Below are 72,089 nucleotides of genomic sequence, written 5' to 3'. Positions count from 1 at the left end.
CTTTGGTTTTAGTAGTATGGGATCACACTACCTTCCATATATATTCATATTTGTTTTAGGAATCATCCCAAAGTGCTAGGTCACTTCACTCGACCATATTCAACTGTCTTGGTCATATATAACCGCACTCGAATGAGTACACATCACTAATCTTCCTAGATTCCCCTTCTACGATCTCTCTTATGCAAGTGACCAAACGAGAACATTCTAACATTCTTCCTAGGTCACTAGGAACCCTCACCCCACCCTGCTATCAGCTGTGGAAGAAACTTCCACCAATATTTTAATAAAATAAGTTGAAAATTTCAACCCAATCCAAACTTTTGGCATAATGGGTTGTGATCAGGTTGACCTATTTATGTTTTTTCCAATCCATCCTATTAAATAAATAGGTTGAACCTAGATTACCCATTTAAAAGTAGAAATGTAAACAACATATAAAAAATTACACATAATTAAACTAGTTTAAAATCCAAATAAATATTAAAAGTAAAATAGTAGTATGATCACAATTCAAAATCTTTCCAAATCTCTATTGATTTATGTTTGTATAATTGTATTTGATCATTAAAATTGAAGCATATATCATTTTTATGATCCATGATTCAACTTTTGATGATCCAAACATTTTTTTAAATTTTTTTCTCTCCAATATAGTACTATGGTTGGTTTTATGATTTGTATTTTTTAAATTTTTTAAGGTGTCTTCACCGAAAAAAAGTCATCATCTATGTGTGTGTATGTGTATGTGTGTGTGTGTGTGTATATATATATATATATATATATATATATATATATATATATATATATATATATAGGGTAAAGTGAATATACCTAACAACCTTATATAAGATTAGGTACCTAACCACATTATAGTACATTGTTTTGCATTATATTTTCATTGTAATTGTCTAAGGTTCTTAAACTTCAACCCTTAACTTGATTTACTTCCAAAAATTTCAGACATTCACCATTATATTCCTCTTACATCATTTGATTTGTAACGGTAGTATATGAAGCCCACCAGAGGGTCTCCGATAGAAAGACGTCATTTGAAGGAAAATAATGGTGAAAGTTCAAAGATTTTGGAAGCAATAAAGTTATGATGTTGAATTTTAAGAACTTTGGGTGATTACAATGTATATATAATACAAAATTACGTAGTATGATGTGGTTAGGTACCTAAACTTATATAAGGTTGTTAGGTATATTCACTTTACCCATATATATATATATATATATATATATATATATATATATATATATATATATATATATATATATATATATATATATATATATATATATATATATATAAACAAGATAATGTGAAGACTCTTTTTTCGGTAAGGAGACCTTAAAAAACTTGAAAAAAATTATAAATAAAATACAAATCATAAAATCGAACATAGAATTATATGAGAGAAAAAAATTGAAAAAAAAATTGATCATTAAAATTCAATCATAGATCATTTTTATGATCCATGATTTAATTTTAATGATAAAAAAAATCAATTTTTTTTTTATCTCTAATATAGTACTATCACGAGTCATCACCGAAAAATAAATCCTCACCGGATATATATATATATATATATATATATATATATATATATATATATATATATATATATATATATATATATATATATATATATATATATATATATATACTAGTAATGTACCCGCACGATGTTGTGTTGGTGAATAGTTATTTTCCGTGAATTATTTCAAATGAATATTACTTCCTTTCAAAATGTTTTATATATATATATATATATATATATATATATATATATATATATATATATATATATATATATATATATATATATATATATATATATATAGACACATTAGTGGTGTACCCACACAATGTTATGGTGGTGAATAGTTTTTTTCGATGAACTATTTCAAGCGAAGATTATTTTCCTTTCAACATGCTGTTTTCGAATAAAAATTAGAATACATTTTAGTTTTGGGTCAAAATTAAAAATATTTTGTTGTTTAGGTTAAAATAAAAAGCATATTACTTCTTTTTTTTTTTTTTTTTTTTTTGGAAAAGGAAATCTTTTGTTGTAATCACTTATAAAATAAAAGTGTTCTTTTGTTTCGAATACATTGTCAACATTAATATTTGTCAAAATGTTAAATAATGAGCATAAGAACACATCACTCTATAGTGCTCTTAGACTGTGTTTGGACATCTTTTACTTGCACTATGATCCTTTCTTGCACGTCTCATTTAGATTTAAAGAAATCTCCCTCAGAAATATCTCTGATGACCTCAAACCAATTTCCACTCGACGACCACCTCCGCATTTGCTTCACTGTACCATCCCCTATCTCACCGTTGTATACAAACTTCACCACCACCATGACCACTGCCTTTTGTTATCACCGTCCCCTCCGTTTACAGCCACTACCATTATCTGTATTCTCTTCACCTAAAATCCTTTTTTTTGTGTTTTGGATTTCTAATTTGTGATCATAGACACACGCACAAAGAAGGTACAACATATAGGGTTCAGAGCAAGAAGATGGTTTCAAGCTAAAGGTTCTATATCTTTTCCTAATTCTTTTTGTTTTGTAATTGCGTTTATTTTATATGTCGTTTTAGGTAAGGATTTTTCAATATTTTATAATGGTAGCACTAGCTTAGCATACCATCGGTGATGAAGATGATATTCATATTTATTATCTAGATGAAACCAAATCAACGCAGTACGTTACGGAGAAGAAGTAATGGTCGGTGTGGAGGAGATAGAGACTAAGAAGAAGAGCTTATACGACTTACTAGGGACTAAAAAAGAAATAACTAGGATGGTTCGGCGTTTATACGAGTCACCCTTTTTCATGCTTTCTCTCTTTCTTTCACCCAACCCCCTTTCTTAGAAAAGCATAAAAATTCATGAGTAATGTTCATATATATATATATATATATATATATATATATATATATATATATATATATATATATATATATATATATATATATATATATATATATATATATATATATATATATATATATATATATATATATATATATATATATATATTGCTGAAATTAGGGTTCTTCAGAGTTTAAAGTAAAACCACATGTGTTTCTCTATCCTATTACCAGAAAATGTACTTCAAGATCTAACTGCTTCATCTAACTAACTATACCTTAAATTGCATATTGTTTGTTTTTTAAGTTCATGGTTTCTTTTCATTACTTTCGTTAAAATATTGATTTTATTATTGTTTCAGGGGGAAAATTGGAATACGCAACACTACAAAATCAAAATGCAAATAACTCTATTAATAGGTTGATGGAGTAAATGGAAGAACCGGCTATGGCAATTAGTTTAACAAACATGTTTATTTTATTATCAATCAACTTTATAACATGTTTCCTCATACTTGATTCTTTCTTTTGCATTTTATAGCATGCCAAAAATTACTGATGCTCTTCTTGACATTGAGGAGGAAAATGCAATATATTCCATATCCAAAACACAAAAAGCTTTTGTAGAAGCCAATAGAAGGAAATCAAAGTCTTATAATGGTGAAATTTATTTATTAAAAAAAATACAATATTAGATGTAATAATCAAAACAATTATTTACAACATATGATAAATTGCTTTGTAATGTGTTTAATGCTTTAAGTGAGGAATAAATGCAAGCATATCTCTGAAAACTGGCTTTTATAGAAAAAAAAGACAAAAGGCCATGGCGAAAGACATCAAGTTTACCTATATCCTTTAGGGTTCATGGTTTTAGGGTCAAGGGTATTTTTGTCTTTTGATATGTTTAAGTTTCTGATATAGTGTGGAGAACACTTGAAATAGACTGACCAAATAATGATCTTATACTGCTTCATGATGTAAGTTCTACACATTTAATTAAAAAATATTCCACTTCATACTAATTTGTTATTATACATATTTTAGTCATATATCATATTACATTCAATCACTTTTTAGTCATTTGGGTTGAGCCGGTTCTAGGAGCTGGGAGTTATTCAGACTACATTCAAATTGTGATGTGAGTTTTCCCCACTGTACCCGTAGGTTGAAGGCACCAATGCCGACCCATTATATTATTTATCTCGGCCAGGATAGCGATATGATGGTTGTAGTTGTTCAGCAAATCCATATGATTATCTGTATTTGTTGGGTATGTATTTATGTTTATTTGTTGCATATGTCGACATGTTGTGTTGGGTTGAGGTGGTCCTGCTTTGTATTGTAGGCCAAGACACCCGGGGACAACCAGATAGGATGTAGGCCCTACAAGGCGGTCCAGTCAGGTCGGTGGCCCGTAGAGTGGCCCGAATAGGCTATAGGCCCTACGAGGCAGTCCAGTCATGCCGAAGGCTCGTAGAGTGGTCCAGATAGGTTGTAGGTCGTGCGAGGTGGTCCAGTCAGGTTGGTTGTTTATATTTTATGCTTGTTTGTTGGGGTGTGTTGGTGCTTTAGGGGAAATCATTAAGATTTGGCTTACAGTTTTAGTTTATGGTCTTATGTACTTTAGAGGATCCTGGGAAGGCAAAGCCATGATCGTACATAGCTTCTTGTTTTGTAACTGGATCTTGGGGAAAATCTGATTTGAAATAATGCTTTTGAAACAATGACTCTTTTTGTAAACAATATTGATTAATGGTTGGTTTTAAAAAATTTAAATTTATTGTGATTTTTGGAGTGTTACAAGTTGGTATCTGAGCCTTGGTTTAAGAGAACTGAATGACCATTCGTGTGAGTTCAGACTCAAACTATAGAACTGCAAAAGTTTTAAAACTGGTTTTTAAATTTTTTTCAAAAGTAACCAAGGAAGAACGTCATGTATATGATCATCTGGAGCAATAAAATGTGCCCCAAGTTATCGACACTGTTATTTGATGTTATGTTATGTTACAACATCATGCTAGTGGTAGGCTAGTGATCTTTTGGAATCGTATGACAGACTTGTCTGATATATGATGCTTGATGCCTAGGGTTATTCTTGAATGAAATTTACATCATTACTATTGGTGCTTAGTGTATGCATCAAAATTGTACATAACTAAGATTTTATAGCTTGAGAATATTTGATTTGGCCTTATTTCCCATTCCTTGTATTGTTATGGGATTAGGGTGGAATTAAGTATTCGACTGTCTATAGAATCCAACGTTATGTATGATTTGTTGGAATAGTGTCTAAGGCTGTAACTATATCCGGTTGTGCATGGTCCTTTTGGGTTGCCTTCACCATAGCAACTTGATAGGATGATTTATTAAGAGAGAATAAATATTATTAATATATTATGAGAATAATATAATGAATAATATATTTGTTATTTGATTAATATAAGTTATAGAGTTAATTAGAATTAATTTGGTGACTTAAAGAGATTAATTAAATAAAGGGGTATAAACTGTCAGTTGTTTGATAGTTAAGCTTTAGACTGTAAATCCATTTGGATATACTATGGACGAATTCTAAGAGCTTTAGGATAGCTAAAATCGTCCATATGATTATCTAGGAATGGATTTGGATAGCCTTAAGAGAAGATTATCTGATAGGGACTTATCTGTAATCCTTAAGGAGTCTACAAGTATAAATAGACCCCATGGCTGATGGAATTCGACACTTGACCTTAAGAAAGGAACCTCTGGTCGAAATTCCTCCCCTCTCCTCTCTCCCAAATCATCCTCCTTGCTTTGGTGTTTGTAAGCCATTAGAGGAGTGACATTTGTGACTCTAGAAGCTCCAAGACCTCAATATCAACAAGGAACTCAAAGGTATGATTCTAGATCTGTTTCAATGTTCTTATTTAACCTAATTAGCAATTAGAAGTCTTGGATTCAAAGCATGTTTATTAGAAAGCCTAGATCCGAGCATTAGGGTTTTGCATGCGCACATAGGAAAGTTCTTATGGCTAAAACCCATCAGTGGTATCAGAGCCTAGCTTGGTTTTCTGTAAATTGTTGCTTGATTAACTGAAACAAACCTGCAAAATTCGATTTTTGGTTTCTGAGTCATGGACTCGGCGAGTCTCAAAGAGGACTCGGCGAGTAGGCCTGACTCGGCGAGTCCCTTTGTGCACTCGGCGAGTCCAGGCGTCAGGAATGGCCAGATTCGGGATTTCTTTGTGTTTATCTTATCTTAACTTACCATAAACTAATTAGATCAATATTAATTCGTTTTTCTGATAAATATAACTATTATCTTGATCTAGTTAAAGGTAATTATCAACTAATTAAATATTTAATTTCCTTATATGATAATTAATTAATTATTTTGATTATTTTGGTAATTATCTTAAAAAGAAATCTCGAATAAATCAAATATAGATAATTAGGATATTAATTGTTAATTGGAATTATTTATTATTTGATCCTCCATGTTTTAAATGTTTAAAACCTACCCTCTTGTTTTGAAATTTACTTTTGTGATTAAAAGTTTTAATTTAGACAACTTAAATTTCAAACCCTAGATTTTAAAAGTTTTTAAAATACAACCCTATACTAATATGATATTACTAGAATAATATATATATATATATATATATATATATATATATATATATATATATATATGTATATATGTATAACTAAATGCTAGTCTTACCGTTAGTAGGCCTCGTTCACGAAGCCAATCTATAAGGTGGGTATAAGGTTGCGGCCTATAAAATGGCGCTTAATGGGTGTACACTCACACCCACCGCTTGCTTGATTGGTGAAGGGTCGTTAGCCGAACGGGTAGGATAGGGCAACCTCATCCTCTCATTAAAAGTATAATAAGAAATATAAAGTAACTACACATTATTTTTTAAAATTTCCCAATCCTAGTTACTTTAGGAAAAGTGAATTGATGCAATCCCATGAAATTACACTTTGCACCTTGCTAAGATGTTAGTGGAGCGCGTGTGGTTTACCGGCACACTAATTGGTTCTAAGCGAAGGTGGCAAAGGGTGATTCATTGTTTATCATAGTTCGATGGAGCGTGTGTGGTTTACCGGCACATCGAATAGATGATCGTTACAATGAAGGCACCATGTGAATTTGCATGGTAATTCACACCCGCTTTGTGATCCTCGGCATCCCAGTCACAAACAAGAGGGGCATATCGAGATTTAAACATGCCATTGACTAGTTTCAATGAATCTCATCCGAACCTAGGAATTCTCAAAAACACTTAGGACTAATAGTTTAAGTTTCGTGATGGAGAATTAGTGAATCGTCATTCACTTACCTTCAATTTATTTACATGTTAGATTACGGCATCCCTTTTCTAGTATGTAAATGTTATTGTTGGATCCTAGCCCTAATTTTTCTTATTGGGTGATAATTAGGGATTCATATTCTAATCTATCTTTGTCCTTTTCTAAATGTAGATGTCGAACGCAAACAACGCTGCTGCTAGTTCCTTCACATTGATGAGCCTTTGCCAAAAGGTCACCTTCGATGGAACGAACTTTAGCGAATGGATAAGATACATTCGCACCATTGCTCGCTATGAGGACAAAGAGTATGTCCTTGATGAGAAGCTCGAGAAAATCAACACCGAAATCGCTACTCCAGCCGAAATCACCGCCTTTGAAACTCATGAGCGAGATGCAACGAAGGTACATTGCATCATGATCGCCACCATGAACTCCGAATTCCAAAAGTCCTACGAGGACATGTACCCGTATGAGATGCACCAAGACTTATTGGAGAGGTACCACCAAAACGCGAGACAAGAGAGGTATGAGATTTTCACTAACATGATTTCCGCAAAGATGGGTCATGGAGAATCTCTTACCGTGCACTTGCAAAAGATGCAAAGGTATGTCGACCGCCTTCGCAAGTTAAATGTTGACTTCGGTGAGGACTTGGCGATCGACATGGTGCTTCACTCTTTGCCTCCGATGTACAACCAATTTAGGATGACCTACCACATGAACAAAGAAGAGGTCACCCTAAGCAAGCTCCAAGGTCTCTTGAGGGTTGCTGAGAGCAACTTCAAAGACAAGTCTGTTGCACCTACTCCCAATCCGCCCGCTGCTCCTGTCTTGGCTATTGGACAAGGGAAGGGAAAGAAGAGGAAAGCTTCATCGAAGAACTATCGCAAGGTGAAAGCCCGAGATGGTGCCTCTTCTAGTGGGACCAAAGTTGATCCCGCCAAGCCCTGCTCTAACCCGAAGGAGGCAGAGTGCCACCACTGCCACAAGATAGGACATTGGAAGAGAAGCTGCCCGGATTACCTGCAAGCAATCAAAGAAGGAAAGATCAAGCCATCTTTCGCAGGTATATATACAATCAAATCTAACGATTCTAATCATGCTATTTCTTGGGTCCTTGATACCGGTTGTGGTTATCACATTTGTTCTAATGTGCAGGGACTAAGAAGAAGTAGGGATGTGGAGCAAGGAAGGATCAATCTAATCATGGGGAACAGAAGATCGTCGCCTGTGACCAAGATTGGAATGTATTCCTTAGTGCTTAGGAATAGTTTAGTTTTAGATTTGAACAATTGTTGCTATTCGCCAGAAATGGCAAGAAACATCATTTCATTTCATGGTTTATATAGACAAGGATTTAGATTTTCTTTTAATAATGAGAATGGTTCTATTTTGGCTTATCTAAATGGTGTCTTTTACTTTGAAGCTATACCATGTAATGGAATATATGAAACCGTTATGATTGTTGATAACTTTGGAAATGATGTTTTGAATATTGATTCTTCCACTAGTATGGATAAAGCATCCTTGTGGCATTGTCGTCTTGGACATGTCAACAAGAAACGCATAGCCCAACTCCAAAAGGATGGAGTGTTGGAGTCATTCGACCTTAGGGAAGATGACACATGCGAGTCTTGTTTGCTTGGAAAGATGACTAAGTCGCCCTTCACGAGTACTTGTGAAAGAGGCGAGGGTCTATTGGACCTAATACATACCGATGTATGTGGACCGTTTAGATCAAACACGAAGGATGGAAACCGCTTCTATGTGACTTTTACCGATGACTATAGTAGATATGGGTATATCTACTTAATCAAGCAAAAGTCAGACACCTTTGAAAAATTCAAAGAGTTCAAGAATGAAGTGGAGAATCAATTGGGCAGGAAAATCAAGATGCTTCGATCCGATCGAGGAGGAGAGTACCTAAGTCTTGAATTCCACGATTATCTCAAGGAGTGTGGAATAGTTTCGCAATTGACGCCTCCTAGGACACCGCAGTTGAATGGTGTGGCAGAAAGGCGTAATCGAACCTTATTGGATATGGTTCGCTCTATGATGAGTCGTGCTTCACTACCAATCTCTTTTTGGGGGTATGCCTTAGAGACTGCCGCCCATATCCTTAACCGAGTCCCTACTAAGAAGGTTGCCAAAACACCTCACGAGATGTGGACGGGGAAAGCTCCCTCGTTGGCACATATCAAGGTTTGGGGTTGCGAGGCTTTCGTAAGACGAGATACTCACGACAAGCTTGAACCTTGAAGTGAGCGATGTATTTTCATCGGCTACCCGCAGACATCCTTTGGATATCTCTTCTATAGACCGAAGGACAATGTTGTCTTCGTTGCGAGGAGAGGAGTTTTCCGAGAGCGAGAACTCATAAGCCAAGGAGACAGTGGGAGGCAAATCGAACTTGAGGAAATTCAAGATTCGATAGATGAAGGAACCTCTACCGCTGGCGTTCAACCCGAGGAGGAAACTCCGGTTGAACCGATTGACGAATCCTTACCTCTTAGACGTTCCGATAGAGTTAGAGTTCATCCCCAGTTCTATGGTTTTCATATTACTACCGAAGGGGACACGTATATTAGTGATGGTACACTAGTAAACCTTGATGAACCTAATAGCTATGAGGAAGCCATGGCAGGCCCGGAGTCTGTAAAGTGGAAAGAGTCAATGGATAGCGAAATCCAATCCATGTATGATAACCAAGTTTGGAATTTGGTTGATTACGTGCCCGGACGTAAGACCGTTGGGTGCAAATGGATCTTCAAGAAGAAGACCGACGTGGATGGGAAGGTACACACATATAAAGCACGATTGGTTGCGAAGGGCTTTACTCAAACTCCCGGAGTTGACTATGATGAGACCTTCTCACCAGTTGCGAAGATTAAATCTATTAGAGTGATGCTAGCAATTGCCGCATTTCATGATTATGAGATTTGGCAAATGGATGTCAAGACCGCTTTCCTTAATGGAAAGTTGGCTGAGGATGTTTACATGGCTCAGCCGGAGGGGTTTGTGGATCCGAAGCATCCGGATAGAGTGTGTAAGCTTGAGAAGTCCATTTATGGACTTAAGCAAGCATCTCGCAGATGGAATCTTTGTTTCGATGAGAAAGTCAAAGAGTTTGGATTTGTACAAAGCGAAGACGAATCTTGTGTATATGTCAAAGCCAGTGGGAGTATAGTAAGCTTTCTCGTTCTATATGTCGATGACATTTTACTCATAGGAAACGACATCCCGACTCTGCAGGAAGTTAAGTCCTAGCTCGGGAAGTGCTTCGCTATGAAGGACCTCGGAGAAGCTTCTTACATTTTGGGAATAAGGATAGTAAGAGAAAGAAGTAAGAGACTAATTGGACTTAGTCAAAATACTTACTTAGAGAAAGTACTAAAACGCTTTAGTATGGAAAATTCAAAGAAGGGAGAACTACCGATACAAAGTAATGCCAAATTGAGTAAGACTCAAAGTCCGAGTACCGAAGCTGAGATAGCAGAAATGAGCCGAATACCATACGCTTCCGCAGTTGGCTCAATCATGTACGCTATGACTTGTACTCGCCCTGATGTAGCCTTCGCTTTGAGCATGGTTAGCAGATATCAAGGGAATCCTGGCAAAGCACATTGGATTGCGGTGAAAAACATCCTTAAGTACCTTCGGAGGACGAAGGAATGGTTCTTAGTCCTCGGAGGGAGTGATGACTTGAAGGTGCGAGGGTATAGTGACGCCAGTTTTCAGACCGACAGGGACAACTACCGTTCGCAGTCGGGCTGGGTCTTTACCCTAAATGGAGGAGCGGTGACATGGAAAAGTTCCAAGCAGGAAACTGTAGCTGATTCAACGTGCGAATCAGAGTACATTGCAGCGAGCGAAGCGTCGAAGGAGGCAATATGGCTAAAGAACTTCATCGGTGATCTTGGAGTCGTACCTGCCATAAAGGAGCCCATGGAGATTTTCTGTGATAATGAAGGAGCGGTTGCCTTGACCAAGGAACCGAGGGATCATGGTAGATCAAGACATATCGACAGAAAATATCACTTCATCAGACATCGTGTAGAAGAAGGACAACTCGTAGTGAAGAGGATATCATCAGAAGATAACCCAGCAGATCCGCTTACGAAGGGACTGAGTAGGGTTAAGCACTTGCAGCATGCTAGGAGTATTGGGCTGAAGGATAATATTAGCATAGATTAGATAGTATTAGAAACGTGTAATAGATAAATGTAATTGACATTTGATGATTAAATAAAGGAGTTTTATTTATAAGTAATGTTACTATCTTATGTTAATTGTTTAGCTATTGTTTCACTTTGCATGTTTTGACTTCCAGAATAATTGAAATTATTAGGAATAATAGAATTGTTCAAATTGTCCACAATCGTTCATATGTTGGAAGTAGATATGAAAGAAGATTGTCATGAATTGGTGTGTAGAATGTCTAAATGGTGTTAGACATAGCAAAGGATTGCTGCAACGTTCATGAGTGCTTATGAACTAGTTTTGAGCATTGGAATAAACCCGCACTTGCTGGAATCACCTTATGGAATACGATATAAAAGGTGATCGGAAGACGATAATATCATATAGTCTTAAAACCTAGATATATGGTTTATTATTTGTCAATTGATTGTACATTGATAATACGAAAACGCATCAGTAACTTGGTGTTATTAAACGTATTGTTGTGTATAGTTGGTTAATAAATAAGTAAATGCATATAAGTCGAAGTTTATCTGTAACTTTTATCTAAGAAGGTAAAAGTGATATCTCAGCCGCTCGATGATTTGATTTGACTTATGTGCCGGGCCCGGTCAGAACTAAATTGATGTGTTCGATTAAGTTCTATGTCAAATAAATCAGAGATCGAGAAACCTAAATGCTTGACTAACCATTCCATAGGATTGTCAGCATGATATCTAACAGAGGACTGTACGTTCCCTTATCTAAAGGACAAGATTGATTAGATCAGAGTTGACAGCGTCTTTGAGAGCTACGATTGCAAACCGAATTGTACTTGAATAGTTACTAGACTTATCCAAGTGGGAGACTGTTGGAATAGTGTCTAAGGCTGTAACTATATCCGGTTGTGCATGGTCCTTTTGGGTTGCCTTCACCATAGCAACTTGATAGGATGATTTATTAAGAGAGAATAAATATTATTAATATATTATGAGAATAATATAATGAATAATATATTTGTTATTTGATTAATATAAGTTATAGAGTTAATTAGAATTAATTTGGTGACTTAAAGAGATTAATTAAATAAAGGGGTATAAACTGTCAATTGTTTGATAGTTAAGCTTTAGACTGTAAATCCATTTGGATATACTATGGACGAATTCTAAGAGCTTTAGGATAGCTAAAATCGTCCATATGATTATCTAGGAATGGATTTGGATAGCCTTAAGAGAAGATTATCTGATAGGGACTTATCTGTAATCCTTAAGGAGTCTACAAGTATAAATAGACCCCATGGCTGATGGAATTCGACATTTGACCTTAAGAAAGGAACCTCTGGTCGAAATTCCTCCCCTCTCCTCTCTCCCAAATCATCCTCCTTGCTTTGGTGTTTGTAAGCCATTAGAGGAGTGACATTTGTGACTCTAGAAGCTCCAAGACCTCAATATCAACAAGGAACTCAAAGGTATGATTCTAGATCTGTTTCAATGTTCTTATTTAACCTAATTAGCAATTAGAAGTCTTGGATTCAAAGCATGTTTATTAGAAAGCCTAGATCCGAGCATTAGGGTTTTGCATGCGCACATAGGAAAGTTCTTATGGCTAAAACCCATCATGATTAGCATACACGAGTGATACATTGTTGGTGGAAGTTTCATGAATGAGTTTGTCTGAGAGCAGTTGTCCAGTTGAAGAATGTCTAGTCTTTCTCTAGGGAGTGAGAATAGGATGTACGTGTATGCTAGTGTGTGTCGTTAGGGTTTTTGTGATGATCCTCTAAGACAAATACGGGTAGGTGTGGAAGATAGTATGGGCTTATACTACCGGAAGCACATGACCTGTACGTGTAGCAGGGAAGTCACAACCTCCTAAGGTTTTGTTATTTGGAATAGATCATATGTTATGAATTGCGCTTTATCTGATAGTTTTTGGTTTATTTCAGTATAGTGTTCACGAGGGGATCCAGATCAGGAGCAGGAGCGAGTGACCAAGATAAGCCAGGGACGACTGAGGACTAGGTTAGGGAGATGATTCATGTTGAGGTTGTTTCTATTGTCTGAGGGCAGATACCGGAGTTGTTTGGGTTTATCAAGATAGCCATGATGGAGTTATTTGATGACCGATCTACTACACTTTTTTATATTGCTATTATTACAACTACTGCGGTCGTTGCTGTTGCGGGGATTGGAGTTGGGAGAGCCTTCCAGTACTGGTACTTTGACAATATGAAACCCCCAGCATTTGATAGGGTTCAGGATTTGATAATTGCCATGAGGTAGGTGTCCGATGTTGAGGGATGTTTCTTTACTTGCTCCAGCCCAGCAGACCAAAAGGCCAAGTGCGCTCTGAACCTTCTTCGGTCTGGAGCGATGGATTGGTGGAGACTACTTACTGGTTCATACACTTCGGAGCAGAGATCTGTTGTATCATGTGAGTAGTTTTCGGATATGTTCCACTCGAGATATGTTTGTTTGGTTGAAAGAGAATGATTAGCCCAAGAGTATCTAGACCTAGGGCAGGGGACGGATTCAGTGACTAAGATCACCAAGATGTTCACTAAGAGAGCATTGTTTTGTCCTGAGTTTGTTGCTTTTGAGCAGGATTAGATGACCTAGTACTTGAGCATGCTCAAGACGGACATCTGTCAATTTGTGTCTACTCAGCACTATGGTACACTTGTATATATTCAGAAGGCCGCTAGGTGGTGGGAAATTGAGTTGGAGCTCTAGACGAGGGAGTAGAGGCAGGCTCCGGTGTAGTCAAAGCTTGCAACGAAGCGGTTTAAGGTCGCTAATGTGAGATCTGGGAGTCAGAGGGGCTGCACTTGTGGCAAGTGCGACAAGGTTCATGAGGGTTCTTGTCTATCTACTTATGGATGCCACATATGTGGAAACGATGGACATTATGCCAAGGACTGTTGCCAGCATAACCCCGCACTGACCACCGGGATTTGTTATCACTATGAGTAGGTTAGCCATATTAAGGCCAACTGTCCTTTGATCACGGTGGGACCAATGCAGGATCCACCGCCAGCTACCTTGAGGATCACTGATAGGCGACAAGGCAGGACGGAGCCCCCGAATGCTCGAGGTCACACTTTTCAGCTCAGGACAGAGGATGTCAGTGCAGCGCTAGACGTCGTTACAGGTATGTTTCTATTTATCATCTTTTTGATTATTTTATGGTATGCTTGTGTTTATGTTTCTGATAGGTACCTTTTTAGTGAATTTGTTGCCTGCTCTTGTGTTATTCGACTCGAGTGCGAGTCGGTCTTTTGTATCTCGATCTTTCATTAGGGATTTTGGTATACACCTTAGTGAGTTAGAGTGTCCGTTGAGGGTTTCTATTACCAATGAACATGGGATTTATGCATCTAGAATGCATCATGGTTGTGTTTTAGAGATTTTCGGGGTACCTTATTTGATTTATTTGATTCCTAACCCCATGGGGGATGTATGCGTGATAGTGGGGATGGATTGACTGAGCAGGTTTAGTATTATGATAGACTGTGAGGGTCGGCGAGTAATGGTTCGAAACCCAAGTGGGGGGAACTAGTCATCTACAGAGAGGGTATCAGGGTTGGATCAAGGTTTTGTTCAGCGGACAGGGCTCGACAGTATATTCAGAAAGGGTGTATGGATTATCTTGCCTATGTGGTAGATAATCGGGTGGGGGAGCAAGTCTCGGTTTCAGATGTGCTGTTGTCAAGGAGTTTGTTGATGTGTTTCAGAAGGAGTTACCCGGTGTGCCTCCCAAGAAGTAGGTTGAGTTCAGGACTGACCTAGTGCCAGGTACGACTCTGATTGCCAAGGCGTCGTATTGTTTTGCACCACCTGAGATGCAGGAGTTGTCCTCTCAGCTTCAGGAGCTGTTAGGCAAGCAGTTCATCAGACCGAGCAGTTTGCTGTGGGCAGCGCCAATATTATTCGTCGTGAAGAAGGATGTTTCACACCGAATGTGCATTAATTACCGGGAGTTAAAAAAGTTGACGATGAAGAACCGTATCCTTTTCCACGGATTGATGACCTCTTTTATCAGTTGCACGGAGCATATTGGTTCTCCAAGATCGATATGAGGTCTGGGTATCATCAGGTGAGGGTTAGAGAGGAGGACGTGGAGAAGATTGCATTTCGGACTCGTTATGGGCATTACGAGTTCATGGTGATGCTATTTAGGCTCACCAATGTGCCTGCAGTATTTATGGATTTGATGAATTGGGTATGCAAGTCGATGCTCGATTGATCAGTTATTGTTTTTATTGATGATATCTTGGTGTATTCCAAGACCAGAGAGCAGCATGATGAGCACCTTTGAGAACTTTTGGGAGTGTTGAGGCGAGAACGATTGTGTGTCAAGTTCTTGAAGTGTGAGTTTTGGTTACGAGAGATCTAGTTCATGGGGCATCTCGTTAACCAAAATAGGATTTTAGTAGACCCGGCCAAGATTGATGTCATGATGCAGTGGGAGGTTTCGAAGTCTCCCTTGGAGATCAGGATTTTCTTGGGTTTAACAAGAGATTATCGGAGATTTATCCAGGATTTCTCCAAGATTGTTGTACTCTCACTTGTTCGATGAGGAAGGGAATGGATTTCCGATGGGTCCCTGAGCAGGAGATGGTGTTTGAGACACTGCGACATACATTATGTGAGGCCTCAGTGTTGACCATTTTGGAGGATGTTGAGGATTTCATTGTATTTTGTGATGCTTCCATCACTGGTTTGGGAGCAGTTCTTATGCAGATGTGGCGATTGATTGTGTATGCTTCTTGGTAGTTGAAGCTACATGGGGCACGATATCCTACTCATGACATGGAGTTGGAGGCAGTGGTGTTTTCCCTCAATATTTGGAGACCTTATTTATATGGGGTCCGTTGTACTATTTACACAGATAACAAGAATTTGTGATATCTTATAGACCAACCGAACCTGAACATGAGGTAGCACAGGTGGCTTGATGTGGTCTAGGATTATGAATGCGAGATTCTTTACCATCTGGGTAAAGCGAACATGGTCGCGGATGCTTTGAGCCGCACGTCGGCTAGATCTTCAGATTAGGATATGTGTATGAGGATATCCATTGATTCTCCACTTTTGGATTTAATTAGAGGGGCATAGGCAGAAGGAGTCAAGAAGGAGAGATGGAAACAAGAGAGGATCAGGAGTGAGATTGACAGATTCATCACCGATAGTCAGGGATTGTTGACCCGATGTGGTCGAGTATGGGTTTTGGATTCTGGTGGGACCAGACAGATAGCTTTGGAGGAGGCACATAAGTCTCGATTTTCGATACACCCCGGAGCCACCAAGATGTATCGGGATTTGAGACTAGGTTATTGGTGGTTGTGTTTGAAGAGGGAGATAGACTAGTACACTGAGAGGTACTTAACATGTAGGATGGTCAAGGCTAAGCATCAAAGGCCGCATGGAAAGTTGCAGCCTTTAAAGGTTCCCATGTAGAAGTGGGAATAGATCACCATAGATTTTATCACCAAACTACTGAAGACTACCAATGTTTCGATGCTATTTGGGTCATCGTGGATTGATTGACCAAGATTGCCTACTTTTTGGCCATTCGGGAGAGCTCCTCAGTCGAGAAATTGGCCGATGTGTATGTCTGGGAGATTGTTTCGTGTCATGGGGTTCCGGTTTCCATTGTTTCATACCGAGATGTTCGGTTCACTTCCCAATTTTGGCAGAAGTTCCAAAAGGAACTAGATACAGGACTACATTTCAACACTGCTTATCATTTGCAGATTGACGACTAGAGTGAGTGGACCATCCAGATAATTGAGGATATATTACGGGCTTGTGTCATATATTTTGGTGGGATTTGGGATCCCTACCTACCTTTTGCGGAGTTTTCCTACAGTAACAACTATCACTCCAGCATTGGTGCACTGCCTTTTGAGCTCCTGTGTGGTCGGAGATGTCGTACCCCAATTTGTTGGGGGGAAATTGGTGACAGAGTCATGGGAAGGACTGAATTAGTCCTCTAGACCACATAGCTTATCCAACAGATCAGACAGAGATTGCAGACCGCTCAGAGTCAGCAGAAGAGTTATACTGACCGACGCCGGTCAAAGATGGAGTTTCAGGTCGACGAAATGGTACTACTGAAGGTATCACCCTGGAAGGGTGTGATACGCTTCAGGAAAATGGGGAAATTGGGTCCCCAGATTATTGGACTGTTCCATGTGACCGGCAGGGTAAACAGGGTGGCCTATTGGTTGGATTTGTCGAGTGAGCTCAGTCAGATCCACAACACTTTCTATGTTTCACAGTTACGGAAGTGTGTGTTAGACGATGAGGCAGCAGTCCCTTTGGATGATATTCAGGTCGATGAGCGCCTTACTTATATTGAGAGGTCGGTAGCGATACTAGAGAGAAATGTGAAGTTCCTACACAACAAGGAGATGCCTTTGGTAAAGGTTCAGTGGCAACATCGGAGAGGCTCCAAGTGGATGTGGGAGCCGGAGGTGGAGATGCAGGAGCATTATCCTTAGTTATTCGCAGCAGCTGACTATGAGGATGAATTCTAGTTCAAGTGGGGTAGAATTGTAACATCCCGATGATGACGTATTTTCAATTTTAACCCTATGTATAAAATAATATTGCATTTTGACCATAAGGCTTGAGAAAGTTTGCAAGAATGGCCCATATTAGCATTTTGGTGGTTTTGGCCAAAAGCCTAGTACGCTGGGCGTACGTTGTGTATGCTGAGCGTATTAGGGTGAACCTTAGTATGCTAAGCGTACACCGCATATGCAGGGCGTATGTAAAGAAACCTCAAACTCTAATTTTTAGGGTTTGGTCCATATGTAAGCATCATTATCACCCCATTTCTCATTCCCTCATCAGCCTCTATCTAAGAAAATGTCCCTCTAGCAAACCATAAGTCAGAAGATTGCATTTTCAGCTCATTTGTGTGCTTTGGCGGTGTTCTTGAAGAAAAAGAAGTTAGTACACAGACCTTGAAGATTGGAAGCAACTTAAATCTAGGATTCTTTCCTTGCTAGCAACCTCCAAGAGGTAAAAAGCTCCTTGCTTGATCATCTTATCTTGTAGATCTAACCATTTCTTCATTTAAGGCATTTTTGGTCGCAACTATGATGATTCTTGAGCATGACATGATCTTAATCGAATAATCCGTCCTTTCATATCTAATGAGGGGTCTTGAGTCATAAAAATGTGGTCTTGATGCTTAGTCTTTCGCCATGCATGCTCTAGAAGTTCTTAAGGTGTAAGAATTTAGGATTTGTGTATTAAGCACTTATTGGGCATGCAAAGTCATAAAGTCGGAAACTTTATGATTCTTAGGGGTATTTTAGCCTTGGCTATGCATTTGGACGTATTAAGTTGTAGTAATAAGATCTTAATAGGTTAAGAAGGAAAAATGTTGCACGCGTAGGGCTACCAAATGGTATCCTGCGTGTACGCAGATTTGGCCCCAACGTCTTGGATCACTAGTACCCCCTACGTACATCCAGAGTATTCCCCACATTCGAGCCTTGAGTTGACTCGGTTGTGTTGACTCGGTTGACTTGTTGATTTTGACCAGTTTTGACCAAGGGTATTTTAGGAAAATGTTATTAATTTAGAATGAGAAATGTTTTGACATTTAGGATTTAGGTTGATCCGGTTGTCGGATCTGGGAGTTATTCAGACTACATTTAGATTGTGAAGTGAGTTTTCCTCACTGTACCCATAGGTCGAAGGCACCAAGATCGACCAACTAGATTATTTATCCTGGTCAAGATAGTAATATGATAGTTTTACCCAGGGGCGGATTTAGGGGGGTTCCGGGGTGGCACCGGCAATCCCTAAATTTTCCGGCCGCAGTGGAAAAATTTTCGAAAATTTTTAAAATTTTTATTTTCTCTACTATCGTGCAACCCCTAATTTTCCCGTGCAACCCCTACTATGAAATACTGCGTCCGCCCCTGGTTTTACCTATTCAATAGATCCATATGATTATCCGTATTTGCTGGTTTTGTGTTTATGTTTGTCTGTTGCATATGTCGACATGTTGTGTTGGGTTGAGGCATCCTGGTTTGTGTTGTAGGCCAAGACACCCGGGCATGACCGAATAGGATGTAGGCCCTGCGAGGTGGTCTAGTCACGTCGCCAGCTCGTAGAGATGTATGGATAAGTTGTAGGCCCTATGAGGCAGTCCGGTCATGCTGAAGGCTCGTAGAACAGTCCAGGTAGGCTGTAGCCCCTGTGAGGCTGTCCAGCCAGGTTGGTTGTTCATATTATATGCTTATTTGTTAGGGTGTGCTGGTACTTTGGGGGAACTCACTAAGCTTTGGCTTATAGTTTTAGTTTATGGTTTTAGGTACTTTAGAGGATCATGGGAAGGCAAATGCGTGATCGTACACAACTTCCTGTTTTGTCACTGGATCTTGGGGAAAACTCTGATTTGAAACAATGACACTTTTTTTAAACAATATTGATTCATGGTTGGTTTTAAAAAAATTTAAATTTATTGTGATTTTTGGAGTGTCACAGATGACCATCCATTTGCCATGCCTACCCCTAGTCTCTAATTAGGAACACTATCAAACTGTGTATAACAAACACTCAAAACATCTCGATCGTCAATTTCAACCAATCCTAATGTAACACCGTGAAATTTCAAAACAATTTTTCATTTTAATTTAATAAAAATACTCCAATCACAATTCCCAAAAACGTGTATCAATTGTTTTTACATAACATAAGTACAAATCAAAAACCCCAGAATCTCAAAACATCTCCACCATAAGTGTGTATTGATCATGTCGGCGCCTTCCCACGATCATCACTGGTACCTGAAACACATAACACGCAAACGGTAAGAAATAATGCTTAGTGAGTTCCCCAAAATACCAGGTACATCACATACGCCTTTCCAGGCCATAGCTCTATGGGATCTTCGGATCCAGGTGTCTCAGGGGATTTCCATCCCATAACTCTGTTGACCTTCCGGTCCATATCATCATACCCATATCATAACATATTACATATACAACATACATCACATTTTCATCATACACATAAGACCTTCCGGTCACACATAATCACCCCATCGGGTAAGGCATAGTGAGAAGACTCACCTCAATGCAGTCGGATAAACTCTTGTGCTCAACGACCCGACCTAGCCTCCTCCTATTATTCAAATAACATTCCCGATCAATACTCTCCCATGATCTCATCTCTACAGACTGGGTAAAAGGTCATTCTACCCTTCCCTGAACTCTCCTGTATCAGTCTTGACCAAAACCCTAAAGTCAACGAAAGTCAACGGTCAACTTTGACCCGACTCGTCGAGTGCACAAAGGTGACTCGGCGAGTCCACTCAGGTCCTATAAATCCTTTCAGACTCTCTTGGCTCATCGAGTCTTTCTTCCACTCAACAAGTTACACTTGTCACGAATTGAGGGGCAACCTCGACTCGACTCGTCGAGTCCGCTCATGGACTCGGCGAGTTCGTTCCATGCTCACACTCAAATGACCTTCTGAGGTCAGATCTGTTTCTCTAATCCATAGATCTAATATTCCCAAGCTCAATAATCACGTAAAGGTTCGAACTTGATGCTCATGCAACGTCCAAATGAAATTACTTGATGATTTAGCCCCAAATACAACATCCTAAGTCCATTTCTTCCATAACTCCTCATAAAGCAAGATGGAATAGGTTCTCTATTGTTACATACGCGTTTTGAAATCGTGTTTTAAGTAAATAATATTATGAAATATTATGTGAATTTGAATTTTGAGTTCTAACCGATAGTTTTTACTAGAAATGAAGTAAAACTATGTTTAGAATCACTCATAAAATATTGGAAGTCTTATGAGATTTCAATTAAAAGCCAAATAGTGAAATATAGCAAAAATATAAAATTTGAAATAAGTAAAATTTTATTATTGAAAGTGGTACATAATCTCGTTAGAAACACGTATGCGAAAACCTCGTCAAAATCCGAGTTATAACGAAGAAGTTATGACCAATCGAAGATCCGCGACAAAATCGGCACGGCGTCGAATGACGTAAAAAGTGAGTTTTTGATAAACTACTTTTTATCCTTAGTAATCTAAATGAAAGTCATAGTATTCGTTAAATCGAGAAGTTCGATAAAAAGAACGCCAAAATCTGACTTCGTATGAGGAAAGTTATGATTTTTCTAAGTTTCAACTTAGTAGTAGACAGCTAAAAACTCGAATTTTAGATCGAGTAATTTTTATCCGACACAACGTAAACGAGAATAGAAGGTCTCATCATTAGTAGTACAACGGTAAAAAGTCTGACGAAAACGGATGTCGGATGAAGAGGTTATGAATTTATAACGGATTTTCCTGTCCCGGTCTGTTAAAAATAATAATATTAAAAATAAAATCAAAATTAGCCAACGAAGTCTAAACGAAAGTTGTAGAGCATAATTTTACCTACACGTGCATATAAAGAACGTCAAAAACGGAGCCCGTATGTGAAAGTTATGGATTTTAGAAGATTTGAGCCCATTTTCCGAGAAATTTTGCATGGATAAGCTTGGCCACGTCATCCGATCTAGGTGAGTCATCTGTCTCGCATCCAACGCGTGTCGCCTGCTGATTTGACCGAGGGTTTGGTCCAATGGCTATCCGACACGCCTCGCATCAGACTCCACCCCGTGTCCGAGCCGAAGACCGAGCCGATGACGCGCCTGAAGCCGATGACTCCTCGCATCCGACCCTCGGCGAAGTTGCCATTTGGTCCGAGCCTAGTAGCCACCTGCCCTCTTCCCCTTGCTTCGGATCCGAACCTCGGCCCTATACAAGGGGTGCGAGACCTCCCGGGTAAATGTTAGAAATTTGCCACTTTTTACCCCTAAACTTATATTTCTTCTACTTCCACTTCCCCCGAAGCCCCGGTTTTATTTTTAACACCCGAAACACGCCTCGAAGTGCCCGAGAAGCCTGAAAATTTTATCTTTTCAGTTTTGAAGCTCTACCTTCGCAGAGCCCGGTTATCAAGAAAACTCCCGGTTTTCAACGAAGAAAGTGATATTTACAGCCGAAGTGTTGCCCAAATTAATATTTTAGCCCCCGATTATTTCACGGTGAGTTTAATATATAGGAGCAATTGTATGTTATGTGTTATATGTGCTATGTGCTTTTCAGTTTTATTATTCCAGGTTATTTTTCCGGGTTATTTTTATTCGCTATTTTTAATAGCAAAGAAATACCTTTGACCATGTGATCAATGAAATGACTTAGATTCACGTTGGTACTGGTATGTAGCCTCTGGCCATGTAGAACATGTCTCCGTAAGAGAACGATTTCTATTCTATGGTATTGGCAGAAGGTTGGACAGGGCTAGAAGCCTGAAATTGACCAAAATGTTAATCCGAAGTTGTATGTCTTCTGTGCCATTTGGGCCAAAGCTTTATTGATGTATATCAAGCATGGAAACTATTATGTCTTATTGATTGTATAACTTTAAATCAAATCAATGATTGATATGGAATGTTTGTCACATGATTCATATATGCCTTGTTGTTCCTTGTTCGTCTTTGCTTCTGCCATATTGAAGAATATATATGACATAACGTTATATTGTATCTATTATTGAACTCACTAAGCGTCACCGCTTACCCTCTCAACGTTTAACAAATTGTAGGAGATAAGCATCCGGTATAGTTATATACTGGTAGAAGATTTTTGAATAGTTTGAAACTATTGTATCGATAGAAGCTTATGAATAGTTTAAAACTATTGTATTTTGCACTCCCATATGTATAAAACTCTAGAATCCTAGGAAGTTATGTAATATATAACACTTTAAAATAGTCGGTTTGTATCCAGCGGTTTGTAACCTCTTTATCAATGAAAAATATTGTTTTTATGAATATGCAAGTAGCATGTTTTGGAGTAACTATATTGTCAAATATGAAAGTTTGGGTCTTTCATAAATACGAAAGTGAGGGTCTTTCATGGTATCAGAGCAGTAGTTTGAGTGAACTAAATTCCACGGATTGGTATTTAGACTTAAACTATTGGAAGATCAATATATGAACTTTATCATTGTAAGTATAGGGATACAAACCATAGGAAATATATATATATATATATATATATATATATATATATATATATAAGTAAAAGTATTAGGTAATAATAAACCCTAATATTCTAAAATACAACGTTACTCTGTATATAGCGATGCTTCAAGATTGGGACTCGGTTGGGTGTTGATGCAACGTGGCAAAGTGATAGCCTATGCCTCAAGACAACTGAAAGATTATGAAAAGAATTATCCCACTCATGATCTTGAACTCGCTGCAGTGGTATTTGCCCTAAAACTTTGGATGCATTATCTTTTTGGTACAAAATGCCAATTATTTACCGACCACAAAAGTCTCAAGTACATATTCAGTCAGAAAACTTTAAATATGAGACAACAACGAGCCATGGAGCTGACCAAAGATTATGATTGTGAAATCCTATATCATCCTGGAAAAGCCAACGTAGTTTCCGATGCACTTAGCAGAAAGGTTTATCGCAATAGTATGTGTTATGCTATTACGCATACTACAGTATAATTCACTATTTTAGATGAATTATAGAAATGGAAAGAAGAGACCCTAACGCCAGAAATATGAAGAAAGAAGGGATGATACATTATAATGATGTTGTACTTGATGATCCGCGAGGATTAAAAGTATTCAAGAATCGGTTGTGGATTCCAAAGATTGGTCGATTGAGACAGAAGATTTTAGATAAAGCCCATAAATCTAAACTGTCAATCCATCCTGGTACAAGTAAAATGTACTATGATGTAAGAGCTGATTATTGGTGGTCTGGATTAAAGAGAGACATTGGAAGATATGTACAGGAATGCTTAGTATGCTTACAAGTCAAAGCAGAGCACCAAAAGCCTTATGGAACCCCAGAAAGTCTTAGTGTTCCTGTATGGAAATGGGAAGAATTGTCCATGGATTTCATCGCCAAATTGCCAAAGACTGCTAGACAGCATGATAGCATTTGGGTAATCGTCGACCGCCTGACTAAAAGCGCTCATTTTCTTGCCATACGTGAAACGGCTCCAATGGAGAAATACGCACAAGTATACTTGGATGAAATTGTTGCAAGACACGGTGTGCCACTAAAGATCATTTCCGATCGTGATACTCGCTTCACTTCTCACTTTTGGGGTGAGTATGCAACGTGAATTAGGATCTCGAGTTGCTCTCAGCACAACTTATCATCCCCAGACAGATGGTCAGACGGAGAGAACAATCCAAACAGTAGAAGATATGCTTCGTGCATGTGTCTTGGAGTTCGGTGGTAACTGGGATAAATACTTACCTCTTTTCGAATTCTCGTATAATAATAGTTACCACGCGTCAATCAAAATGCCACCATATGAAGCATTATATGGTCGCAAGTGTCATACTCCACTATGTTGGCGAGACATAGGATAGAAGATCCTTGGAGGCTCTGAAATGATTCAAGACACCACCGACAAGATTCAAATTGTACGGGAAAGAATGAAAGCGGCCCAGGATCGACATAAGACTTATACAGAAAAGAGGAGACGACCCATATAATTCTAGGTAGCTGATTTTGTAATGCTAAAAGTATCCCCGTGGAAAGGCATTATGCGATTTGGGAAGAAAGGAAAACTAAGCCCTAGATTTGTTGGTCCTTTCAAAATCATCCAGAGAATTGGAAAGCAAGCATACCACTTAGAATTTCCTGAAGATTTGGCAAGTATTCATGATGTGTTTCATGTGAGCTATCTGCGCAAATGCTTGAGCATCAATGTGTATAGTTCCATTATCCGAGGTGAAATTGGGTACTAAGTTAAGATATGTAGAAGAGCCAGAAGAGATCATGAATGAAAGAACAACTAATTTATGCAATAAAGAAGTGGAGTTGGTGCTTGTCAAGTGGAAACACCATCGAGGCCCAAATTATACTTGGGAAAATAAGAATGGGATAAGAGCAAAATATCCCCATTTATTTTAATCGATGTAATTTCGGGGACGAAATCCTCAAAAGGAGGAGGTATTTGTAACATACACGTTTTGAAATCGTGTTTTAAGTAAATAATATTATGAAATATTATGTGAATTTGAATGTTGAGTTGTAACAGATAGTTTTTACTAGAAATGAAGTAAAACTATGTTTAGAATCACTCCTAAAATATTGGAAGTCTTATGAGATTCCAATTAACAGTCAAATAGTGAAATATAGCAAAAATATAAAATTTGAAATAAGTAAAATTTTAGTATCGAAAGTGGTACATAATCTCTTTAGAAACACGTAGGCGAAAACCTCGTCAAAATCCGAGTTATAACGAAGAAGTTATGACCAATCGAAGATCCGCGACAAAACCGACACGGCGTCGAATGACGTAAAAAGTGAGTTTTGATAAACTACTTTTTATCCTTAGTAATCTAAATGAAAGTCGTAGTATTCGTTAAATCGAGAAGTTCGATAAAAAGAACGCCAAAATCTGACTTCGTATGAGGAAGTTATGATTTTCCTAAGTTTCAACTTAGTAGTAGACAGCTAAAAACTCGAATTTTAGATCGAGTAACTTTTATCTGACACAACCTAAACGAGAATTGAAGGTCTCGTCATTAGTAGTACAACGGTAAAAAGTCTGACGAAAACGGATGTCGGATGAAGAAGTTATGAATTTATAACGAATTTTCCTGTCCCGGTCTGTTAAAAATAATAATATTAAAAATAAAATCAAAATTAGCCAACGAAGTCTAAACGAAAGTTGTAGAGCATAATTTTACCTACACGTGCATATAAAGAACGTCAAAAACGGAGCTCGTATGTGAAAGTTATGGATTTTAGAAGATTTGAGCCCATTTTCCGAGAAATTTTGCATGGATAAGCTTGGCCACGTCATCCGATCTAGGTGAGTCATCTGTCTCGCATCCAACGCTTGTCGCCTGCTGATTTGACCGAGGGTTTGGTCCAATGGCTATACGACACGCCTCGCATCAGACTCCACCCCGTGTCCGAGCCGAAGACCGAGCCGATGACGCGCCTGAAGCCGATGACTCCTCGCATCCGACCCTCGCCGAAGCTGCCATTTGGTCCTAGCCTCGTAGCCACCTGCCCTCTTCCCCTTGCTTCGGATCCGAACCTCAGCCCTATATAAGGGGTGCGAGACCTCCCGGGTAAATGTTAGAAATTTGCCACTTTTTACCCCTAAACTTGTATTTCTTCTACTTCCACTTCCCCCGAAGCCCCGGTTTTATTTTTAACACCCGAAACACGCCTCGAAGTGCCCGAGAAGCCTGAAAATTTTATCTTTTCAGTTTTGAAGCTCTACCTTCGCAGAGCCCGGTTATCAAGAAAACTCCCGGTTTTCAACGAAGAAAGTGATATTTACAGCCGAAGTGTTGCCCAAATTAATATTTTAGCCCCCGATTATTTCACGGTGAGTTTAATATATAGGAGCAATTGTATGTTATGTGTTATATGTGCTATGTGCTTTTCAGTTTTATTATTCTAGGTTATTTTCCCGGGTTATTTTTATTCGCTATTTTTAATAGCAAAGAAATACCTTTGACCATGTGATCAATGAAATGACTTAGATTCACGTTGGTACTGGTATGTAGCCTCTGGCCATGTAGAACATGTCTCCGTAAGAGAACGATTTCTATTCTATGGTATTGGCAGAAGGTTGGACAGGGCTAGAAGCCTGAAATTGACCAAAATGTTAATCCAAAGTTGTATGTCTTCTGTGCCATTTGGGCCAAAGCTTTATTGATGTATATCAAGCATGGAAACTATTATGTCTTATTGATTGTATAGCTTTAAATCAAATCAATGATTGATATGGAATGTTTGTCACATGATTCATATATGCCTTGTTGTTCCTTGTTCGTCTTTGCTTCTGCCATATTGAAGTATATATATATGACATAACGTTATATTGTATCTATTATTGAACTCACTAAGCGTCACCGCTTACCCTCTCAATGTTTAACAAATTGTAGGAGATAAGCATCCGGTATAGTTATATACTGGTAGAAGATTTTTGAATAGTTTGAAACTATTGTATCGATATAAGCTTATGAATAGTTTAAAACTATTGTATTTTGCACTCCCATATGTATAAAACTATAGAATCCTAGGAAGTTATGTAATATATAACACTTTAAAATAGTCGGTTTGTATTCAGCGGTTTGTAACCTCTTTATCAATGAAAAATATTGTTTTTATGAATATGCAAGTAGCATGTTTTGGAGTAACTATATTGTCAAGTATGAAAGTTTGGGTCTTTCATAAAGACGAAAGTGAGGGTCTTTCAACTATGGATCCAGATCTGACGTCTAAACATGATAAGGGACCATATTCCCAATAAATCAACCCAATAAAGGGTATAGAAAACCCTAGATCCATGGATTCTTTAACAAAACAAAAAAAGGATCGATATGCTACCTCAAGGATGATGTCCTTTGCTTGCAATCCACAAATAAGCAACCTCCTTGGCCTCCTCGAAGCTGGAATCAACATCTTCTTGCAAAACAAACCCCCAAAGGTCCAATAATGGCTTCTTCTCTCTCACAAACGCTCAAGCACTATAAGGGTGGTTTCTCTCAATGGTCTGGTAGCCGCAAATGGTGGCTATAAGGGTCCTTAAATAGGCCCCAAACCCGAGAAATTAGGGTTTCATTAAATAGTGTGGACTCGCTGAGTCCACGTATGGACTCGCCAAGTCCTCCATTAAATCAGACCAACACATGCGCGATCCCACTCGGTGAGTCTGAGCGCCTACTCGCTGAGTCCCTCTCTAATATTCAATAAAATACTTAAATGAGATACCTGGGAATCTAGATGTTACACCTAAATTCGAAAATTATGCCCAAAAGACCTGAAATACATACTTTACTTCCTGATATGTCATCACTAACCAACCGCTCTTACCAACGTTACCATTATCAATCCAAAAAAATCTCACATGACATACAAACTTTCATACTAGCTCAAGTGCACAACCATCTTACAATCCTTCAAGAGACATACAATGAGATCTATAATTGTTAATTGAACTCATATGGAACGATGTAACATTTCGTTTATTAAATAAATAAATAGATAAAATTAATAAATGAATAGTAGCCCTAAATTCGGAATAATTTAGCAAGGCGTTGGTTTCGAGGGTTAAATGATAAAAATTGGACTTTAGGGGTTAAGAGTGTAATTTTCGGACTAGTTTCTAAAGAATTTTGAAGGTTGAGGGACTGTTTGGTAAATTATGGATTTAATTTGAAAAGGATTTCAAAAGTTAGGGTATGATTGGTAATTTTTGGACTTATTATGAAAGGATTTTTGGAGGCAGGGGCCAAAGGGTGAATTCTGGATATAAATTGAAAAACCTTTATGGAGGAGGGACTAAACTTGTAAAAATGCATCAAGGATTCATTTGGAACACGGGATTGAACCCATCACTTTCCTTCCCGTTTTTGAGGGTCATCTGACCCCAAAACTCCAACCGCCGCAACCTTATCTCTCCCATCCCAGCTTCGTCGTCGCCTTCATTGAACCACCACCGTGACTATTCTTTTACCAGCGACGACCAGCGCTACAAGGGAAGTCTTCGGGGCTCGGAACGACTGTGAATGATCACTGCCATCATTCCTTCACCACTTTTTCTTTTTTGTCGTCCTCTGCAACACGACATTCCGACCGCCCCTTGCCTTCTTAATGTTCCGCAAATGCTAGTTTCCACTGCCGTCGTTCGTACAACCCTCCCATCCGCTGCTCCAATTGTAATACCACCTCCGAAGAAGGTTGTTGTTGACGCATTTGAGTATGTGTTAACGTGTGCGGATGCGTGTTTTGGTGTTGCTGTACAATTGTGTGCGTGTTTACTTTTAGTTGTAAGTTGTAAGGGAACCGCCATGGCGGCCAGCCATGGGGTTGCCACCTTGTACCACCGCCGATTGCCACGAGGGTGGCTATGTGTGTGCATGTGTTTTATTGTGTGTGTGTGTTTGTTTCTTTTGGATATTATGTTTTATAATTGTATTTTTTGGCTGGTATAATCAAGGAAATTTGTAAGGTGGTGGCTGCCGCCACCAACCCCCCGTGTTGGGTGGCGGTGTGCATTTGTGAGTGATTAGATGGCTATTTGAGATGCTTAGGCATGATTTGGACTAGAATCATAACCACCACTACGAGGTGGTGGCTGCCACCGTGAGCCGTCGTCGACCATCACCGCCCGAGGTGGCAGTGGGTGGTGCCCGACCTAATGAAACCCCAGTTGACCTAATGAAACCCTAATTGATCTAAAATCCTAACCGTTTGACTAATTGTCACGCGATTGGGCTGAAAACCCTAATTTTGGATATGTTAGTTTTGGAGTGTCGGGACCCGCATTTTGGACGATTGGAATTGAATTATGAATTACGCCCGACTACACTGCATGATTGACATAGTAGAATGATGGAATTAATGGATTAAGTCCTTAATGGGTTAAGTGTTTTAATTAACCCTAATCTTCATTTTATGTGAAAACCCTAATTATGTTTGGGCTTCATGTTGAGCCTTTTGTTGGGCTTTGGTGATTGGGCTATTGATGGGCCATCCAAGAACAAGTATATGGACTAGAATATTGGATGGGCTTTAGGTTAAGGCCCATGTGAGGGGTTTGGGCCCAATTTGGAAATGGGGCCATAATTTGGCTTTTGGGCCTCCAGAGTTTGAGTTTGGGCCTTGGTTTTGGACCAAGTTAGGTTAGGGGTAAAATAGTCTCTTTACCCCAAGTGTGGGGTTATGGTTATGCATTGGAACCCTATTATTAATTGGGTCTTGTTTTGATGTTGACAGTTTGTGGATCTGTCAGCCAGCACCTACAGTTTTAACTGCATGACTTCAAAAGCGCGAGGTGAGTCTCCACACTTTTTGTATGGATCGAAGGCACCATTTTCGGCCCATTTGGTTTATGTATTATAGGAAGACGTGGGGGTTAGCCCTACACATTATGTATGAAAGACCAGGAGGCAGCTCCTGGTACACTGTATGCTATTATGTATGGTAGGAAGACCCATGGGTTAGCCCTAGGCATTATGTATGAAAGACTAGGAGGTGGCTCCTGGCATACTGTATACTAATTGGATAAGTAGATTAGTATGTATGCTAGTTGTCTTTGTGATGCTTACATGGAAGACCAGGAGGTGGCTCTTGGCACTTGTCTATAAGACCGAGGGGGTGGCCCCCGACTTGGCAAGAAAGGCCACGTGGCGGTCCGTAACATAATGGTAAGACTATGTATTAACACATACCATTTTATTTGATTATTATATATGAATGATATGTATGGCTCACGGTTATGTATGGTAGTATCTGATTGAAAAAGACCGAAGGGGTAGGTGTAACACCGTAAAAATTAAAACAATTTTTCATATTTGAAAAACACATTTTAAATAAAACCATTCATTCATAAAATGTCATAACATCATGTTTTTAATTCACAAATGTCTCCCAAGATCAAAATACATCCAATCCCATATGTATGTACGAATAAAGCCGGCGCCTTCCCGCGGTCATCACTGGTACCTGAAACACATAACACTGAACACTGTAAGCATAAGCTTAGTGAGTTCCCTAAAATACCACACTAATCACATAATAGCCACTCGAGGCTGTAACTCTGTTGACCCTCTGGTCAATGTGTCTCAGTGGGGCCCTCCAGCCCCAACTCTCTGTGGGCCCTCTGGCCCTAACTCTAGGGACCCGAAAGTCCCAACTTTGTAACTCTGAATCATGCATATCACATATCACAATAAATCACAACACATAAATGACATGAATCACACTGGCATATAACTCTATAATACTTTTTCTCTTAACTCTATTACCACACTAGGTAAAGTATAGTGAGAAGACTCACCTTGGGTATCTCGGTAAATCTCTGACTCGGTAAACGCTGGCCTAGCCTCCGCCTAATCATATGAAAATAACACTCTATTTAATATAACTCTCAAAGGCTAGACAATGTTCTCTTATGACACTCTCAGAAGGGTAAAAGACCATTTTACCCCTCTCATAGCTCAAAGGCCCCATAATAGACCATACCCTAAAAGTAAACCAAAAGTCAACTTTCCGGGTTACGCTGCACGTACCAGATGTGTACGCTAAGCGTACTTGGTTGCACCTCAGAATCGGGGAGCGCCACCCAGTACGCGGCACGTACTAGGAATTACGCCCGTCGTACTCCTCTGCTTCAGCCCTTTTGCTCTTGAGGTCTTAAACAGTTAAGACCTACGTCCATATTTTAGATCTGACCCCGTCCAAGCCCCTTAATCCATAAAGTTGATGACTTTAAGCCTTTGCATGGCTGAACAAGTCACTAACTCCCAAAATGATCCAACCTTCAACTCTAGAAGGCTTAAAACACATGCATGACCCCAAAGTAACATCCAAGATGGGAACTTTATGGCTCTACATCACTAATAACACTGAAAAGGGACAGATCTCGGACCATGGAGCACTTTAAACTCATAAAGTCTCCACCTTTGGGGTTTTTAGCCCTAAAAAGGACACATACAACAACAACCAAAAGAAGGGGAAAGTTTTGAACTTTATACCTCCAAGAGTAGCCCTTTACTCTGTAGATCTCAGATCCAAAATGACACCTCAAACTTTAGCCTCCAAGAACTCCTTTCCTCCTTCTTTACTAAGCCACTAAAGCACCAACAAGCTCAAATCAACATTCTCACACACTAAGAACGATGGGGCTCTCTTTTAGGGTTTCACTCCCTGATATGAAGGCTAAGGAATTAGCCATAACACCCTTTAAATAGTGCACAAGGAGGATTAGGGTTTTTGCACCTGGGCCGGGTACGCCCGGCGTAACTCTAGGTACGCCCAGCGTACCTTGGCGACTCCGCGTCCAAATTAAGCGCATGAGTACGCGCGGCGTACCCCTCTGGTACGCCCAGCATACTCACTTGCTACAAACCCTCCACTCAAGGACTAAACATGACAATTCAATAAAGAACAAGGATGAAAGAAATGCACCTGAATCTCGGGGTGTTAGAATTCTCCCCCACTAGAACTAGACTTCACCCTCAAAGTCTCATTCCTCGAACAACTCTGGATGCTGCCCTCACATCTCCGACTCCGACTCCCAAGTCATCTTGGACCCATTCCGATGTTGCCACTGAACCAAAACCTAAGGTGCCTCCTTGTTCCTCAAAACTTTGATCTTCCGATCTGTGATTGCCACCGGTCTCTCAGCATAATTCAGGCTCACATCCACCTGAATATCCTTTAATGATACCACTGCCGACTCATCGGCTATACACTTCCACAACTTCGACACGTGGAAAGTGTCATGGATCTGACCTAACTCTGTAGGTAGCTCCAACCGGTAGGCTACCCTGCCTACCCTTGCAATCACCTGAAAAGGGCCGATATAACGGGGCCCCAACTTGCCCCCCTTCCTGAATCGGATCACTCCTTTCCAAGGAGAGACCTTCAGGAGTACAAAGTCGCCGACCTGGAACTCGAGCTCGGACCGGCGCAACTCTTCTGACAACTCTAAGCGGTTAATAACCTCTGCCTGACCTGCTGTATCTGCTCAGTCGTCTGTAGCATAATCTCCGTACTACCCATAACATGCTGCCCGACCTCTCCCCAACAAATGGGGGTCCGACACCTCCTCCCATACAACAGCTCAAAGGGTGGCATACCAATGCTCGAATGATGGCTGTTATTGTAGGAAAACTATGCCAAGGGAAAATACGTGTCCCAACTCCCCCTGAAATCCAACACACATGCCCGGAGCATATCCTTGAGCGTCTGAATCGTCCGCTCACTCTGTCCGTCAGTCTGGGGGTGATATGTGGTACTAAAATGCAGCCTAGTACCCAACTCCTCGTGAAACTTCTTCCCGAATCTGGAAGTGAAACGCACATCTCGGTCTGATACAATCGAGATCGGCACTCCATGCCGTGATACCACTTCCCTTACGTACATCTCTGCTAACTTTTCTGCGGAAGAGCTCTCACTGATAGCAAGGAAGTGGGCGCTCTTTGTCAACCTGTCCACAATCACCCAAATTGCATCGACTCCCCTAGCAGTACTTGGCAATTTGGTGATAAAATCCATGGTAATTTGTTCCCACTTCCATTCAAGAACCTCCAACGGCTGCAACTTACCATGCGGTCTCTGGTGCTCGGCCTTAACCCTACGGCAAGTTAAGCACCTCTCAACAAACCATGTGACATCCCTCTTCATACAGGGCCACCAATACTCCCTCTTCAGGTCTAAATACATCTTAGTGGCCCCAAGATGGATCGAGAACTTCGACCGATGAGCCTCTTCCATCAAAATGGTATGCGTCCCTCCCACAAACGGTACCCAGATACGCCCCTGAAATGTCATAAGCCCCCGGCCATCGGTAACGAACTCCGACACCAACCCAACAACTTGCTCTTTCTTCTGCATCTCAGGCTGCACAGCCTCAGCCTGTGCCCCATGAATGGTGTCCAACACTGGAGCTATCACGGTCAATCTCAAACATATATCTCGCAACGGGGTGCTCTCCGCCCTGCGGCTCAGTGCATCGGCTACAACATTAGCCTTGCCCGGCTGGTACAGGATCTCACAATCATAATCCTTGACCACGTCCAACCACCTCCTCTGTCGCATGTTTAGGTTGGGCTGATGCATCAAATACTTCAGGTTGTTGTGGTCCGTGTATATTGTACACCGAACCCCGTACAGATAATGACGCCAAATCTTGAGAGCGAACACCACTGCCCCCAACTCTTGATCGTGGGTGGGATACCTCGTCTCATGAGGCTTCAGCTGCCTCGATGCGTATGCTATCACATGCCCTCTCTGCATCAGCACCGCTCCCAACCCCAAGATCGACGCATCACAATACACCACAAAGTCCTCCATCCCCTCTGGGAGGGCTAACACTGGGGCTTCACATAGCCTCTGGCGAAGCGTCTCAAAGGAGGTCTGCTGCTTTGGTCCCCATGAAAAAGCGACACCCTTCCGGGTTAATCTGGTGAGTGGCACGGCGATCTTGGAGAAATCCCTGATAAATCTCCGATAATAGCCTGCCAATCGCAAGAAACTCCTGATCTCGGACGGTGACCTCGGTACCTCCCAACTCATCATTTCCTCCACTTTGGCCGGGTCGACCAAAATCCCCTTCTGGTTAACGAGGTGCCCTAGGAACTGGACCTCTCGCAACCAGAAATCACACTTGGAGAATTTGGCGTAAAGCCTCTCCGATCTCAGAACTCTGAGGATCTCCCTCAAATGCTCCTCATGATGCTCTCTGGATCTCGAATACACCAAAATATCGTCGATGAACACGATCACCGACCGATCCAACATCGGCTTGCACACTCTGTTCATGAGATCCATGAACACTGTTGGGGCATTGGTGAGTCCGAAAGGCATCACCACAAACTCATAATACCCATAACGAATCCTGAACGCTGTCTTATGGATATCCTCATCTCGCACCCTTACCTGATGATACCCCGACCTCAAATCGATCTTGGAGAACCAAGATGCTCCCTGCAACTGATCGAACAAATCATTGATCCTCGGCAACGGGTAACGGTTCTTGACCGTCAGCTTGTTCAACTCCTGGTAATCAATGCACATCCGGTGTGAACCATCCTTCTTCTTGACAAAAAGGATAGGCACTCCCCATGGCGAGCTGCTTGGCCGAATAAACCCCTTTCCCAAAAGCTCCTGAAGCTGTGAGGATAACTCTTGCATCTCTGGAGGTGCAAGGCGATAGGGCACCTTGGCAATAGGCGCGGCCCCCAGAACCAAATCGATACTGAAATCCACTTGCCTCATGGGAGGCACACCCGACAACTCCTCTGGAAATACGTCCGGGAACTCACGCACTATCGGAACCTCCTCAACTGACCTCGGTCTCTATGAATCAACCCGCGTATCCATCACATACGCCACAAAGCCCTTACAGCCCTGCTGTAGACACTGTCTCACTCTAGCGGCCAAACAAAACGCTGACCCAGAACGTGTACCCTCGCCGTACACCGTAAGAACTCCCCCACTAGGGTCTCGTATGGTCACCAGTTGTCGCTCGCAGTCGATAACCGCACCGAATCTGCTCAACCAGTCCATGCCCACAATGACACAGACATCACCCATCGCAATAGGAACCAAATCAATCGGGAACTCAACGCCGAAAATCTCGAATACGCACCCACGGATCACCTCTGTGGCATATATCACCCTCTCGTCATCTATGGAAGCTCTCAGAGGCCGACTCAACGCCTCACGACTAACACTGATATGCTGACTAAAAGCCAAAGATACAAAAGACCGACTCGCACCCGAGTCAAATAACACCAAGGCAGGTACAAAATTCACAAGAAAAGTACCTACGCATAACATAATATAAGCACAATATCTCAACATCAAAATAAATACACGAAAGAATACATACCAGCCACGACATCGGGCGCTGCGCGGACCTCTTCCACGGTCAACTGAAAGGCTCTCCCTCGTGCCCTCGGCGCCTCGGCCTTCACTAGCCGACTCTCGGTAGATCTGATGGCGGCAGGGGTATATCCCTGAGTTGCTCCCTGTGCTGATCCCCGCAACTGCGAACACTCCGCCTTCTGGTTTCCGGTCTGGTTGCAGTGAAAACATACTGCAAACCCCTTGGGGCAGTCCTTGGCCATATGCCCCTCCTTGCCACATTTGTAGCAAGACCCTGCTTTGCATACTCCGTCGTGGCTCTTGTCGCACTTGCCACAAATGCGGCCCCTCTGGCTCCCTGATCTCGAATCGGCGGGCTTGGCCCGCTTGGCTACCGGCTGAGACTGCACCGGTCGCTGATCCCTCCCCTGAGACTCAGCCTCCTCCCTAGCCTGAGTCTCCAGCTCTATCTCCCTCTTCCGGGCATTTGCCTGAAGCTCGGCAAATGTCCGGTACATCGAGTTCGCCACGGACTCACATATGTCCCTCCTCAGAATGTTCAAATATCGACTCATACGTGCCTGCTCGGAGGACACGTGCTCTGGGCAGAACATCGCCCGCTCATGAAACATCCTCGTAATCACCGTAACAGACTCAGTACCCTGCTTGAGGGTCAGAAACTCCTGGGCCAAACGCTCCCTCTCCACCTGGGGAATGTACTCATCTCGGAACATAGCAGGGAACCTCTCCCAGGTCACTGCTGCAAGCTCAACATGCGTATAGTGCGCCGTCACAAACTTCCACCAGTCCTTCGCTCCCAAGCGAAGCTGGTTCAGCGCGAACCGGACTCTCAAATGCTCAGGAGACGAGCAAGTAAAGAAACACCCCTCTATGTCTGAAATCCATCTCATTGCCGCAATCGGGTCTTGGGTCCCGTCAAACTCTGGTGGTTTCGTGTTGCTGAACTCTCGGAACAGCAACGCATCACCACCCTGCGGCCTCGTCGCAGCTATAGCTGTAGTGGCTGCAGCAACAGCAGCCTCAGAAAGAGCAGCGTACTTCTCATCAAATGTCTCTATCAGCATGGTCTTGATAGACCCGAACATCTCTGGTATCTCTGCCCGATGGCCGCAGCCACCTCCTCCTGGATGATCCTACGGATCTCCTTATCCCTCGTATCACTGGTCCATGGTGTGTGGCGAGTCCCAACCATGATCTCTCTCTCTCTGAAATACAATATAAGAATAATATCAGGGACTCGCTCGACTATACTCACGCTCGAGTACTCCATCCTACTTGTTCCTTGGTACTCCAAGGATTCTTACTTGGACTGTGCACTGACCCGGTGTCTTCAGTAGTACGGGCCCAATACTACCGTCCACACCGCATCAGCATCCACCCCAAGTCATCCTCCCAGAATCCTGAGTCCCAAGCACTCTACTCTCTCTAATCATATGATACTCGCAAACAGATCACTCACGATCTCCTCGCTGCTACCTAACCACTCTGAAATATTCATAGCAGCAAGACTCCTAGACTCAGGCATCACATATCATGCCACTCTAGTCCTAATAAGAATACCTAGTCTACTCTAGCATGCATAACATAGCTCATCATATAACATATCACATCATATCTCATAACACTTATAATAATGGTATTTTGGGAAATCACCGTTCGGGCGTTGGTTGTTCGTACACACGACTCTGCTCTGTTTGTCTCGCAAGTTCTTCTTATGAAAACTTGTTTTATTATCAAGATTTTCTCAAATCCTCGGTTTGAGTTTAGATACGCCCGAAGGTGCACCCGAATCCCTCAAACCTAGGCTCTGATACCAACTTGTAACACCGTAAAAATTAAATCAATTTTTCACATTTGAAAAACACATTTTAAATAAAACCATTCATTCATAAAATGTCATAACATCATGTTTTTAATTCACAAATGTCTCCCAAGATCAAAATACATCCAATCCCATATGTGTGTACGAATCAAGCCGGCGCCTTCCCGCGGTCATCACTGGTACCTGAAACACATAACACTGAACACTGTAAGCATAAGCTTAGTGAGTTCCCCAAAATACCACACTAATCACATAATAGCCACTCGAGGCTGTAACTCTGTTGACCCTCTGGTCAATGTGTCTCAGTGGGGCCCTCCAGCCCCAACTCTCTGTGGGCCCTCTGGCCCTAACTCTAGGGACCCGAAAGTCCCAACTCTGTAACTCTGAATCATGCATATCACATATCACAATAAATTACAACACATAATGACATGCAATCACACTGGCATATAACTCTATAATACTCTGTCTCTTAACTCTATTACCACACTAGGTAAAGTATAGTGAGAAGACTCACCTTGAGTATCTCGGTAAATCTCTGACTCGGTAAACGTTGGCCTAGCCTCCGCCTAATCATATGAAAATAACACTCTATTTAATATAACTCTCAAAGGCTAGACTATGTTCTCTTATAACACTCTCAGAAGGGTAAAAGACCATTTTACCCCTCTCATAGCTCAAAGGCCCTACAATAGACCATACCCTAAAAGTCAACCAAAAGTCAACTCTCCGGGTTACGCTGTGCGTACCAGATGTGTACGCTAAGCGTACCCGGTTGCACCTCAGAATCGGGGAGCGCCACCCAGTACGCGGCGCGTACTAGGAATTACGCCCGACGTACTCCCCTGCTTCAGCCCTTTTGCTCTTGAGGTCTTAAACAGTTAGGACCTATGTCTATATTTTAGATCTGACCCCTTCTAAGCCCCTTAATCCATAAAGTTGATGACTTTAAGCCTTTGCATGGCTGAACAAGTCACTAACTCCCAAAATGATCCAACCTTCAACTCTAGAAGGCTTAAAACACATGCATGACCCCAAAGTAACATCCAAGATGGGAACTTTATGGCTCTACATCACTAATAACACTAAAAAGGGATAGATCTCGGACCATGGAGCACTTTACACTCATAAAGTCTCCACCTTTGGGGTTTTTAGCCCTAAAAAGGACACATACAACAACAACCAAAAGAAGGGGAAAGTTTTGAACTTTATACCTCCAAGAGTAGCCCTTTACTCTGTAGATCTCAGATCCAAAATGACACCTCAAACTTTAGCCTCCAAGAACTCATTTCCTCCTTCTTCACTAAGCCACTAAAGCACCAACAAGCTCAAATCAACATTCTCACACACTAAGAACGATGGGGCTCTCTTTTAGGGTTTCACTCCCTGATATGAAGGCTAAGGAATGAGCCATAACACCCTTTAAATAGTGCACAAGGAGGATTAGGGTTTTTACACCTGGGCCGGGTACGCCCGGCGTAACTCTAGGTACGCCCAGCGTACCTTGGCGACTCCGCGTCCAAATTAAGCGCGTGAGTACGCGCAGCGTACCCCTCTGGTACGCCCAATGTACTCACTTGCTACAAACCCTCCACTCAAGGACTAAACATGAAAATTCAATAAAGAACAAGGATGAAAGAAATGCACCTGAATCTCGGGGTGTTACAGTAGGCCAGCACCCGAATATTCTAGGCAGTATGTTTATTGTATAATATGTGGTATTTGGAGAACTCACTAAGCCTCGTGCGTATGGTTTTTAGTTTTCGTTTCAGGTACCTCCAATTTTTAAGTAAAGGAGCTCGGGACGATCGCAGCGCGTACACCTGTGTTTTTCTGCAATGTGTGATTTCTGAGAATGAACTCCGATAAATGTTTTAGTTGAAATGCTTTTCTATGTGTGAGCAAAGTTACAATAGTGTTTTAGTTATACTAAAAATGAAATTTGTGGTCCTGAATTTTGGGATGTTACAAACGATTCTTATAGAGCAATATGGGTCCGCTAAGAAGAAACCCAACAAGGAACTACTGATACACACTGATAATGTTTCTAACAAGTCAACATTCTACATATGCTTGACCAAAACTGCCTTTTTACTAAGCCACTAGTAGTATCTCCATACTACTCAAACACTCAACTATGCCAAAGGACTAACAAACCAAACACACGAATCTCCACTACACAACTGTCAGGTCTAAATAACATAAGTCGTATCCACGATGGTTCACAATATGTCGTGACACCATCCAATCATTGAAATAATGTGACAAATGGGAAATTTAAGTCATCGTGTCGATATGTGATTTCCCATCGATAGTACTCACTTTAAGGGTTCGTATAAAGGAAAAATGTTGGTGTATGTCTCAAAAGATGCTAAAAATAATATATTACTGATTGCTTATGCTATTATCGATGAGAAGATTGTGCACACCTTGTGTTGGTTTTTTGATCAATTTAGAAGTTTTGTTGCTCAAAATAGACAATTGTGCGTTATTCCAACATGCATCAAGGAATAATTCATGCAATGGTGAATTATTGGTAGCAGATCATCGCTTCTATCCGTGACACATCATAAGTAATCTCATGAAAAATAAAAGAGCTTGAGACTTAATAAATCTTGTAGAGCTATTGGTAGCACCATACAAAAAAGAAAATTTATTAAGTGTATCAACGAAAAATGAAAGCAATCGGTCTTGAGGCATGGTAATATTTAAGGAAAATTGACAAAATTCAAGGGTGTCTTTTATATTAAAAAATCATTGATAGGGTTTCTTGACAACAAATATATCCGAGAGTATGAATAATACACTGTGAGGAGCAACACAATTACCAATTAGGGCATGTATTGACCTTAAATTCAATAGAACCGTGCAACTATTTATAAAGCATAATGATATTGGAACGAATTGCAATGCACCTCTACCATCACGTATGTGACGTCTCTTTTAAGCGAGACATTCATGCACAAAGTCAAACTTTGACTATAATGAAGGTGTGTACATGCTCATTACAAGGCCACAAATAAATAGAAGCAGTGGATTTAAGCATACTATTCCTTATTTCGATCATATGTGCACATGCGCTAAGTGGCAAATGGAAAGACTTCCATGTTCATATGCTTTTGCAGTTTTTCCATTGTGAATGTGGTGTGAACTAGTGTTACATATAAACAACAATATAATGTTGGTTTTGCACCACTTCCTCATGTTGAATATTGGTTGGATTCAAATTTGGCGATTGAAGCAGATTACTTAAAACTTTGCACTGCTCGAGGTCGGATGCTTGCAAATCGTATTCGTAATGAAATGGAAATTTGTCATCCTGATGAACCTCATAGATGTGGAATGTCAGCAGCCTAGTCATAATCGGAAAAATTATCTGAATTCTTAACCAAGGTATAATGCGATGTAAACCATGTCTTTTTTTATTGATCTCGTAATTTCAAGTTTATTTGATATTCTAAAACTTATGTATTTTTACTTTTATAATTTCATGTTAATTTGGTCTCGTAATTTTTTAATGTTATTATCATGATGAGAATTATGTGTTTATTTTATCGTGTGTATAGTTTTAGTAATATTAAATATTGGTATTGATTTGAAAATATTAATAAGATACTTTTACTAGTATAAATTGTTAAATACTATATATAAATTTTAATAATATATTCATAATAAAATGATTTTATCAATATATATATATATATATATATATATATATATATATATATATATATATATATATATATATATATATATATATATATATATATATATATATATATATATATATAAAATTTATCATAAAGCAGCAAAGACCATTTATGTAACTATATAAAAAAACGTATGCAAGGAAGTGGGGCCACGACCCCATTTTTGCAAACAAAAACCATACGTCCCCGTTTATGATTATTTAGCTGCAATTGTTGGACGTCAAGACAAGTTGTAGATTGTTAACTATGAGCATTTAATAATCACATGGTAGGAGATCTATAGATTCTTAGGATTTTCAACCAAATTTTGTGAGATATTGAAATTGTTGATTGTATTAGTAATATTAATAGAGAAATTAAATATCATTTTATTTTTTTTTCCTATAAATTCTTCTATCCAATTAAATAGTGTCTATGTGTAATATTTAATGTTCATTTAATGATATTTTAATATATCATTATGACACATATCATCATTTAAATGGATAGTTGGATTTATAGAAACAAAAAATAAAAAAATATTTAATTTCTCATATTAATATTATGAACTGGGTAATCTTTTTCCCAAATCTTGATTACATTATTCGGTTGATTAGTGGGCTTACCTAGAAGTTTAACGACTTTACTAAGTTTTTTCGTAATATATTTGGATTTCACGTTTCGAGTTCAGGAAAGAAGTTGGCACTTCTAGGGTGAGGGGTGGTCTCTATCTCCTGCAAGTTGAACAACCACATAAGCCCTTGGGTTATTCGTTCCATGTTACTTCTAGTCAAAAAAAAAAGTTATGTTATGTTCTAGCATAATATCATTTTCTCAAACCATTTACCTTTATTATAATTAGGGATGAGCATATGACCCGTTGAACCGGACCGGACCGGAAAAAAACCGGGACCGGACCGGATATACATATTAATGGGCCGGTTTTCGGGTTTTGTTTTTACCGCTAATCGGGTTTCGGGTTTGGACCGGACCGTACCCGGAATACAGGATTTAACCCGGACCGGACCGAAAAAAAAATTTCTCCTTAAAATATATAGATAAGGATATTGAATTATTAGTTAATGTTATATATAACATTATGTATAAAACTTGATGTTTTTATTGTAACATTATTTATAGATCTTGATCAACGTTTGTTCCTATCACTTTACAAGAAAAAATGTATCTAGCATGCTATTTTTTGTTCAAACATGCAAATTTTTTTTATAAAAACATGCAGTTTTTTATAAATAATGCTGTTTTTTGTTGTTTTTTACACAAAAAAGCTGTTAAAATGCAGTTTTTTTATTAACAATGTTGTTTCTTTTTTGTTAAAACATGCATTTTTTTATAAAAAGTATAGTTTTTGTGCTAAATAGTATAATTTTTATTTGTTCCAAATGTTAATAAGGTTTGTATTTTTTTGTAGACACTTCATTTGCACGTGATCTAAGTCCCACATTGTACCAATTTCAAAGCCTAGTTCGGTCCAAAACCCGAAACCCGGTTTAGTACCCGAGACCGGACCGGACCGAACCCGAACCCGTACATCCAAAAACGGTCCGGTTTTCGGGTAAGAAAATTCACGATTTTCGGTCTTCGGGTTTTCGGTCTTCGGGCCGGTCTGGTCCGGGTTTGGCCCGTTGCTCATCCCTAATTATAATAATAATAATAATAATAATAATAATAATAATAATAAATAAATGCTTTTAAAGCATCTCACAACTTTTAACTAGTGATGTATGGTGACCATATTGATTCAAGAATTAATATTTCTGGCTCAAGATGGTTTGTTACATTCAATCACGACTATATGCGTGTTATCACGACTATATGCGTGTTAGGCCATGGTGTATGGTTCTTTTTTCACGCGTAAGAATCCTATGTGGAGCCTAGGTGGAGGAGATATTCACCAGTGAACACCGCCCCCAATAGAAGTAATGATGGTGTGGATTGAAGCCAATTACGGTTCTCACACCCAATCAAAACCGTTTCTTTCTATCTCTCTTTTCTTTCTCTTTATCTCTCTTTTGCCTCACTCTTGTTCACTAGTGAGCACCACTCCCATCAATAGTAAATGAGTTGTGAAGATGAACACAGGATGACGTGGAATGACTTTCACACGTGTTAATACCCATAGAGCCTTATTGTAACAAAAACAAAATGTGCAACAAGAAAGCTCAAAAGTCAAAACCAAATCATATTTTCATAATCATCAAATCATATTTTCATAATCATTTGTGCTATAAGAATGTAAAACATAGATTTCTATATATATATAAATTAACAGATAAGGGATATTAGTGCTGAATATTGATTCTTTTAGCTTAACCCATGCTGTTTGACGATAAGATATGCTATAGGTCAGCAGGGAAGCACAAACAGAGACGACTATATAAATTACGTGATAATTTCAGAAACATATTTGGTTTCCTAATGTTCTATCCCACAATTCTACACCAAAAGAAACCAATTGTCCTCTTGCAGATGTTTAAGGTGAAGTTTGCCTCCGGAGCCTAGCGAAACTTAGCTCTAGTCTTAGAAGAAACGAGTTAATGATGACATTCAAGAACCCAAAATAGGCATGTCTCCATGAATGTTTGAGAATCAACGACCCACAAAAACCCCAAAACCCAAAGGCAACACCAGCCACAACGCTAACAATGAATCCCTTATCTAACCTGTCATCATCGGATTCTTGTTCTGAAATATCTTGGTTTGTACTTCTTGGCTCATCACCAGGGCATACGTTCAGCAGCGGAACCCCACAAAGATTAGAATTTCCAGCATATGACGACCCGTTGAAGCTCTGTAACTGCGTGCTTTTTGGGATTCTTCCCGACAAGTTGTTAAAGGACAAATCCAAGAACCCTAGATAGCTCAATTGTGCAAGGCTTGTAGGGATTCCTCCACCCAGGTTGTTTCTCGATAGATCAAGAAAATCCAACTGACCCAGACGACCGATGTCTTCAGGTATTGATCCGGATAACGAGTTTCTCGAAAGATTCAAGGCAATGAGACCCAAAAGACTCGTCATCTCACCTGGGATTTCGCCTGTTAGTCTATTGGAAGAAAGATCAAGGCTAACGACAAGACGCAACGTATTTTGATACTCTGATTGCCTTCCTTTCCATTGCAGTAACACTTTAAACACAACCCTTGCTCTGACAGCTAGTCTTGTTCGTACCAACCCCACTGCATTGTACTCAAAACTTGATCGCAAGGTACCTCTATCCCTCATAGTCATCCCTGTAATGTTATTGAGGCATTTGGGTATGCTCCCGGAGAAATTGTTAACAGAGAGGTCCAAAATTTGAATCATCTCGAGCTTACATAAGCTTGTAGGAATGGCTCCATGAAACTGATTCGACTGTAAGCTAAGAACAAGCAGCAATGACAAGCTTTCCCCTAACCATTCCGGTATCTTCCCCGACAGTTGGTTTTCTCCAAGATCAAGAAGTAGCAACGAAGTGCAGTTTCTTAAGGATGCTGGCAGCTCCCCTGTCAAACTATTGCCTCGAATACTGATCATAGAAACAAACTCCAGGGCCCCCATCGATTCAGGCACTACCCCAATAAATCCATTGTCTTCAAGGTTGAGAATAGCCAGGTTATTAAGAGTGTTCCAGCAATTTGGAAGCTCTCCTGAGAGTTTGTTATTAGAAAGATCAAGAAGGCTTAAAGTAGTCAGGTTACACAAGGAAGAAATGGGCCCGGATAACATGTTGTCATTGACCTTTAGAGTAACGATGTCAAGAGGAAACAATGGTAAGTTACCCGAGAAGTTATTTGAGCTCATATCGATTATAGGTTGGTTACCGGATATAAAATCCAAATCCGGAATCATCCCATGGATCTGGTTCGAGGAGAGATTTAAGTAACGAATACCCGGAATCAACGACTCCCAGAACCAACTGGGGACGGAATCACTGATTCCGGTATTAGATATATCAAGCACGGAGAAATTCGTTTGAGTTTTTAGCCATCTCGGGAAAGAACTCCCGAGTTTGCATGATGACAACGAGATGGTTTCGAGTTGAAAAGTTGCAGACCAGTTGGAGCCAATTTCTATAGCCAGGGAGTTATTCGACAAATCAAGGTATCTCAAACGAGAAAGATTAGCTACATGCGTTTCAGATATCGTTCCTTGAAAGAAATTCGAAGATGCACCCAAAGACTCGAGCTTGGAGAGAGGCTTTAACTTTTCAGCTAGAGTTCCATTTAATAGGTTTCTCTCAAAATACAATTCCCGCAAAGAAGCAAAAACAGAAAGATTAGGGAGAAATCCATTGATACTATTATCCGCCAAATCAAGGATGGATAGATTCGATATTTTTTCAAATTTTTGTGGGAAAGATCCGTTCAACTGATTTTGTCCAAGGTACAGTTCCTTGAGAGCTGTGAATGTTGTAAAATCAGGCAAAGAACCGCTTAGTTGATTCCCATATAAATCAAGAACTTGTAACGACATCTGTGGCAGGTTGCTGAAAAAACTAGGAAGGTCTTGGTTGAGATTGTTCCCAGATAGGAAAAGTTCCCGTATCTTGCCCAAGTTTCTAAATGAAACTGGGATACCACCTTGGAGGCCATTGTTGGTCAAATCTAGGGTTTGGAGGTTTTTAAACATACCAAATGCTTCAGGAATGATACCAAGGAGCTCGTTGTCTGAAAGATTGATGTCAGTAAGGCTGCTACTAAAGCTAAATAACCAAGGGTATATCTCAGAGGCTGGAAGATAGTTAGAATTGATATCAAGAACTGCAAAAGAATCGGATAAGTTTGTCATGGAGCGAAAGAAAGATTTGGCAGTGTTATTCGGAAGCAAACAGTTTACAAGGCGTAAGTCTACAAGGGAGGGTAATTTGATTGCGTTACTCAGTAAACCAACTGAGTCACTGAGGTCTATATAACTTAGATTTAGGTACTTGAGAGAGGAAAGATGGGAAAGCCAATCTGTGGTCTTTAAGACAATTGATGTAGCTGAAAGATCAAGAGTTTGTAAGTTGGAGAGATTTCCTAATTGATAGGGAATTTCGGGTGAAGTTAACTCGATGTTAGAAAGTATGAGGTGTTGTAGGCTGTTGAGGGAACCAAGGAAGTTTGGGATACGAGTGAAACTGTTTCCACTCAAATCTAAATATGTCAAAGAATTTAATGAAAGCAATGAAGAACCGATTTCACCACTGAGACCAATTAATTGATCAACTTCTTGTAACCAAACTGCAGGAAGATCAAGCCTAATGACTTGGCCTGTGTCGTTGCTGCATCCTACTCCTCTCCATTTACAGCAATCTTGTGTTGTGTTGGTATTCCTCCATGACTTGAGAAGGGCGTAATCGTCCACAAGCCCTTTTTTGAATTGCAAGAGTGCCATCCGGTCACGCTCTGAGCACCTTGTTTGGGCATAGTTTCTTCTAGGGATACAGGAAACAAGATAGATATTGCTGCATATGAGAATTAAAAGAAAATAAAGAGGAAGATTCATGAGAGATGAATTTGGTTTCAAGAAACCAAAACGAATTAATATGAATTTCTTGTACAAATATACCTCGCAAACACTATGATATTATTTGTAGAGTTATGGGCAATATTCTTTTTTATATTATAATATTAAGATAGAATGATGGCAAACAATAGTTGACTATGGAGATTTTATACTTCCAAAATGTCAAAGGTAGCATTTAACAGATGTCATCCCCTTCACAACGGCATTCTCATTTTATGATATTTTAATTAAACAATCATGCATACCCTTGGACATAATACTAGTTGTTTGGATACCGAAGAATAATTCTACTAGCTTAGGACATGATGTGGAATGAGAAAACTGCAATAGGCCAGCAAGGAAGATGCATGAGCAATAATATGGTTCCAAGCATGGAATTCTAACTATCCTAATCTTAATTTTATTATCTATAGTAATGTTATTATTTTTAGAGTTGACTAGAGGTAATATTCTCTTTTACATTATAAAATTAAAGATAGAATTGACTATGGAGATTCTTCGGTTGCATCTCAAAGGCGGCCTAAAAACAAAAGTGTGGTCTTCATGCTATAGCCTTTTCCATCCACAAGATTGCTTATTATCTGATATGGAATTTTTAATTAATATTTATCGAGTTATGCGCAATATTATTTTTTATATTATAAAATTAATATTGGATGATGGCAGCTATAGTTGACTATGGAGATTTCACAAGTCCAAAATGTCAAAGGTAGCATGAACAATGTGCCATACCCTTGCAAATACTCAGTCGTTTGCTAAGAAATGAGGTCCAACCTTCCTGATTATACCAAATATAGTATACCTAAAAGACCCCAAATGACTACCATTAGCGTGCCAATCGTGTTTTATTCGGGTTAGTGGGCCATAAAGCTCAAGCCCGACATGCATGAACCCTATAAATAATGTGTCGTATTTTTCAACTGTAACCTAGATATGTCAAACCCGAACACAACCCGCCTAACCCGTTGATTTATATGGATTTGTGGGTTAGAACCATGCTCGTGGGTCATAATCGGGTTTGTGGGTCATGTTTGTTTAATTAGGGAAAATTCCAGAAAATGAAACTACTAAACACATCCAAATTTTGAAAAATGATTTATAAACAAATCCAAATAATAAGTTAAAAACATTCATGCAAACTCACAGCAAATGAACACATCGGGCTAAGGAAAAGAAACCATGAACTGAGAAACGCACTTGCTTATGTTTACTGATGTATGATATTACATGTTAGTCGTTAGTCCTTACTCAACTCCCTTAGGCATTTGTTTAATTAATATGTTTTATTTGTCAATCTAATAAAATAAATGAGTTGACATGACCTCTATAATAAAGAGCTTATGCAGGTTGCGAGTTACGGGTTGGATAGTGGTGGGTGGAAAACTCAACTCAAACCGTTTTATTTGCATGTCGGGTTCATGTTGTGTCGAGAATTGTCATCCATAACTACCATTAACAAACAAGGTCAAAGAAAAAAAAAAGCAGGTATGTGATATGTTCGTTTGGATATGTCATCAAGAACTTAACAAGTAGAAATTTGAAGTTTGACCACTAGTATTGAGAAAGAGATCGGTAGTTGAGGATATAACTGATGAGTTTCATAGGTTACAAAAATCTTATTTTGGCGGAAAAACTTAAACCCTAAGTTCACATGCAACTTAAAGGGTCTATGTTCTCACTATGATGTGCAACAAACAATTGAATATCAAGAACCCTAAAAGTACATTGCTATTTTCAAAACTAAGAAACGGATATTAGAAATTACATACATTTAGTTTATTATAGCAAATAAATTAGTATACCTTCTTGATTGGTCTTTAGAAAGCAAGCACCAGAAGTCTTGTGCCTCTAATGGCCTACACCCAAACTTTAGCAATTGGAAGCTAAAGAGGAGTGAGGAGAGGGAATGAATTTTTGGCTCTAAGATCCTAGAGAAGGGATGACCAAAAATATGAATCTCATAAGAGGTTTATATAGGTGAGTAAGGAAGGTAGGATAAGGCGGGTTTCCTTGGATAACCCTTATCAATTTTCTTGCTCCCTAAGACATTCTAATCTTCCTTAAATCCAAAGAAAAGCTCTAGAATCCCCCTCTAGAACCGTCCCCCTCTTGGCAGGTTCTAGAATTGGTCAATATTCAACTTTTGAACATTGTTACCTTTAGTCCTTCTAATTTTAATTAATCAAGTTAATCCTAAAATCAAGTCCAATTAATTTCTGCTTAATTCTTAATTAAATAATACTATTTCTAATTATAATTCTCATATTATATAAATAAATCATTTATTTTGATTTCTGATTAATTTATAAGTCATATAATAAATTAATAAACCAGTATCTCTCCAAAAAGCATTCTAATCAATTACTAGGTTTAAGGGTAACCCAAAAGGACTTTGCTAACAATTCAAGATTATAGTAATTTAGTTATTGGCTTAGACACCTAATCTAATAGTCTCCCACTTGGATAAGTCTAAAACTAAATTATAGGTATACCTTTTAAATCAAACAACAAAGTGTGTTTTCCAAAGCAACTGCCGATCTCTGATCTGATAAGATATTGGTCCTTAGATAAGTGATTAAATATTCCTCTGTTCTTCAAGATATCATGTAGACATGAGACATAGATCATAATAAATCTCATTGTCCCAACTTTGTTTCCCGATTTCTGATTTGTGATGACGTCATATGACTTCTAATTGAACACATTAATTTAGTCATGGTTAGGCCCAAGACTATAAGTGAACACCAAATCAACGAGGGGCCTAAAGATATCGCTTTTCCTGTTAGGGCAAAAGGAACGAATAAAATTTGACTCGTATGCTTGTATCCTTTACTCACCGAATCGTACATGACATTACATTTTATAACATCAAGTTACTGATGCGGTTTCACAATACCATTGTACAATCGACTTGCAAAGTACAACTCATAAATCTACATTTTAAGAATATAAGATATTATCGTCTCATAATTGCTCATGATATAATCCATGAAGTAATTCTCTGAGCGTGGGTTTATCTAATACTCAAATCTCCATTTTCAAAGTACTCATGAACGTTGCAGCAACACAATTGCTACGTCTAAACTCCTTAGAAAATCTACAATGCAATTCATGACAATCATTATTCACTACTTTCTTCCTAAAGTATGAGTGACTGTGGAGCTTCGAATAATTGAATTATTCAGGAAGTAAAACATACAAAATGAAACACAAGAATAAATAATTGGCAAATGCAGTAAACAAACTCATAAATAATCTCTATTATTCAATCAACAAGATCAATTACATTTATTTTGTTACAAGTTTCAAACTAATCATCTAATTACTAAAACTAATGTCATCACTCAAACCAATTCTCCTAGCATGTTGACAATGTTTAACCCTACTTAGAGTTTTTGTGAGAGGATCTGTATAACTTTCTTCTGATGAAACTCTCTTTACTATGAGATGACATTCTTGAACTCTATGTCTGATATAATGGTACTATATGTTGATATGTTTTGATTTACCATGATTTCTCGGTTCTTTGGTCAAAGCAACGGCTCCTTCTATATCACAAAAAAGTCACTACTCCGAGATCACCGATGAAATTCTTCAGCCAAGCCGCTTCCTTTGATGCCTTACTCGCTGCTATGTACTCTGATTCACAAGTAGAATCAACCACTTGTTGGATTAGTGTCTAAGTCCATAACTATTTTAGTATGAACTTGACCTGATGGTGCATGGTCCTTTTGGGTTACCTTCACCAAAGCAACTTGATAGGATGAATTATGGAGAGAAAGGATTAATTATGATTTATTAATATATTATGAGAATAATATATTAAAGGAGAAATCATATTGTTTAATTAATATTAGTCAAGAATTAATTGATAATTAATTTTGTGGCTAAAAGAGATTAATTAAACTTAAGGGACTGGAATTGTAATTATAAGATAATTGCAATTGGGCTATGGATTACCTTATAATATAAGGTTGGACGAATTCTATGGGGAAACCCATTAGAAATTGTCAAAGGCTTATTAAAGAAGGGTCCATGGGCTGCTTAGGGCTTAAGCAGTCAGTTTAGGGTTTCCTAGTTCAAAACCCTAATAGCCTACATGTATATAAAGTGCCCTTAAGCCCCAAAAACTTGGCTAAGACTCCTTCTAGGGTTTGTAGACGTTTTTGGGAAGCCTTCTTCTCTTCTCTTCTTCATCCTCTTGCTCTTGGTGTTTGTGAACCATTAGAGGAGTGACATTTGTGACTCTAAGCTTTCTAAAGTCATTACAAGAAGGATTTGAGATTATTATTGCTACATAACAATCAACGTAATATCTTAAACCCATTTTTATGTTAATATTGATTATCATATGCTAGATCTAGGGTTTAAAGTCTTGGATGAATTGCATGTACAATAGAGAAACCTAGATCCAAGCATTAGGGTTTGTATGAGCACATAGGATGTTCTTATGGCCAAAACCAATCAGTGGTATCAAAGCCTTGATTGGTTTCTATTGTATTGATGCCTTGTATGTTTGTTCAAGCTGTAAAATCGATTTTTGTCCCCCCTGCCTACTGAACTCGGCGAGTTCCAATGTGGACTCGGCGAGTTAGCTCCTACTCGGCGAGTCCATAGAGGAACTCGGCGAGTTCGAGCGTCAGAAGGAGGCAGTTTCGGGATTTCTTGCTGTTTTGCTCAAAGATACTTGCCTTAACTTTTATGGGTCATTAAAATTCGAATTTTAATCATATTTTGAGTGTATTCTTGATTAAACAAAAGATAATTACCAATTGATTAGATAATAACTTCCTTTTTTGATTAAAGTTTGATTATTTGTATTAATTGGGTAACTTATCTTGCAAGAAATTGAAATTAGGTCAAATATAGATAATGGCAAAATTAATTGTTTAATTTATATTATTTGTTATTTGATCCTTTTGTTGTGAAAAAGTTTCTATTTTCCCCCTTTAAGTTTTATAGTTTAAATTTGAACTGAAAAGTTTTTTGTTTTGAAATTTAAATAGTTGAAACCCTAATGTTTTGAAATGTTTCAAAACTTGCCCTCAAGTTTTGGAATTTAAAAGTTGATTAAGAGTTTAATTTAGGCATGTTAAATTCTAAAACCCTAGTATTGTTTTGAAAAGTTCAAATCACACCCTTATGGTTTTATTAATTAATTAAAGTGTATAATTAAAAGAGATTTAATAAATCCATATAGTTTTTGGTTTACATTTAGTTAAACTAAAGGTATAATCTTTAATTAAACCAACTAGTATTTTAAAAGTGTAAAGTACACCCAATACTATATATGACATTAAAAGTCTAACATTATATATATGTATGAGTAAAAGTCAGTCTTACCGTTAGTAGGCCTCATTCACGAAGCTGGTCTATAAGGGGTGTTTAAGGAAATTGCCTATAAAATGGCGATTGAATGGGTATCCACTCTTACCCACCGCACTCTTGACTAGTGGAGGGTCGTTAGCCGAACGGGTAGGATAGGACAGGAACCTTCCATTATAAGGATAATGAAGTACAAAAGTAACTAAATGTTTTACAAATTCCCAATCTTAGTTACATTAGGCAAAAGTGAATTGATGCGATTCCATGAAATTACACATTGTACCCTAGCAAAGACGTTAGTGGAGCGTGTGTGGTTAACCGGCACACTAAATGGCTCTAAGCAAAGGTAGCAAAGGGTGACTCAATGTTTGTCACAGTTCGGTGGAGCGTGTGTGGTTAACCGGCACATCGAATAGGTGACTGTAACATGTGGGGGCACCATGTAAGTTTGCATGGTTATTCACACCCGCTTTGTGATCCTCGGTATCCCAGTCACAAACTAGAGGGGCATATCGAGATTTAAACATGCCATTGAAAAGTTCAATGAATCTCAAAGGATCTAGGAGTTTTCAATACATTTAAAACTTAATCGGTTTTTCGTTTTTCATGGTGGAAAATTAGTGAATCGTCATTCACTTACCTTCAAATGTTCTGCAATTTGGGTTACGGCATCCCTCTCCCGAGTTGTAGAATATTGTGTTGGGTCCTAGCCTTAGTATCTCATTTGGGTGATTTACTAAGTACTCAATCTATCAACTAACTTGAATTTATTTTTCTCCCGTTTTGTAGATGTCAAAGTATGACAACTATGGTCTTCCTAAATCCCGTGGAACGAGCATTCCACATGAAGATGATATTCCACGATTAGATCGAGGAACAAGAGATCATGCTTCACTTCCTCCACCTCCTCCAATTATTCTCCCTAACCCACAAGTTCGAAAGCTTGAAAAGTTCAAGCTCACTCAAGGCCTTTTGGCAAGTAAACATAAGGAAGGAAAGTCGGTGTGTGCACACGTCCTAGAGATGAAGTCACACATTGATAAGTTAAGAATGTTCGGATCCATTGTTTGTGAGGAGTTGGCTATTGACTGGGTTCTTCAGTCGCTCCCTAAATTATATAGTGAGTTCGTAAGAGAGTACTATGTGATGAACCATGATGTGACCCTCATCGATCTCACCTATATGCTTATTGTTGCTGAATCAGCAATGGTTTGGCGCACTGGAAAAGCAAAGTTGATTGGTGAATCTACCTTCCAGAGCTCTATGGATATAGAAAATGGGAACGAAAGGCATGCCATGATCGAAAATTTTGATCATAAGAGAAAGGCAAAGTCGGAAGTAGTTCCATGTGCTGTTCCAAAAGAGTCAATTTGCTTTTATTGCCAAGAGAAGGGGCATTGGAGACGAAACTTCCCTATTTACCTAAGAGATCTAAGAGATGGGAGAGTCAAAACGTGTGGCTCTGCTTTAGATAAAATCCATTAACTAACTCTTTTAAGCTCTTATTCTAGATTCTTAATACATGATGTGATAAGATTACAATTGATGTTTTGTAGGATCGAAGAAAAGAGAGGAAGCTTAAGGGAAGAAGTGAGCGGAATTTAATCGTGAAGAAATGGATTTCGATCGCATTCTTAGATTCTTGAGCTACTACTTAGAGTTAGAATAAGATTGCTAAGAAATATGTATAAGCATAGTTTTTCAATGAATTGCATTGTAAGGACAAATTTTTCCGCAATAAAATAAATTTTGATTTTATATTATTTATTTATCCTTGCAATGGCATGCATGAAAATTGATGTTTGAAGGTTTCTAATATTAGCAATAATGGATTTGATTCTTAATTATGTTGTTTGTGGAAATGTTAAGAATTTACCAAATAGGGAGAGTTTCTCATCGCCCAAATTTTCAATTGGATAGAAACTTGGAATCATGCAACTTGGTTGCACGATGAATGAGAAATTTCATATTTGGAAATTAGACTAATTCGTTGACAAAGTGTCAAGTAAAGGACTAGAAGATCGAATACACAAAGTTGTGTGTTGATCAAGTCCATCACAAGAATAACAAAGATATTCGTCATGATTTACTAAAGGTTTAGTAAATATGATTATACTTATAAGATTAAGTGTAATTCTGAATTGATTGAAAAGGTTTAAATCAATAGCAGAACGAATAAGAAGAATCAAGTAGGCAGAAAGATAAAAGTTTCTCTATTCTAAGAAGAAGGGAGAGTACCTTTTATTATGTTTTATGATAGGTCTTAATGATTAAGAACCATATCTCAATTGATCCTCTAAGAGAGTCTTGGTGCAATTGTATGTCTGAGAAGAGGAATCAAGAATTGAAGAAATGGTTAAATCAAGAAGTCAATCATACTTCGTTCCAAAATCAAGTCTTAGAATCATACTCCAAGATTGTGAATTGAGTGACACGCATTCATCAAATGTGAAGTAGAAAAAATTGTTTTCCTACTCTAACACGTTTGAATTTGGTATGTTGTGATGTCTTGAAGAAGCCAAAGACCAACTAAGACCAAATGTGTGTAATGTTTTGATATAGACACACACTAACTCTTGGATATTTGTTTATCAAGAAATGTTCTTGATAAGAGAATCTAATATGTCAAGAGGCCAGTGGAGTCTGAAGATCTTGAAAGGATTCAAGAATTAATCTAGAGTAAACACTAGCACACGACTTGAGGTTTGTAACCTATCGTGTTGACAAAATTCTATTTCTGTGCCAATCCAGTTGAGTGATTATGCATATGAGTTCTACGAGTTCTCAATAGACTGCCTAAGGCAAAAACCTTGTTCAATGAAAGTACATTGATTGGAATAGGTGAGGTGCTAGATAACTTGGAAGCAATGGTGGGACCTTTAATGGCAAGAAATCAAAATTGAGAAAGTTCGGTCCATACGAGTTTGGATTTGTTGCAAACCTTGGTTTTGACAAATTCACATGGATAGGAACACATACACCATTAAAATCTAAGTGTCATAAGATTTCCTCCTTCATTAAAATGACTGTGAGGAAATGCTTTCACTAAGGAAGATTTTAAGAAGATAGTGATTGTGAAATTATATTCCCGAATTCAATTATGGTTACGGTATCCCTTTCAATGATTCGAATTGTGAGTTTTGGCAATTAGTCTGAATTGTTTAGACACACATATGAGCTATCTAAGGCAAAGGTGTATAAGTTTAAGAAGCCTTGATAAAAGATTATCAAAGCATTGGGTATTAGAGATATGAACTTAAAGAAATTCAATAGGCATTGTTTTTCTGAAAGTTAAGCTGTTTCTGAATACATGTCAAAGCTAGTGGGAGCATAAGTGCTATGTTTATAATAATCATCGTGATAGTGGGAGCATAAATGTTTTGCTTGTATGATTATTAAGGCAAGTATTGCAAGTTAGCAATATTAATTATAGAAAAAAAGAGTCATACTTTACAAAGTTATAAGGGTTGAATAGTTGTTTTTCTATAATTAAGGGAGAGAATATTATGCGTCATTTCAAATCTAAAGGCTTAGGTTGTGGAATGTTAATAATTTTAGTCAAGGATACATAGTGTGTTCTTAAATTTCGATTATGATTACGGCATTCCTCTTCATAGTTCGAATTGTGAGAACGTAGCATATAAAATATTATGGCAGAAGATTGATAAAGTATCAAATCTTTATGTAAGACATTATGCATCGTATCCCATACGCTTCGGGTATAGAATCGATTGCAAATGCTATAATATTTTACCATTTTAAAAATTTTCCAAATGTCTAGCGCATTAAGAGGGAAAAAGGACAAGAATCGGTCTTGACTAAGATAATTAAACAACTATCAAAGGACGATCCAAAGCTCGATGAGGATTGGTCGCTTGTGAGAAGTTGGAAGTATGATATTGGATGGACCATATCGACATTATTATGAATAGAAAAGATTCTATTAAAAATGAGTTGTCATATGGCAAATATGGAAATGGTTCCATATTGGGAGTTGGATATTGAGAGTCTATGTCTGGATTAGAAACTTTTATGCAAGAAAGATGTTCAAAGGAATGTACTTTGAGTGAGAGACATCACGTCTATGGAATTGTATTGCAACAATATCCGATAGAGGACTTTGTAATTTCATTGGCAATAGTCATTGTGACTTTAGTTTAGTGACATTACGAAAGGATCAGTGCATAAAATGTTAGAATCTAGCATATTCTATAAGTGGCAAGAATTTGATATTATTTCACTTGTAAAAAGGATTGGGAGTCATGAAATGAGTATGATTGGAAATGTGTTCATTTGATCTATTTCACAAAGTAAGAACTGTAGGTAAACATTGTGTGCATGCTAAGAGCATGGGACAAGTGTTGTAATAATTCAAGTAAGAAGTTGATTACCTGAAACAACAAATAATGAGTAATCGATATGGTGATAAATAATAGGTGTTTTATTTATACTCAAATGTTTGAGGCCATATGGGATTAGTATTATGCTTGTGTTCCACTTTGCATGTTTTGACTTCCTGAATAATTTAATTGGTTTAGAACAGTCCATAAAGATTTTTTTCCAAGGGGGCCTTCTAGAAGGGCTTTATGGATTGCTTATGGCCTAAGCAAGGAAATTAGGATTTCCACCTTAAAACCCTAGTAGCCTCAACTATAAATAAACCCCTTAGCATGTGGAATTTGGCCCTATGCCTTCTTTGAGTTGCCCTAGCCGATTTCACCTCTCTCCTACGTCATCTTCTTGCATTGGGTGGTTGTGACTCCATTAGAGGTGCAAAACTTAGGGCACTAGGCTTTCACAATACAAGATCAAGAAGGATTAAACTTGTTATTGCTACATAACAAGAGAGGTAAAGACTCTAACCCTAATCATGTTTGATTTTTGATATGTGTATGCTAGTCATAAGGTTATTGCTTTGGTATTCATAGTTGTGTGTTCAAATTAGAAAAACATAGATCGAAAGCAATTAGGGTTGAATGTACACCATAGGAATGATGTTATGCTCTGTAACATCCCAAATTTCGAGGCCAAAATTTTCACTTTTAATTAAGTAAATCACATCAAAGTTTACTAAAACATTTCCCTGTGTCATATCATTTGTAAAAGAAACATAACAATGTGTCTGATAACCATATTGTCAAAAGTAAAATAAATCAGAGTACATTCCTAGGAAACTCCATGCGGAAAAGATGTGTGTGTGTGTGTGATGCGCTGCTACACCGCTGGCTCCTTCCCCTTAGACGAAGAGTTACCTGAAACCAAAACTGAAACTATAAGCACGAAGCTTAGTGAGTTCCCCCATCATACCCATAGCACATAATCATCGGTATCTTTCAACCGGTAACCGGGAGCAACCCTCCCCTTCGATATCTTTCAACTGGTAACCGGGAGCTACCCTCCCCTTCGGTATCTTTCAACTGGTAACCGGGAACTATCCTCCCCTTCAGTATCTTTCAACCGGTAAACGGGAGCTACTTTCCCCTTCGGTATCTTTCAACCGGTATCCGGGAACTAACATCCCCTTCGGTATCTTTCAACTGGTATCTAGGGACCATTTCACCCCTTATCTCTATGACATATTACATGTCATAAACATATTGGTTTCATAATAACATACATAAGCATACCGAGTCACATAATGACATATCATAATCATACTACTATGCATGCGTGGGTTTTGTCCACCCCTTCAGTATCTTTCAACTGGTAATCGTCTTCGGTATCTTTCAACCGGTAACCAGGGGCTAGTGCGCCCTATGACTACTAGCACATACTCAGCACATATATAGAAACCATAAAATTATCACAAAGATAACCATCTCAACCATAATCACCTACTGGTGGGCCGGCATTGGTGCCTTAGACCCACCCCTACTCGAAGGTAACTCACCTCGTAAGCCTGACTGCTGAAAAGCTGATCGGCAGATGTCTGACTGCTGCTCCGGTGATCCTCCGACTATAATTCCCATAAAACACTTAGTCAGACACTGATAACTGCTCTTAGGGTAAAATGACTATTTTACCCCTGACCAAGTCAAAGTCAAATTCAACTTCCAGTTGACCTGACTCGCCAAGTTAGGCCTCAAACTCGTCGAGTCCCTACCCGTCATCTGTCTTTCTTCATGCTTCCACTCGTCGAGTTTAGCAACAATTCAACGAGTTCTCCTTCTAAAACAACCTCGAATGAACCTTCATCCGACTCGCCGAGTTGTATGAACAACTCGTCGAGTTCATCCTCATCCTACAAACAAGTCATGTCCTTGACTCACCGAGTTGTATGAACAACTCGTCGAGTTCATCTTCAAAAGTTGGGAGATTGCCTTGGACTCGCCGAGTCCTATGATTTCCAGGTCTATGGCTAAGTCCAATGCGTTGGGTCACTCCCCCGGACCCCTCTAAGACCATTCTAACACTCACTGGGTTCCTTTGAACCCTAACAGAAAAGGGGAGTCAAGCCTCGGACTCGCCGAGTCCCAAGAACAACTCGCCAAGTCGAGGTTTTCCAAGTTCTATTTCTCGATTTCTGGTGTACAACACTTGACCAAAAGATAGATCTAGGATTCTAAGACCGATCTAGCACATAAAGTTACAAACTTTACGTGCATGCATGGGAGAATAAGTTCAAATGGCCCAAAAAGAGACTCTTAAGATACATGGGATTCTCTTTGTCCAGAAAGCCAGTGTCTTTCTGCCTTGTAGTCCCTTAAGGACCTTGAATCTAAAGTCTTAACCCCCAACCATGCTTGCATTCATGGTTGGTTACCAAGAATGGCTCCTAAAAGACCTAAATCACCCCCAAAAGGGATCTAAAACGTGAATGAGCAAGGTATCGAATTTATACCTCCAAAGGATTGAAGATGATGCACAAACTCGAACTCCTCTGGTTTCCTCTTGGTTCCTCAAGCCTTTTCCTTCCTTCTTATGATCACGAACCACCAAAATCCACCAAGAATGCCTTAGATCTCACAAAACGATTAGGGTTTCTGAATGGAGTGTTCTAGGAGCATAAAGGGACGATGGAGGCTGTATAAGGAGGTTTAAATAGGGTGGAATACCCTTAGATTAGGGTTTTGTCCAGACAGGGCCTACTCGTTGAGTCATGCCACCGACTCGACGAGTCCGCCACTTAACCCCCGGATCCAATTCGCTACTAGTCGACGAGTTGGGCCATCAACTCGCCGAGTATCAGTCCAAATTGTGAAAATTACTTGAATGAAATAGATACCAGGAACTGGGTGCTACAAAACTTCCCCACTTATCTTAGACTTCGTCCTCGAATTCTGCTGCTCGATCCTGGAAAAGCTCCGGATAATGCTCCATCATCTCGTCTACCTGCTCCCACATCCACTCCGAGCCCTTCCGATGCTTCCATTGCACCTTCACCAGCTTGACCTTCTTGTTCCTCAAATCCTTCGACTTCCGGTCGAGGATCGCCACAGGACGCTCAATGTAGTTCAGGCTGTCATTAACCTGAATATCCTCTAGGGGAACCACCGCCGAGTCATCCACTAGACACTTCCGCAGTTGGGAGATGTGGAAAGTGTTGTGGATCTGGCTGAGTTCGTCTGGCAGATCCAGCCGATATTCCACCTTACCCACCCGGGAAATAACCCTGAAGGGTCCAATGTACTTAGGGCCTAACTTGCCCCGCTTCCTAAATCGAATGACGCCCTTTCAAGGCGACACCTTTAGGAGAACCATATCCCCGACCTAGAATTCCAGGTCTGGACGGCACTTGTCGGCATAGCGTTTCTGCCGACTCTGTGCAGTCTGGAGCCTGCTCCTGACCTGCTGAATTATTTGTGCCGTCTTTAGCACCATTTCGGTGCTCCCCATGACCCTCTGGCCAACCTCACCCCAACATATCGGGGTCTTACTCTTCCTCCCGTATAACATCTCAAAAGGAGGACGATCGATACTCGCGTGGTAATTGTTATTGTAGGATAACTCAGCCAATGGGAGGTAAGCATCCCAGCTACCACCGAAATCTAGCACACACGCCCACAACATATCTTCCGAAGTCTGGATGGTCCGCTCGATCTGACCATCCATTTACGGGTGAAATGCGGTGCTAAAGTGCAGACGAGTCCCCAAATCGTCGTGGAATTTCTTCCAGAACCTGGATGTAAACCGCACATCTCTATCGGAAATCACGGAGACTGGCACTCCATGCCGAGCCACCACCTCTTGAATGTAAATATCGGCCAGCTTCTCGGCCGATATACTCTCATGTATTGGTATAAAATGGGCACTCTTGGTTAACCGATCCACGATGACACATATGGAATCCACTACCCGCGCGGTCCTGGGAAGTTTGTTGATGAAGTCCATGGTAATATCTTCCCATTTCCACATGAGAATATCCAATGGTTGCATCTTGCCGTGTGGCCTCTGGTGCTTGGCCTTGACGTTCCTGGAGGTCAACCACCACTCCACATACCATGCTACGTCCCGCTTCATGCAGGGCCACCAATAGTCATGACGAAGATCCCTATACATCTTTGTCGCCCCGGGATAGATAGAAAACTTGGATTTGTGCGCCTCCTCCATCAATATCTGGCGTATGCCTCCATGATAGGGGACCCACACCCTACGTTGGAGGGTCACAAACCCTCGGCTATCATAGTCGAAGGAGGAAACCTGACCCACAATATGATCGCTCTTCCGGTGTTCCTCCTTCACGGCCTCCTGATGGGCCTCTCGAATCGGCTCTAACAGTGGAGTCACCACACTCATCCTCATACAGGTATCCCTGATCGGCATTTCCTTGCGGCTAAGCGCATCGGCCACCTCATTAGCCTTCCCCGGGTGGTAAAGGATCTCACAATCATAATCCTTCACCAAATCTACCCACCGACGTTGCCATATGTTCAGATTCAGTTGGTCCATGAGATACCTCAGGCTCTTGTGGTCCGTGTAAATGGTACAACAAACCCCATAGAGGTAATGACGCCAAATCTTGAGGGAAAAAACAACCTCCCCCAACTCCAAATCATGTGTCGGGTAGTTCGCCTCGTGAGGCTTCAGCTGTCTCAAAACGTAAGAAATAACATGCCCTCTCTACATCAATATCGTGCTCAAACCCGAGATGGATGCATCGCAGTACACCATAAAATCCTCTGTGCCCTCCGGCAGGGCTAAGATTTGCGCCTCACACAATCTTTTTCTCAATGTCTCCAACGCAGCCTGCTGCTCAGGCCCCCAACAAAAGACCACGGCTATCCTCGTCAGCCTGGTCAGAGGTACGACAATCTTGGAAAAGTCCTGAATGAATCTCCGATAGTAGCCTGCCAGCCCCAGGAAGCTCCGAATCTCAGATGGAGACCTTGGAACCTCCCACCTCATCATGGCCTCTACCTTGGCCGGATCCACCGAAATCCCATTCTGCTTGACAAGGTGCCCAAGAAACTGTACCTCGTGCAACTAGAACTCACTTGGAGAACTTAGCATACAAGTTCTCCCCCCCCAAAGTATCCAAAACCACCCGCAAGTGCTCCTCATGCTGCTCTCGTGTCTTGGAATAAACCAAGATGTCATCGATGAAAACTATCACAGACCGATCCAACATCGGTCTGCACACGCGGTTCATGAGATCCATGAATGCGACAGGAGCATTGGTGAGCCCAAAGTGCATCACCACGAACTCATAGTGGCCATAACGCGTCTGAAAAGCAGTCTTCTGCACATCTTCCTCTCTGACCCTGATCTGATGATACCCCGAACGCAAATCAATCTTGGAGAACCAAGATGCTCCTTGTAGTTGGTCAAAGAGGTCATCGATCCTCAGAAATGGGTAACTATTCTTCATTGTTACCTTATTCATCTCCCGATAATCTATATACATCTGATGCGACCCGTCCTTCTTCCTCACAAATAGAATCGGGGCTCCCCAGGGGTGAACTGCTCGGTCTGATGAATCCCTTGTCTAACAGCTCCTGCAGCTGTGTAGACAACTCCTGCATCTCAGGAGGAGCCAACCGATATAGTGCCTTGGCTATCGGAGCCTTACCAGGGACGAGGTCAATCCTGAACTTCACCTGCCTCTCCGGAGGTATCCTAGGAAACTCCTCAGGAACACATCCGCAAACTCGCATACCACGAGCACATCACCTACCGTCGCCTTACCCGTCTCCCGGGTATCCGTAACATAGGCGACAAATCCTATGCAACCCTGCTGAAGGTAGCGCCTAGCTCTCGTTGTTGAACATAAAGCTGGTCCTCGATGTGGCCTCTCGCCCTGGATCTCCAGCTCTCCCCCACTTGGGGTCCTGATCCGCACCAACTGTTGCGCGCAGTCAATCACTGCCCCATTAGGGCTTAGCCAATCCATACCAATAATAACCTTGTTCCCCCGCAAAGGTATGGGAACTAAGTCTACCAGGTAACGTTCCTCGAACAACCTCAATACACAATCCCGATAGACCTCTGATGCTCGCACTGACAGGTCGTCCGCAATCTCGACCTCTAGAGGGAAATCCAGCATGCCCGAAGACTCAAGAAACTTCTTGCTAAGTGCAAGAGAAACAAACGATCGGGTAGCACCTGAATCAAACACCTGAACGGGGATACCGTTCACATGGAACGATCCTAAACAGATCATACACATAACATATCAAAATCACAGCAACATAACATAAAGAAATAAGAGAAGAGACTGTACCCGTCACCACATCGGGTGCAGCGCGTTCCTCCTTGCCTGTCAACTGAAATACTCGGCTCCCCACCACTGGAGCCTCTACCTTGGCCTTTCGGCCATCTGTAACCCGCGCTACTATTGGGGTTGGCGCCGCTGTTGGCGCTGCTGCTGTCACTGCTGTGAATCTAGGGAAATCGGCCTTCTTGTGGCCCCTCTGATTGCAATGAAAGCAAATCAGGTCTGACATCTTCACAATGGGGGCGGGGGCAGTACAATCCCTGCCAAAATGCCCAGTCTTGCCGCACTTATTGCAGCTGGAACCCGATCTAGCTGGCCCTTCGACCTAGAGTCGAATCCCTTGGGTTTCTTCCCCGAAACCCCTATAACCTGCCCAGTCTCTGCCTTCCTCTTCCTGAGGTACTCCAAATCGATCTCCCTCTCCCACGCCCTGGCAATCATAGAGTCCAAGGTCGGGCATGCCGAGAAGCTAACATGCTCCCTGATGTCAGCACTCAACATGTCGTGATCGCGGGTCCTCCTTATATCCTCATCTCCTGCATACTGGGGCACCAAAAGAGCCCTCTCCCGGAACTTGGCGGTGATCTCCGCCACAGTCTCCGTAGTCTATCTCATGTCCAAAAACTCCCTAGCCAGCTGCTGAAGCTCCACAGTTGGCGCGAACTCCGCCCTGAATTTGGTCACAAAGTCTGACCAGGTCATAGCCTCGATGGCCGGGGTTCCCAATGAGTCACCAATCGACTCCCACCAATCTCTAGCTCTGTCTCTCAAACATCCTGCCGCAAAGAGGACATTCGATCCTTCCGGGTAGAAGCTCGTCAACCGCGCAGACTCAATGTCTGCAATCCATCTCCTGGCAGCAATAGGGTCCTTTACCCCGTGAAAATCCGGCGCGCCACTCCCTCTAAAGTCCTTGAAGGACAGTGTGCGCGTACTCGCCTGGCCAGATGCCAAATCACTCCTGAATAATCGGAGGCGATCCTCCATCAGCTCGATGATCCCCTCCTTGATCGACCCAAAAATGACCGACGTCGCCTCAAGGATGCCTCTCGTAATCTCAGACGTGATGAACTCGCGTAACCCATCATCAACCTGCTCGAATTCCGCGCCCGCGCCCGATCCCGATCTTGACCCAGATCCTGAGCCTCCTGCTCCATTTCGGGTGGTCACCATACTGAAAATAAACACATAAACTTCAGAATTAAAACATTCCCCGAGAGGTCTCACACATCATCCAAGATTCCTGGTTCCATCTCGGCCCTCCTAGACTCGAGTACGGATCCTCTGCTTTTAGTAGTACGGGCCCATACTACCTTCCACATCTATCCATACTTTCTTCAAGGATTGCTTCGACTTCACCAAGTCCCTTAACGAATATCCCTTTGCAACTATTCTCATCCTAGGCTTTCCTAGGGCACTCTCCGACCTACTCTCCGCCATCAGCTGCACCAAGAGTCCCTACCATCCTCCCCTAACTGGCTTGCAGATATTGTTACATATCCGCTCACTAGTTAGTTAAAGTTAGCCAGGACCTCTATAGCACAAAACAAGCAGCATACGTGCATTGAGTAATCATATCAAGCATTACCTAACCAGGTCATTCTACTACTGACTAGGCAGTCCTAGTGTCCAGCTCATACAGCAGGTGTATAAGGCATCCTTCCTAGATCCTCAGCCCTAATCTAGCATGCAAATCTCAGAAACATATATCAGGCATAAAAGGCATCCTCCTAGATCCTTATCCCTAATCTAGCATGCAGTTCTCAAAGTAATATATCATATAACATAACATAAGAAGTATGTGTATCTTGGGGAAAACTTACTTGAGCTCGGCCGGTCGCACGCATCACACACCTTGTTCTTTCTCAAACTCTTTTTCTTAGATTTAGAAAACCATTTTCTTTGTAAAAATCCTTTCGCCCCACGGTTTGAGTCTAGACACCCCTGAGGGTATGTCTGAATCCCTCAAACCAGGGATCTAATACCAACTTGTAACATCCCAAATTTCGAGGCCAAAATTTTCACTTTTAATTAAGTAAATCACATCAAAGTTTACTAAAACATTTCCCTGTGTCATATCATTCATAAAAGAAACATAACAATGTGTCTGATAACCATATTGACAAAAGTAAAATAAATCAGAGTATATTCCTAGGAAACTCCATGCGGAACACATGTGTGTGTGATGCGTTGCTACACCGCCAGCTCCTTCCCCTTAGACGAAGAGTTACCTGACACCAAAACTGAAACTGTAAGAATGAAGCTTAGTGAGTTCCCCCATCATACCCATAACACATAATCATCGGTATCTTTCAACCGGTAACCGGGAGCTACCCGCCCCTTTGATATCTTTCAACCGGTAACCGGGAGCTACCCTCCTCTTCGGTATCTTTCAATTGGTAACTGGGAACTATCCTCCCCTTCGGTATCTTTCAACCGGTAATCGGGAGCTACTTTCCCCTTCGGTATCTTTCAACCGGTATCCAGGAACTAACCTCCCCTTCGGTATCTTTCAACCGGTATCTAGGGACTATTTCACCCCTATCCCTATCACATATTACACGTCATAAACATATTGGTTTCATAATAACATACATAAGCATACCGAGTCACATAATGACATATAATAATCAGAATAATATGCATGTGTGGGTTTCGTCCACCCCTTCGGTATCTTTCAACCGGTAATCATCTTCGATATCTTTCAACCGGTAACCAGGGGCTAGTGCGCCCTACTACTACTAGCACATACTCAGCACAGATATAGCAACCAGAAAATTATCACAAAGATAACCATCTCAACCATAATCACCTACTGGTGGGCCGGCATTGGTGCCTTAGACCCACCCCTACTGGAAGGTAACTCACCTCGTAAGGCTGACTGCTGAAAAACTGATCGGCAGATGTCTGACTGTTGCTCCGGTGATCCTCCGACTATAATTCCCATAAAACACTTAGTCAGACACTGATAACTGATCTTAGGGTAAAATGACTATTTTACCCCTAACCAAGTCAAAGTCAAAGTCAACTTCCAGTTGACCTGACTCGCCGAGTTGGGCCTCCAACTCGTCGAGTCCCTACCCTTCATCTGTCTTTCTTCACGCTTCTACTCATCGAGTTTAGCAACGACTCAACGAGTTCTCCTTCTAAAACAACCTCGAATGAACCTTCATCCGACTCGCCAAGTTGTATGAACAACTCATCGAGTTTATCCTCGTCCTACAAACAAGTCATGTCCTTGACTCGCCGAGTTGTATGAATAACTCGTCGAGTTCATCTTCAAAAGTTGGGAGATTGCCTTGGACTCGTCGAGTCTACTCATGAACTCCCCCGGACCCCTCTAAGACCATTCTAACACTCACTGGGTTCCTTTGAACCCTAACTGAAAAGGGGAGTCAAGCCTCGGACTCGCTGAGTCCCAAGAACAACTCGCCGATTTAAGGTTGTCCAAGTTCTATTTCTCGATTCCTGGTGTGCAACACTTAACCAAAAGATAGATGTAGGCTTCTAAGATCAATTGTAACGCCCAGTTCCTGGTACATGCTTATTTTTATTAAAAGTTCTTTTTGTAAGAGCTACTCGGCGAGTTGTAGCCCTAACTCGCCGAGTAGATGTCGAGATGGGTGCGGGCTTTAAGTGATCTACTCGGCGAGTCCACGCCTGGACTCGACGAGTAGGCCAATCAGGAGGAGACCCAAATCCTTATGGTTTGCACCCTATTTAAATGTCCTTATAGCCGCATCTTAGCCTCTATCATCCTTAGAGCGTTCCTTATCGAAACCCTAGCCTCCATTTCTAAGTTTGAGTGATTTGTTGCCTTGTGAAGGATTTTTAGGGCACTTTGGAGCAAGTGGAAGAAGAGAGAGATTGAAGAGGTCAAGCAAGGGGACTTAGATCCAGAGCAAGCTCATTTGTAGTCATCCATTCTGGTAATAAAGTTTCCATCTTGGTTATTGATTTATTAGATCTTGTTTGTCCCTAAATTGTTGCTTTTAAGCCCTAAAACCCCAAATCCGTGAAGAGAAACCTTATGGTTGGGTTATACTTCGGATCTAGACCTTATGGACGTGATAGAAGCATAAAGTTGTTGTGGTTGAAGTGATTAAGGACCCCATTGAGTGCATGACCCCTTAAAGGACTTGGAATTGCACTTTTGAGCTTATAGGGCCATGCATGCACATAAAGGTTGCAACTTTATGTGTTAAGCATGCCCTAGGATCATGGATCTGTGGTTTTGAAGCGTTTCATGTCTCTGTTTTGGCTTATATGGAAATTGGCTCTAAGGACTCAGCGAGTCCCAAGGTGGAACTCGACGAGTTCTATGAAGATGGCCTTAGACTCGACGAGTTGGAAGAACAACTCGGCGATTCCTATGAAGATTGCCTGGTACTCGACAAGTTGTTCATACAACTCGGCGAGTAGGATGAAGGACTAATGGACTTTGGTTTAGAAGGAAGACTTGTCTAGTCAACGCTCAACTCGACGAGTAGAGATGGGTTTATGGTCAGACAAAGGCGTAGGGACTCAGTGAGTTGGCAAGCCAACTCAGCGAGTCGGGTCAACTGACAGTTGACTTTGACCTTGACTTTTGGTATGGTTAGGGGGTAAATGGTCATTTTACCCTAAGGTCGGTTAGTAGTATTCGATTAAGTGTTTTGTGGGAATTGTAGCCGGAGGATATCCGGGACAGCAGCAGCAGCAGGAGACAGTCAGTTCCCGCGCAAACCAGTAGCTATCTTTCGAGGTGAGTTTCCTTCCAGTAGGAACAGGTCTAAGGCATTAGGGCCGGACCGTATAAGCGATATGATAGTATCGGAGTGTGGGCAGAGCCCGTATCTCTTAGTTGAGTCTGATAATGCTATATGTTGGCTTGGTAGAATTGTTTATACTCGTTGTCAGTGTGATACTTGTATGTTATGGTATAGATAGCGGAGTGTGGGCGAGGCCCGTATCTCCTAGATAGCGGAGTGTGGGCGAGGCCCGTATCTCCTAGATAGCGGAGTGTGGGCGAGGCCCGTATCTCCTAGGTAGCGGAGTGTGGGCGAGGCTCGTATCTCCTTGAGTATGGGCGAGGCCCGTATCTCCTAACTGTTAATTATATGATTGCATGGTATGGGGTATTATAGGGGAACTCACTAAGCTTTGTGCTTACAGTTTTCGGTTTTGGTTTCAGGTACCTCTTCTTCGAAGGGGAAGGAGCTGGCGTGGTAGCAGCACATCACACACATGCCTCGTATTCCGCACTATGAGATCTTCCTTGGGATTTGTACTCTAATATTATTATTATGTTTTGTAAAACAATTTCTAGACATGAGACATCTTTTATGAAATGATATGATCGATGAACATTTTATTTCTAATGCTTTGCTAAGTATATGTTTTCAAAAATGAAATTTTTGGCCCGTATTTTCGGGATGTTCCAAGTTGGTATCAGAGCCCTAGTTTGAGAGATTCAAACACACCTTCGGGGGTGTCTGAACTCAAATCAAGGGATTAAAAGATTTTGAAAAAGAAAATGTTTTCTAAAAGGTTAAGTAAAGAGTTTTAAGAAGGAACGAAGTGTGTGATGTGCGCGACCAACCGAGCTCAAGTAAGTATTCCCCAAAGTACCTATACAAGCTTATGTTGTGTTTATCAGTTTCAGTAGAACAGCATGCTAGAATAGGACTAAGGATCTAGGATTGATGCCTTATGTGCCTGTTTTATGTGCCTCAGTGTATGAAAAATTGCATGCTAGGATTAAGTAGACAGCAGTAGGATAGCCTGTTAAGGTTATGCCTGATAGTACGAGTTTAGCACTGTATGCTAGTTCAGTTTTTCTCTATGAGGGAAGAGTTGCTAGAGATTGTACCCTTTGTTCGAATGCTGCTTGCTTTGTGCTTTGTGGTACTCTGAGTCATGGGAGTTAGCCATTAGGTGAATACGTCACGTCACCTGTGATTGGGGTTGAATAATCTTAGAGTGTTGGATTGGGCCCTATTGCGCAGCTTTTGTCTGAGTCTAACCGTGGTGGGGAAGAGTCTTTTACTCGAAGGATTATCTGAGCCTCATCGCATGTGATGGTATTCAGGTAATGGCTAATTGGCATTACAAGGAGGCCTTCAGCAGTTGAGGACCGGGAAGGGTGGAGTTGGAGATTTCCCTAGGGCAAGTCTAGGATGGGTATAGCAGTGATCAGTAGTAGTGAACGGGATCTGGAGGAGTCGAGGCAGTCCTTGAAGAAGGTACGCATAGATGTGGAAGGTAGTATGGGCCCGTACTACTGAAAGCAGAGGATCCGTACGCGAACCAAGGAAGGCCAAGATAAGACCAGGGAACTTGTAATAGATGTGATCCCTCAAGAAGTATCAGTATCACTAACGAATGTTATTTATGTATTGCAGAATGGTGGTACTACGATCGAGGCCGATAGATGGCGATTCAAGAGAGGGGTCAGGTTCGGGATCAGGTTACGATCCAGTAGATGAGGGACTATGTGAGTTCATCGCGTCAGAGATCACCAGGGGTATCCTTGAATCGACCCCCATTATCTTCAGGTCGATCAAGGAAGGGATAATTGAGTTGATGGAGGATCGCCTCCGGGCATTCAGGAGCGATATGGCATCTGGCCAGTCGGGATATCGCACATTTTCCTTCAAGGACTTCAGGGGCAGTGGTGCGCCGGATTTTCACGGGGCGAAGGACCCCATAGCTGCCAGACGATGGATTGTAGACATTGAGTCTGCACAGTTGACTAGCTTCTGCCCTGAGGGGTCAAAGGTGAGATTTGCAGCAGGATGTTTGAGAGATCGGGCTCGGGACTGGTGGAAGTCCGTTGGTGACTCGTTGGGAGCCTCGGCTGTCGAGGCTATGACCTGGTCAGACTTTGTAACCAAGTTCACGGCAGAGTTTGCGCCGGCTGTCGAACTTCAGCAACTAGCCAGGGAGTTTTTGGACATGAGGCAGATGACGGAGACTATGGCGGAGATCACCGCCAAGTTTCGGGAGAGGGCATTGTTGGTGCCCCAGTACGCAGGTGATGAAGATATGAGGAGGACCCGCTATAATGACATGCTCCGAGCTGATATTCAGGAGCATGTCAGTTTTTCAGCTTGCCCCACCCTGGACTCTATGATTGCTAGGGCAAGGGAGAGGGAGATAGATTTGGAGCACATCCGGAAGAGGAAGGCAGAGGAGGGACAGACAGGAGGGGCATCGGGGAAGAAGCCTAAGGGATCAGATGGTAGGCCGAAAGGCCAAAGGGGACTAGGCCACTGCGGGAAATGCGGCAGGTCACACGAGGGAGCATGTAGATTGGGATCGTCGGGCTGCTACAAGTGCGACAAGGCGGGACACTTTAGCAGAGATTGTACCGCCCCTGCACCTGTGATTCAGACATCGGAGTTACCGTGTTTCCACTACAACCAGAGGGGCCACAAGAAGGCCAATTGCCCCCAGTTGACAGCATCAGCGCCGGTTAAGGCGCCGGCTCCAGCTACCCTGCGGATTACAGATGGCCGGCAGGGCAAGGCAGAGGCTCCAGTGGTGAGGAGCCGGGCGTTTCAGCTGACGGCAGAGGAGGCACACGCCGCACCCAATGTGGTGACGGGATCGTTCCATGTGAATGGTGTTCCTGTTCAGGTGTTGTTTGATTCGGGTGCCACCCGATCATTTGTTTCCCTTACGCTTAGCAAGAGGTTTACTGAGTCTTCGGGCATGTTGGATTGCCCTTTAGAGGTAGAGATTGCCAATGATCGATCGGTGCGAGCGTCAACAGTATTCAGGGATTATGTCTTAAGGTTATTCGAGGAGCGCTATTTGGTGGACTTGGTTCCCATTCCGTTGCGTGGGAACAAAGTGATTATAGGCATGGATTGGTTGAGCCCTAATGGGGTGGTGATAGACTGCACACAGCAGCTAGTGTGAATCAGGACCCCAAGTGGGGGAGAGTTGGTGATCCACGGCGAGAGGCCACACCATGGACCCACTGTATGTTCAGCAACGAGAGTTAGGTGCTATCTTCAGCAGCGTTGTGCGGGATATGTCATGTACGTTATGGATACCTGGGAGACGAGTAAGATGTTGGTGAGCGAGGTTCCAGTGGTGCGAGACTACACTGATGTGTTCCCGGAGGAGCTTCCTGGAATACTTCCGGAGCGTCAGGTGGAGTTCACGATCGACCTAGTTCCTGGTGCGGCTCCGATAGCCAAGGCACCTTATCGGTTGGCTCCTCCCGAGATGCAGGAGTTGTCTACGCAGCTGCAAGAGCTGCTAGACAAGGGGTTTATTCGACCGAGCAGTTCACCCTGGGGAGCCCCGATCCTATTTGTGAAAAAGAAGGATGAGTCGCATCGGATGTGTATAGATTACCGGGATCTGAACAAGGTAACGATGAAGAAACATTACCCACTCCCGAGGATTGATGACATTTTTGATCAGTTGCAGGGAGCATCTTGGTTCTCAAAGATCGATTTGCATTCAGGTTATCATCAGATGAGGGTTAGAGAGGAGGATGTGCAGAAGACCGCGTTTCAGACGCGTTATGGCCATTATGAGTTCGTGGTGATGTCGTTCGGGCTCACCAATGCTTCTGCCGTGTTCATGGACCTCATGAACCACGTGTACCGACCGATGTTGGACCGGTTTGTGATAGTTTTCATTGATGACATCTTGGTTTATTCCAAGATGCAAGAGGAGCACGAGGAGCACCTAAGGGAGGTTCTGGAGACCCTGAGGAGGGAGAGCTTGTACGCTAAGTTCTCCAAGTACGAGATTTGGTTGCGCGAGGTGCAATTCCTTGGGCACCTTGTCAACCAGAATGGCATACTGGTCGACCCGGCCAAGATCGAGGCCGTGATGAGATGGGAGGTTCCGAAGTCTCCATCCGAGATTCAAAGTTTCCAAGGATTAGTAGGTTACTATGGGAGATTCATCCATGATTTCTCCAAGATAGCCGTACCCCTGACACGGTTGACTAAGAAAGCCGTGGTCTTTCAGTGGGGGCCTGAGCAGCAGGCAGCGTTCGAGACTCTCAGACAGAGATTGTGCGAGGCGCCAATCTTAGCCCTGCCCGAGGGCATAGAAGATTTTGTGGTATACTGTGACGCGTCCATTTCGGGGTTGGGCGCGGTACTGATGCAGAGGGGCATGTCATTGCTTACGCCTCGAGGCAGTTGAAGCCTCACGAGGCGAACTACCCGACGCATGATTTGGAGCTAGGGGCGGTGGTCTTCGCCCTCAAGATTTGGCGGCATTACCTCTATGGGGTTTGATGTACCATTTACACGAACCACAAGA

General features: G+C 40.9%; 1 protein-coding gene across 1 annotated transcript; it reads right to left on the bottom strand.

The window, feature by feature from the left end:
• Nucleotides 1-43,569: 43,569 nt before the first annotated feature.
• On the bottom strand, nt 43,570-46,702 carry LOC111908044 (receptor-like protein EIX1). The gene has a single exon (XM_023903866.3). The coding sequence runs from the start codon at nt 46,700-46,702 to the stop codon at nt 43,820-43,822; it is 2,883 nt and encodes a 960-aa protein (XP_023759634.2). The 3' UTR covers nt 43,570-43,819.
• Nucleotides 46,703-72,089: the final 25,387 nt, after the last annotated feature.

The sequence above is a fragment of the Lactuca sativa genome, chromosome 5 (assembly GCF_002870075.4).
Source record: "Lactuca sativa cultivar Salinas chromosome 5, Lsat_Salinas_v11, whole genome shotgun sequence".
Taxonomy (NCBI): Eukaryota; Viridiplantae; Streptophyta; class Magnoliopsida; order Asterales; family Asteraceae; genus Lactuca; species Lactuca sativa.
This window is presented reverse-complemented; position numbering and strand designations above follow the sequence as displayed.

Excerpts from the sequence above, each read along its gene's own strand:
- LOC111908044 (XM_023903866.3), bottom strand. The coding sequence starts at position 46,702 with ATGGCACTCTTGCAATTCAAAAAAGGGCTTGTGGACGATTACGCCCTT.